The sequence below is a fragment of the Rhinoderma darwinii genome, chromosome 3 (assembly GCF_050947455.1).
Source record: "Rhinoderma darwinii isolate aRhiDar2 chromosome 3, aRhiDar2.hap1, whole genome shotgun sequence".
Classification (NCBI taxonomy): domain Eukaryota; kingdom Metazoa; phylum Chordata; class Amphibia; order Anura; family Rhinodermatidae; genus Rhinoderma; species Rhinoderma darwinii.
In genome coordinates this window covers 255,946,826-256,018,914 of record NC_134689.1, presented here as the reverse complement: position 1 = coordinate 256,018,914, position 72,089 = coordinate 255,946,826, and the positions used below count along the sequence as shown (strand labels likewise).

Here is a 72,089-nt window from a genome sequence, read left to right as displayed (position 1 = left end):
TTTGCTTCTACTGTAAATGCTGTGGAATTTTACGCTACGTGGGAACCCGGCCTTGGGGTTTGTTTTCTTGCGGGGTGAGTTGTATTCTTTATTGGTACCATTTTGGGGTACAAACAACATTTTGATCACTTTTTATTAAATTTTTTTGAGGAGCAAGGTAACCAAAAAACAGCAATCCTGACATAGTGATTTTTTTTTTCCTACGGTGATAACAGAGCGCGTTAAATTCCGTAATATTTTAATAGTTTGGATTTTTACGGATGCGGCAATACCAATGACATATTTTTTTTAATTATTTTACATGAAAAATGGTAAAAGGTTTATTTCTTAAAGTAAGGGCTTATTCAGACGAACGGGATATACGCACGTGCGACGCGCGTGATTTTCACGTGTGTCGCTCGGACCTATATTAGTCTATCGGGCTGTGCAGACAGTTGCGTGATTTTTACGCAGCGTGAGTCCGCTGCGAAAAACTCACGACATGTCCGTTCTTTGCGCGTATTTTGCGCATCACGTACCCATTAAAGTCAATGGGTGCGTGAAAATCACGCGCACCACACGGAAGCACTTCCGTGGGACGCGCGTGATTCGCGCAACAGCTGTAAAACTATGAATGAAAACAGAAAAGCACCACGTGCTTTTCTGTTTACAAACATCCAAACTGAGTGTCATAATGAAGGCGGCTGTGCGAAAATCACGCAGCCGCGCATCATACGGGGCTGACACACGGAGCTGTTAAGTGCCTTTGCGCGCGCAAAACAGCGCGTTTTTTGCGTGCGCAAAACGCACATGCTCGTGTGAATCCGGCCTTATACTGTTTTTTTGTAATTAAAGGGGTTATCCAGTCCCCAAAAAAAACAAAAAAACGATCATCAATAGCTGCTTACTCTTCATTTCTACTTGCTCACTGTGAATCGTCGACACAGAGATGTAAAGTCGATTCACAGGTATTGCAGCCGCCTTCTCCCATTCACTTCAATAGAATGCGCTATATTGTGAGGGCGCACATCCACCGTACACGTACGGTGGATGTTGCCAAGAGGTTAACAGAAATTGTAACCTACAATAAAACTTTGTTTACTACAACTATATACAATTTATAATTAAAACTGAAAGAAAAAATTGAAACCGCGTCGCAAAACTCGGCAAAAACGGCCCGAGAATGCCTCCCATTGATTTCAATGGGAGGCGTCGGCGTATTTTTCCCGCGAGCAGCAAAACTGCCTCGCGGGAAAAAGAAGCGACATGCTCTATCTTTGGGCGCTTCCGCCTCTGACCTCCCATTGACTTCAATGGGAGGCAGAGAAAGCGTATTTCGCGCTGTTTTATGCCCGCGGAGCTCAATGGCTGCGGGCGAAAAACGGCGCGAAAATCGTAGCGAAAATCGGCATGCAGGGAGAGGAATATCTGCCTCAAACTTCCAAACTGAATTTTGAGGCAGATATTCCTCCTGCAAAATACCCCGTGTGAACATAGCCTTAGTTTGCATTTTAAATTTAGAACTTTTTCATAATAAAAATAATATTTAGGTGACCTAACAAAAAAATGTTTTATAGCCGTCGCACCAGCATGTAAAGGGTATATATACATGTAGGGATGCACGGTGCATCGAAACTTCGATACTGTTTCGATACTCTGCATCCCCAAACGGTTCGATACCGTTATTTCATGTATTTCGATACTGAGCTGCGCAGCCGCACAGCTCAGTATAGTAACACATGAATGTATGGGAGCGCTGTGTAATTCAGCCACAGCCCCGCTCCTGAGTCATGATACGTTCGCGGGGTCAGGATGATGCAATGCGGCCAGCGCTGCACTAATGAGCGTCGGCACTGAAGACAGAGCATGGCGGGCGCACTGCAAAACACCCCCATGTTCTGTCCTCAGTGCCTGAACCGCCGCTCATTACTGCAGCGCCGGCCGCACCACCTCATGCTGACCGCGCGCGCACTTCCTGTCAGGAGCGGAGCAATGGCTGTATTACACAGCCGCAGCCCTGCTCTATAACGGCGGAGATCAGAGAAACCTCTCATCTCCGCCGTTATTCCCCTGAATGCTACGATCACAGCGGACTGCAGCATTCAGGGGAAAGTGAGAAGGGGGGATGCCCCTGGATCGCGTCACAGGGAATTCCTGTGACGCGATCGAGGGCCATACCATATATGGGCAGACAGCCCAGGGTCTATTGACGGACCCCAGGGCTGTCTTACCATATTTCATGTTGTTAGGACATACCCAAGTATGTCCTAACAACTGCCTATGTACCATGAGTACACAGGCTAATGTACTGGCACATATCTGATATATGTCAGTATATTAAAGTTTAAAAATAAAGTAAAAACAAAGTATTGTTAAATTTAAAAAAAAATACACATTCACCTTTTTTACAATAAACATTAAAATAAGTCTCAATACATAAAATATACACATTCAGTAATGGCGCGCACAACAATTTTTTTGCATCATTTATGATGTGTACGCTGTAAAAAAATGAAATAAACACGGCTTTCACTCACTTATTAATGTGAGGCGCGAGGTGCGATGAATTTACGCTCCATGTTCCTCACATTAATAGTAATTAACCCCATCATGTACCTCGCACATTAACCCATTATGACTGAGAAACATGATGGGATTAATTACTATTAATGTGAGGCGCGTTCAAAATTCATCACACGTCGCGCCTCACATCAGAAAACGGAAGAATTTATTTTTTATTACTGTTGGCAAAAGTATCGAAATTGGTATCGAAATCACAATACTAAACGAAGTATCGGTATCGAAGTCCAAATTCTGGTATCGTGACATCCCTATATACATGTAGCAGTTGATTGGGGAAGCGGACAAAAAACGCTAGGGAAAAATTCCACCTTTACTTCCTATTGAAATCAATTGAGGGTGATATGGGGCATTTTTTGGTGCGGATTTCAACAGGGCTTCTGCGTCAAAACCAGTGTAAAAAAACGCAGTGGGAACAGGGCCTTATCTCCACTGTGTTCGGTCATTAATATGAAAATACCCTGGTGATGAAGCGGTTAACCCACCCAGAGCTATAGTTTATAAGTAAACCCAGAACATTTATTTTCCCTGGGTGTGTAGGGTTAGAGTTCCGCAGTGACATGGGTTCGCCTGTAAATCATAGAGTTATCCCAAACTTAATGCGGCAGATTTACGGTCCATTGAGACGTTTCGGTTGAGGTGCTTTACAAACTGCATCCAAAAACACAGTGTCAAGGTCTGAATGGACCCTTAGGGTATGTTCACATGCAGAATGCCTCCAATGATCTTCCCATTAATTTTAATGGGCAAAACTGTGTTCTGTTCCGACGGGCCGTTTTTTTACGCGGTCGCTTTGAAAAACGGTTGCATAAAAAAACGGCAGTGAAAAAGTGCTGGTCACTTCTTGGGACGTTTTTGGAGCCGTTTTTCATAGACTCTATAGGAAACAGCTCCAAAAATGGCTGTAAAAAACACAGCGAAAAACGCAGCAAAAATAATGAGTGGCTTAAAAAACTTCTGAAAATCAGGAGCTCTTTTCCCTTGAAAACAGCTCTGTATTTTCAGACGTTTTTGAGTTTGCGTGTGAACATATACCTTGCTGTTGTAATGTTAAGGGGGTTTTACACTGGGCAATTATCGAGCACTCATATAACGCTCGTTGTCCATAATTGCCCTGTGTAAACAAGGAAGCGATCAGCAGAGAAATGAGCAAACGCTCCATCATCTGCTGGTCGTATCGTTTTAAAAAAGTAAAAGATTATCGTTGTCGGCAGCACATCTCCCTGTGTAAACGGAATAACGACTGCTCGTCCCTATCCATAGCTCCGTGAGACAGGAGCAAGCGAGCGCCTATCAACGATGTCTCGTTGATCGGCGCTGGCTTCACCGGCCGAGTGTCGGATGGTGTAAAAGGGACTTTAGACAGGATACAACTAGACAATTAGAAACTGCGCCAAATTTGGCAGAACAGTGCATGGAGAATGATACATTTGGCACAACTGGCAAGACACTTTTCTCTTTCTTTTGTTACCTCCTGGCGGCTCTGTATTTTAAACCAATATTTTGCACCAGAAAATGGCGCTAGATGTTTAGAAATGTGCCCTCTTTTACAACTCCTCTTAACCACACTGCTTTTTCTAGACACTTTTTAAATTTTAAAAGATGGTGCAAAAAGTGTCTAAAACATAATTAATTTGGTGTAAGGCTATTTACTCCACTTTCTTGGCACATTTTGCTTAGCAATTCTCCCTTCATGTTTCCCAATGGAAGAAAAAGTTGCAAGTGACTTTGCAACCGTAAAAAAAATGTCAACCAATGGCGGACTTTATGCCATAGTTGCAAGGAACCTCGTGACTTTGTTTCTATAGAAAGCACTGAAGTCGCTTTGTGGGCGATTGTATTTTGTCATGTAGCCCTAGCCAAAGAGAGATCTGTTCTATAGGTGTTATGGCTTACATAAGTCATGTTACAAATAACCTGTCCTAATAGTAAAGAGATGTCCACCAGAAGACAAAATACCCTTAATGTACACTGAAAACGTGAAAAAGATCATTTAATAACTTACTTCTGTGCGGAGATATGATCGCTTCAAGACACAGGCCCAAAGCCCATGAAGTAAAACTGCCAACTTCCTGATGTGATTTTTGTCAGTTGCAGGGTTGTCATGGAGACCATGTGTGGATCCAAATCACCAAATACAGGATGGCTCCATTCAGGGCCGGCCTTAGGGTAGATGGCGCCCCGTGCGAAATTATCTTTCGGCGCCCCACGCCATTATAAAAAATGCCCCATAAAAAAGCATAATTCCTCCCCAGAGTATAATGCCCTATATAGTGCCCCCACACAGTGTAATGCCCCTTTAGTGCCCCACACAGTGTAATGCCCCTTTAGTGCCCCACACACAGTATAATAATAATATTTAATAATGTAATATATTATAACGCCTTCAAGGACACAGTATTTTGTCCTCTAATTGTGCCCACACAGTGTTATGCCCCCTAAGTGCCACACACATTATATTGCACCCTGTAGTGCCCCTACACAGTATGATGTCCTCCACAGAGTATAATGCCCCCACAGCCCCCCTAGTAGAAAGTGCCCCCTGTAGATTGTGCCGTACAGCCTCCCTGTAGACAGTGCCATAATCCCCCACCTCCTACTTGTAGACAGTGCCATACAGCCGCCATCTGCCCCTTGTAGTGTCATACAGCCCCCATCTGCCCCTTGTAGTGCCATACAGCCCCCCATCTGCCCCTTGTAGTGTCATACAGCCCCACCTCCCTCTTGTACACAGTGCCCCCCACCGCCCCCTTGTAGACAGTGTCATACAGCACCCACCTCCCCATTGTAGAAAGTGACATACAGCCCCCACCTCCCCCTTGTAGACAGTGCCATACTGCCCCCCACCTCCACCTGACAGGATCCTTGCGTAGGCCGGCTTGATCCAGAGATGTCATCACGCCGACTGCGCAGGGATCCTGTCCCTGCGCCTCATAGGCTGCAGGCGCCGCAGTAGCCTGCTACAGAGTTTCCCAACCTTTTCGGACTTGATCCACCCCTGGAGAAGAAAAAATTCCTCAGGGTCCCCCTATCAAAAATTGTTTAGAGAAAGACTGAAAATAGGTAAAAATAAGCACTACATTCTTAGGGTATGTTCACACAGCGTTTTTTGTAAGGCAGAAAAAATCTAATTTTGAATTGACAGCGTTATTTGATGGGGTTTTTTTAGCGTTTTTTTTAAGCCGTTGAAGTGCCACACAGCCGCCTTGTAGGTCGTGCCACACAGCCCCCTTGTAGGTCGTGCCACACAGCCCCCTTGTAGGTCGTGCCACACAGCCCCCTTGCTGCACAGCCCCCCTGTAGGTTGTGCCACACAGCCCTCTTTTAGTTCGTGCCACACAGCCCCCTGTAGGTCGTGCAACACAGCCCCTTTGTAGGTAATAGGGATGTCACGATACCTGAATTTGGACTTCGATACCGATACTTTGTGTAGTATTGCAATTTCGATACCAAAACGATACTTTGCCAACAGTAATAAAAAAAAGTTCTTCCATTTTCTGATGTGAGGCGCGAGGTGTGATGCTGAATTTAACCTCCATGTGCCTCACATTAATAGTAATTAACCCCATCATGTTTCTCAGTCATAATGGGTTAATGTGTAAGGTACATGATGGGGTTAATTACTATTCATTTGAGGCACATGGAGGTTAAATTCACACCTCGTGCCCCACATTAATAAGTGAAAGAAGTTTTTTTTTTGTTTTTTTTTTACAGCGTACACATCATAAATTATGCAAAAAAATTGTTGTGCAGGTTATTACGGCCGCGCCAATACTGAATGTGTGTATATTTTATGTATTGAGATTTATTTTAATGCTTATTGTAAAAAAGGCGTATGTGTATTTTTTTAAATTTAACATTACTTTATGTTTTTACTTTATTTTTAAACTTTAATATACTGGCATATATCAGATATATGCCAGTACATTAGCCTGTGTATGTATAGTACACAGGCAGTTGTTAGGACATACCTAAGTATGCCCTAACAACAGGAAATATGGTAAGACGGCCCTGGGGTCCTTCAATGGACCCTGGGCTGTCTGCCCATATATGGTATGGCCCTCGATCGCATCACAGGAATTCCCTGTGACGCGATCCAGGGGCATCCCCCCTCCTCACTTTCCCCTGAATGCTGCAGTCAGCTTTGATCGCAGCATTCAGGAGAATAGCGGCGGAGATGAGCGGTTTCTCTGATCTCCGCCGTTATAGAGCGGGGCTGCGGCTGTGTAATACAGTCATTGCCCCGCTCCTGACAGAAGTGCGCGCGCGGTCAGCATGAGGTAATGCGGCTGGCGCTGCACTAATGAGCGGCGGCGAAGACACCGAAGACAGAACATGGGGGTGTTTTGCAGTGAGGCTGCCATGTTCTGTTTTCAGTGCCGCCGCTCATTAGTGCAGCGCTGGCCGCATCGCATCATCCTCGCGGCGCGCACTTGTCAGGACTCAGGAGCGGGGCAATGGCTGTATTACACAGCCGCAGCCCCGCTCTCATTCATCATGTATTACTATACTTAGCTGTGTGGCTCGAACCATTTGGGGATGCACAGTATCGAAGTTTCGATACATTGTGCATCCCTAGTAAGTAGTGCCACAAATCCCCCCCTTGCCGCACAGCCCCCTTGTAAGTAGTACCACACAGATCCCTTGTAGTGCCACACACAGGGCCGCCATCAGGGGGGTATTAGGGGTAGTAGTGTAGGGGGCCCGGCCAAACTTAATTGAAAGGGGGGCCCGGCAACTGCCGCGACTTGCCTTTGGTAGAAAAAAACAGGCCCCTGCAATGGGGCCTGTTTTTTTCACCAAAACAATGTCGTGAGCTGCGGGCCCCCCTCTCGTGAAACACCGCCGTGAGCTGCGGACCCCCCTCTTATCACCGCCGCGAAACACCGCCCGCTTGCGCGCGTACAAGCGAGCGCGCGCGAACGACCGCAAGCACGCGCGCCCACGACGAGGCGCGCCGCCGAGAGGGAGGCGGTGCGCCCGCAACAAAAGATCTAGGGGGAAGGACAGCCACACTGGACAGCGGCGCAGTCTACTTACCTGCTGGCCCGCCTCCGACTTGTCCTTCTCGTCCGCCTCCGACTCCGCCTCCTCCTTCTCCAGAGCGTGGCTGCGTAAGGAGAGGGGGAGGAGTCTAGTTGTTGCGCGGCGGCAGTTCTACGATCCCCGCCATTTTCTGGAGCCTGGAGGTGAAGGACGACATCTGGAACGAAGACATCGCCTGAAGAGGACTGGAGTGGGAGCAGCTCTTTTGACACGGTGAGTAAAGTGTCTCAAAGTGCTGTTTATGTATGGCCCTGTTCACACAGAGTATTTTGCAGGCCGAAAAAATCTGCCTCAAAATTCCTTAAAGAATTTTGAGGCAGATTTTGACCTGCCCACACTATCTTGCCGCGTTTTTTGCTGCGTTTTTTGCCCGCTGCGATTGAGGACAGAAGACAAAAAACGCAGCGAAAAATGCATTTTCTGCCTCCCATTGATTTCGATGGGAGGTCAGAGGCAGAACCGCGGCAAGAAAGGACGTGCTGCTTTTTCTTTTTTCCGCGACTGGCTCCCATTGATTTCAGATTAAATCAATGGGAGACGGTTTTGGAAGTTGTTTGGTGCTGATTCTGACGCAGTGTCCGAGTCAATATCAAGGCCAAAAAACTCTGTGAACTGGGCCTTATTGTTAGGGCTTATTCAGACGAACGCGTAATACATCCGTGCAACGCCCGTGATTTTCACGCGCCTCGCACGGACCTATGTTACTCTATGGGGCCGTGCAGACTGTCAGTGATTTTCACGCAGCGTGTGGCCGCTGCGTAAAACTCACGACATGTCCGATATTTGTGCATTGTTCGCGCATCACGCACCCATTGAAGTCAATGGGTGCGTGAAAATCACGCCCAGCACTTCCGCAGCCGTATAAGCTATGAATGAAAACAGAAAAGCACCGCGTGCTACAAACATACAAACAGTGTCATAATGATGGCGGCTGCGCGAAAATCACGCAGCCACGCATCATACGCTGCTGCCACACGGAGCTGTTATGGACCTTTTGCATGCGCAAAACGCCACGTTTTTGCGCACACAAAAAGCACACGCTTGTGTGAATCCGGCCTTAGGGTAGGAACACACTAGGCATGAACGCTGCGGATTTTATGCAACACATTTTATTGTGGAAAATCCGCAGCGTATCACAGTCGCAGCAGAGTGGGTGAGATTAGAACAAATCTCATCCACACGCTGCAAAAAAAATGGACCTGCAGTGTGGCTTTTTAAGCCGCAGCATGTCAATGTATTCTGTGGAATCGCCGCTCCTCTGTTGCGGAAATGCTGCGGTTCTGCCGCAAAAATCACACATGAGAAAAAAAAAAGGTACTTTTTTACATTTATAAAAAAGTTTAGACTTGCCCCGGCTGTAGTCCTGGTGACGCGATCCTCTATTCTTAGCGCAGCCCGGCCTCCTGTCATGACATTTCATACCATGTGACTGCTGCAGCGGTCACATGGTCTACAGCGTCATCCCAGGAGGCGGGGCTACGTTCAGAAGAGAGAGATGCGTCATCTAAACTACGGCCGGAGCAAGTCGAAACTTTTTTTCCCTGCAGGATTCCCGCAGCGGACACGCCTCACGAAACCTGCGCCACTATTTGGTGCGGTTTTGCTGGCGGAATTCCCTGCGGCTACCGGGGCGGATAAGCTGTGGAGTTTTACTCAGCATATCCGCCTAGTGTGTCCCTTATGATGTCGCTCCTGGAGCTGCTGCCGGTCTCTAAATAGACAGTTGGTCCAGTAGAATTTGGAATTATTTTTTTTTGTGAACCAGCTTAAAAAAACACAAAACTTTTGTGTTAGGGCCTGTTCACATCGTTCACATAGTTTATACGGCTGCGGAAGTGCTGGGCGTGATTTTCACGCACCCATTGACTTCAATGGGTGCGTGATGCGCGAACAATGCACAAATATCGGACATGTTGTGAGTTTTACGCAGCGGACACACGGACTCACGCTGCATGAAAATCACTGACAGTCCGCACGGCCCCATAGACTAACACAGGTCCATGCGAGGCGGTGAAAATCACGCGCGTTGCACGGATGTATTACACGTTCGTCTGAATAAGCCCTAACAATAAGGCCCAGTTCACAGAGTTTTTGGGCCTTGATATTGACTCGGACACTGCGTCAGAATCAGCACCAAACAACTTCCAAAACCGCCTCCCATTGATTTAATCTGAAATCAATGGGAGCCAGTCGCGGAAAAAAGAAAAAGCAGCACGTCCTTTCTTGCCGCGGTTCTGCTTCTGATCTCCCATCGAAATCAATGGGAGGCAGAAAATGCATTTTTCCCTGCGTTTTTTGTCTGCTGTCCTCAATCGCCGCGGGCAAAAAACGCGGCAAGATAGTGTGGGCAGGTCAAAATCTGCCTCAAAATTCGGTGCGCGGTTCCAGGCGGTCGCGGGTGCGCATGCGCGGGAGTTTGCGGGTGCGCGCGATCGGTCGCACGGGCGGCAGTGTTTGACGGCCCCCATGACGACCCCCATGCTACCCAGGGCCGCCATCAGGGGGGGTATTATGGGTACTGATGTGAGAGGCCCGGCCAAACCTAATTGAAAGTCAGGACCCGCTATGCTTGCTGTCAGTGAGTAGCTGACAGCTCTAATACACTGCACTACGCATCTTGTAGTACGCATCAGTGTATTTGAATTGCGATCAGGGCCTCAGGCCCTCAAGTCGCCTAGTTGACCATAAATTTTTTATAAAAATAAAAATTTAAAAGTCAAAAATCCCCCTTTTTCCCTTATCAGTCCTTTTATTATTAAAAAAAATAACAAATAAACTATACATAATTGGTATCGCCACGTCCGTAACAGCCTGAACTACAAAAGTATTTCATTATTTATCACGCGCGGTAAATGGTGTAAAAGAAAGTAATAATAAACCATACCAGAATCACAATTTTTTTGGTCACTTCACCAAAAAATGGAATATAAAGATATCAAAAAGGCGCTTGTACCCAAAAATGGTACTGGTCGAAACTACAGTTTGTTACGCAAAAAACAGGCCGTCATACGGCTTTCTTGATGGAAAAATAAAAAAGTTGTGGCTCTTAGAATATGGCAACACAAAGTAAATGATTTTTTATAAAAAGTATTTTATTGTGCAAATGCCATAACACTTAAAAAACCTATAAACATATGGTATCGCCATAATCGTATCGCCCCACACAATAAGTGAATATGTCATTTATAGCGCACGGTGAACGTAAAAAAACAAAAAAGGAATAAGAAAAAAACTAGTAGAATTTCTGTCTTTTAGTCACCACGCCTCATAAGAAATAGAATAAAAACTGATCTAAAAGTCGCAGCACCCCATGAAAACTACAATGAATTCCTCAAAAGGTCTAGTTTCCAAATTGGGGTCACTTTTAAGGGATTTTCCCTGTACTGGTACGTCAGAAGCTCTGCAAATCGACATGGCGCCCAGAAACCAATCCTGCAAAATCGACATGCTAAATAGCGCTCCTGCCATTTGTCCAACCAGCAGTGTTTGACCACATATGGAGTATTGTCGTGATCGGGAGAAATTGGTTTTCAAACGGTGGGGTGCTTTTTCTCCTTTGTTCCTTGTAAAAATTAAAAATGTGTATATTTTAATCGGAAAAATATGAATTTCAATTGCACTGCCTAATTCCACAAAATGCAGAAAAAAAACTGTATGGTTTAAATGCTCACTATGCCCCTCAATAAATTCCTTGAGGGGTGTAGTTTGCCAAATGGGGTCACTTTTGGGGGGTTTCCACTGTTTTGGCACCACAAAACCTCTTAAAGGGAACCTTTCACCTGCCCATACATGTGCAGCATGTATTAGGCAGGGCTGCACAAACACTGTCTCACTTGAAATAATTTTTCTAACTTCCTCCGTTATTTACATATCGGTGCCGTTATATTTGGCGCCCGATATGTAAATAAGCCCCTGAACCGTCAGTGGGGCGTTTCTAGCTAAATGGCAAGGGGGCATGATGTCTTCGCTCTGATACTGTCCAATCCGCTACGGACAGTGTCAGGGTGGCTTGCGTTGTGTTCCCTCCCGCAGGAACACACACAGATTGGTGGTTCTGCAGAGGGTATGTTCACACGAGGTCATTACGTCCGTAATTGACGGACGTATTTCGGCCGCAAGTACCGGGCCGAACACACTGCAGGGAGCCGGGCTCCTAGCATCATAGTTATGTACGACGCTAGGAGTCCCTGCCTCGCTGCCGGACAACTGTCCAGTACTGTAGTCATGTTTTCAGTACGAGACAGTTGTCCGGCAGCGAGGCAGGGACTCCTAGCGTCGTACATAACTAGGATGCTAGGAGCCCGGCTCCCTGCACTGTGTTCGGTCCCGTACTTGCGGCCGACATACGTCCGTCCGTTCATTACGGACGTAATAACCTCGTGTGAACATACCCTTTGTCTGTGTGTGTTGTCCCGGGAGAGAACAAATATATATAGAGGAAGAAATAATTATAATATATAACTTTTAATTTTTAAATTCTTTAAAAAATGCAATAACAATGATGATATAGTTATTGCTATCATACTCTATAGCATATACACAGTTAAAGAGGCTCTGTCACCACATTATAAGTGCCCTATCTCCTACATAAGGAGATCGGCGCTATAATGTAGGTGACAGTAATGCTTTTTATTTAGAAAAAACGATCTATTTTAAACCACTTTATGAGCGATTTTTAGCTTTATGCTAATGAGTTTCTTAATGCCCAAGTGGGGCGTGTTTTTACGTTAGACCAAGTGGGCGTTGTACAGAGGAGTGTATGACGCTGACCAATCAGCGTCATGCACTTCTCTCCATTCATTTACACTGCACTAGCGATATAGTTATATCGTTATGTGCAGCTACATACACAAACACTAACATTACTGTAGTGTCCTGATAATGAATATACATTACCTCCAGCCAGGACGTCATGTGTATTCAGAATCCTGACACTTCTGAATCTTTTCTGTGAGATTCCAGCAAGGCAAGCGTAATCTCGCAATGTAACCTGTCATTTCAAACGAGATTACACTTGCCTTGCTGGAATCTCACAGAAAAGATTCAGAAGTGTCAGGATTCTGAATAAACATCACGTCCAGGCTGGTAGTAATGTATATTCATTATCAGGACACTACAGTAATTTTAGTGTTTGTGTATGTAGCTGCACATAACGATATAACTATATCGCTAGTGCAGTATAAATGAATGAAGAGATGTGCATGAAGCTGATTGGTCAGCGTCATACACTCCTCTGTACAACGCCCACTTGGTCTAACGTAAAAACACGCCCACTTGGGCATTACGAAACTCATTAGCATAAAGCTAAAAATCGCTCATAAAGAGATCGTTTTTCAAAATAAAAAGCATTACTGTCACCTACATTACAGCGCCCATCTACTTATGTAGGAGATAGGGCACTTATAATGTGGTGACAGAGCCTCTTTAACCGCTTCCCGACCGCCCACTGTATATTCACGTCAGCATTTTCTGGGCTCTGTGCAGCGCCGACGTGAATTCACGGTGGGTGTTAAAAGCATGATCCGGGTGTCTCAGAGTAGCGCTGACACCCGGATCGTGCTGTTAACCCCTGCCTCTGGTCCCGGAGACATGACCGGGACCTAATTGGTTCAGGTCCCGGTCATGTGATCGCAGGGAAAGCTTGTTGTAGCAACGAACTGGAAAGTTTGTTACTACAACAAACTGGAAAGTTTGTTGCTACAACAAACTTTCCCGGGGACCGATTGCGGGTGCTGCAGTCGGTTATAAGGCAGAACCGGAGACCATATAACAGCCCCCGGGTCTGCCATGCACGGCAGCCTATGAGAACCAGCCGGAGGCCAGTCCTCATAAGCTTCCTGTCAGTGTGACTCTCAGCGTCAAACGGACAGTTTATAATACGTTACACTACCTAGGTAGTGTAATGTATTATAGCAGCGATCAGTGCTGCAGGTCTTCAAGTAAAACAAGTAAAAAGCAAAAAATAAAGTAATAAAAATGTTTTATAAAAGTGTAAAAACAAGTTATAAAAGTTACAAAAACAAAAAAAGCTTTTTTTTCCTATAATAAGTCTTTTATTATAGGGAGAAAATGAAAATGTTAAAAAAAAGTACACATATTTGGTATCACCGCGTTCGTAACGACCCAAACTATAAAACTATAATATTCTTTTTCCCGCACGGTGAACAGTGCAAAAAAAATAATTATAAAACAATGTCAGAATCACTATTTTTTTGGTCATCAACCCTCCAAAAATATAGAATAAAATGTGATCAAAAAGTCGCATGTACCCTAAAATAGTACCAATAAAAACTACAACCCGTCCCGCAAAAAACAAGCCCTTACACAGCTTTTTTGACTGAAAAATAAAAACGTTATGGCTCTCAGAATATGGTGACACAAAAAATAAATAATTTTATCGAAAAGTGATTTTATTGCGCAAATGCCACAAAACATAAAAAAAACTATATAAATCTGGTATCGCCGTAATCGTATCGACCCGCAGAATAAAGTAAAATGTCATTTATAGCGCACGGTGAAAGGTGTAAAAAAAAAAAAAGACAAATAAATTGTCAGAATTTGTTTTTTTGTCACTTTGCTTGCCAAAAAAATCTAATAAAAAGTGATAAAAAAATCACATGTACCCTAAAATGGTACAAATGAAAACTACAGATTGTCCTGCAACAAATAAGTCCTCACACAGCTCCGGTGAAGAAAAAATAAAAAAAGTTCTGGCTCTCAGAATATAGCGACAGAAATTGTGCAGTGTCCAAAAGCTGATAAGATCGGGCGCCATTAATCAGTGCGACATTGGCCACACATCTATGAATTATTTATTTACCAAATTATTATACCCTCTTATTATGTCCTGATGTACTCTGCCATATTTACACATACCCCCACATCATAAACTGAAATACCCGCAAAACCCCAAACAGAACAGTTACCAAGCAAACTCTGCACTCCAAAAGCCAAATGGCGCTCCCTCCCTTCTGAGCCCCACAGCGTGTCCAAACACCAGCTTACGTCCACATATATGATATTTTATATCCGGGAGAACCCGCTCAACATTGTATGAGGTATTTGTCTTCAGTGGCACAAACTGGGCACAACATATTGTGCGTTAAAATGGCATATCAGTGGAAAATATAAATTTACACTTTGCACCATCCGCTGCGCATTAACGCCTTCGCGCACCCCGACTTAATAGCATGTCGTGGTGCAGGGGGTTATATATGGAGTGGGCTCATGCGCTGCGCCCGCGCCATATTCTGCAGGTGTCCGCTGTGTATTACAGCTGACACCTGGGACTAATGGACAGGAACAGCGATCGCGCTGTTACAGGAGCCTGTAAAAATGATATTATACTGCAATACATTAGTACTGCAGTGTATTGTACCAGCGACCTAATGATCGCTCGTTCCAGTCCCCTAAAGGGACTTTTGGGAGGTTTCCACTGTTTTGGTACCTCAGGGGCTTTGCAAATGCGACATGACACCCGAAAACCATTCCAGCAAAATTTGAGCTCCAAAAGCCAAATATTGTTCCTTCCCTTCTGAGTCTTGCCCGTGGGTCCAAACAGCAGTTTTTTTTACCACATATGGCGTATTGCTGTAATCAGGACAAATTGCTTTACAAATTTTGGGGTGATTTTTCTCCTTTATTCATTGTAAAAATTAAACATTTCTATGTTTTTTCAGAAAAAGGTAGATTTTAACTTTCACGGCCTAATTCCACTAAATTCAGCAAAAAAACTGTGGGGTCAAAATGCTAACTATACCCCTAGAAAAATTCCTTGAGGGGTGTAGCCTACAAAATGGGGTCACCTTTGGGGGGTTTCCACCGTTTTGCTCCCTCCAGGGCGTTGCAAACGCGACATGGCACTGAAAACCAATCCAGCAAAATCTGCGCTTCAAAATCCAAATGGCGCTCCATCCCTTCTGAGCTCTACCGTGGGTCCAAACAGCAGTTTAGTATCACATATGGGGTATTGCTGTAATCGGGAGAAGTAGCTTTACAAGTTTTGGGGTGCTTTTTATTCTTTATTCCTTGCAAATATCTTTTTTTTTCTTTTTTTTTTCAGAAAAAAAGTAGATTTTGACTTTCACAGGCAATCTCCAATAAATATAGCAGAAGACCTGTGGGGTCAAGATGCTAACTATACCCCTAGATAAAGTCCTTGAGGGGTGCAGTTTCCAAAACCGTGTCACTTTTGGGGGATTTCCACTGTTTTGGCACTACAAGACCTCTTCAAACCCGACATGGTGCCTAAAATATATTCTAAAAAAGGAGGCCACAAAATCCATTAGGTGCTCCTTTGCTTCTGAGTCCGGTATTTCAGTCCATTACCGCACTAGAGCCACATGTGGGATATTTCTAAAAACTGCAGAATCTGGGCAATAAATATTGTGTCGCGTTTCTCTGGTAAAACCTTCTGTGTTACAGAAAAAAATGTATTACAAATGAATTGCAGCAAAAAAAATAAAATTTGTCAATTTCCCCTCTACATTGCTTTAATTCCTGTGAAACGCCTAAAGGGTTAAGAAACTTTCTGAATGCTGATTTGAATACTTTGAGGGGTGCAGTTTTTAATATGGGGTGATTTATGGGGTCTATCTAGTATATAAGGCCCTCAAAGCCGCTTTAGAACTGAACTGGTCCCTGTAAAAATCGCCTTTTGAAATTTTCTTGAAAATGTGAGAAATTGCTGGTAAAGTACTAAGCCTTGTAACGTCCTAGAAAAATTAAATAATGTTCAAAAAATATAAAGTAGACATATGGAATATGTGAAATAGTAACTATTTTGTGAGGTATTACTATCTGTTTTACAAGCAGATACATTTAAAATTAGAAAAATCATAATTTTTGCAAATTTTCTCTAAATTTTGGTGTTTTTCACAAATAAGCAATGAATTTATTGACCAAATTTTTCCACTAATATAAAGTACAATATGTCACGAGAAAACAATCTCAGAATCGCTTGGATAGGCAAAAGCATTCCGGAGTTATTACCACATAAAGTAACACATGTCAGATTTGAAAAAATGGGGCTGGTCCTGAAGTCCAAAATGAGCTTGGTCTTGAAAGGGTTAAGTATTCAATTTGCCAGGTATTGATTTCCGTTCCAATTTAGATACAGCAGGATTGCTCAGGATCAGTGGAGTTTCACAATGGAATTCTGCCTGTCCTTATAACCTAATATATTCCTAGCTGTTGACAACGTGAAGGGCAACCGTTCTAAAAAGAATGACCCCGTTGTCTCTGGAACCTGTTCCTATACTACAGTCAAATTCTGACTACAGCTCCTACTCGTTAGTGAGCTGGATTAATGATATGGTAAAGAGGTTTGATTCAGCCTTACCTGTATATGGCTTAAAAGCTTTCCCAGCAGGAATGCATATATAATATAAAGGGTCTCCGAGGACATAAAGAAGGTCGCATAGTCTGACATTTAGCTAGGAGAAAGATAAATTTAGACACTATATTTACCATATGGGAGATGGATGGTATATTGCTATATATTTTAAACCATATAGCTACAGTGAAGGAAATAAGTATTTGATCCCTTGCTGATTTTGTAAGTTTGCCCACTGTCAAAGTCATGAACAGTCTAGAATTTTTAGGCTAGGTTAATTTTACCAGTGAGAGATAGATTATATTTAAAAAAAAATAGAAAATCACATAGTCAAAATTATATATATTTATTTGCATTGTGCACAGAGAAATAAGCATTTGATCCCCTACCAACCATTAAGAGTCCAGCCTCCTCCAGACCAGTTACACGCTCCAAATCAACTTGGTGCCAGCATTAAAGACAGCTCTCTTAAATGGTCACCTGTATAAAAGACTCCTGTCCATAGACTCAATTAATCAGTCTGACTTTAACCTCTACAACATGGGCAAGACCAAAGAGCTTTCTAAGGATGTCAGGGACAAGATCATAGACCTGCACAAGGCTGGAATGGGCTACAAAACCATAAGTAAGACGCTGGATGAGAAGGAGACAACTGTTGGTGCAATAGTAAGAAAATGGAAGACATACAAAATGAATGTCAATCGACAACGATCTGGGGCTCTATGCAAAATCTCACCTCGTGGGGTATCCTTGATCCTGAGGAAGGTGAGAGCTCAGCCGAAAACTACACGGGGGGAACTTGTTAATGATCTCAAGGCAGCTGGGACCACAGTCACCAAGAAAACCATTAGTAACACATTACGCCGTAATGGATTAAAATCCTGCAGTGCCCGCAAGGTCCCTCTGCTCAAGAAGGCACATGTACAGGCCCGTCTGAAGTTTGCAAATGAACATCTGGATGATTCTGAGAGTGATTGGGAGAAGGTGCTGTGGTCAGATGAGACTAAAATTGAGCTCTTTGGCATTAACTCAACTCGCCATGTTTGGAGGAAGAGAAATGCTGCTTGTGACCCAAAGAACACCGTCCCCACTGTCAAGCATGGAGGTGGAAACATTATGTTTTGGGGGTGTTTCTCTGCTAAGGGCACAGGACTACTTCACTGCATCAATGGGAGAATGGATGGAGCCATGTACAGTCAAATCCTGAGTGACAACCTCCTTCCCTCCACAAGGACATTAAAAATGGCTCGAGACTGGGTCTTCCAGCACGACAATGACCCGAAACATACAGCCAAGGCAACAAAGGAGTGGCTCAAAAAGAAGCACATTAAGGTCATGGAGTGGCCTAGCCAGTCTCCAGACCTTAATTCCCTCGAAAACTTATGGAGGGAGCTGAAGATCCCAGTTGCCAAGCGACAGCCTCGAAATCTTAATGATTTACAGATGATCTGCAAAGAGGAGTGGGCCAAAATTCTATCTAACATGTGTGAAACCTCATCATCAACTACAAAAAACGTCTGACTGCTGTGCTTGCCAACAAGGGATTTGCCACGAAGTATTAAGTCTTGTTTGCAAAAGGGATCAAATACTTATTTCTCTGTGCACAATGCAAATAAATATATATAATTTTGACTATGTGATTTTCTATTTTTCTTTTTAGATAATCTATCTCTCACTGGTAAAATTAACCTAGCCTAAAAATTCTAGACTGTTCATGACTTTGACAGTGGGCATCTTGTATTTGTGTGTCTCAACAGTATTTAGAGCCCCTATGTTTTATATATTCTGATATTTACTCTACCCTTAGATGTATAGTAGATATCTGTATGTCCCTATGGCCAAAGTTGGTAAGCGATTTTCAGAGAAAACAGGCGTAATTTAAATTTTCATTAAGATCTACTGGTGTCACTCATCTAATTCTATGAATCCAGCGACACTCCACTTGTAATAGGTCCCTGTCCCAGTTGCCACCTCTCGGGTTAGGTTCAATATATTGTATACCCTGAAATTTGATGGCTTTATGGTTCCCTCCATGCGTTGCCCAAATATCTCTGGCAATTGGCGTATCTTTTTTGTTGAGGATGTCATTGTAGTGATCCCTTATACGTCTCCTGAATTCACTTTTTATTTTGCACATATAGTATACATTTGGCCATATATATGACCCCTTTTGAGAGACCGTTTATAAATTCTCTATTGGTGTATTCTATGCCTGTGGTTGTGCTAACAAATGTCTTGGATACTCATATGGAGTCACAAGCAAAGCATTTCCCACATTTATAAGTACCAATGAGTCTTCTATTTAGCCAACATTTTGTTGGAGGTGCTGGTCTGGGATGACTTTGTACTAATTTGTCTCTCAGACTTTTGTTCCTTCTGAAGGTAATTAAGGGTTTTAAACCTAACAATTCCTTCAGCTCAGCATCCTCCATTAGTATCCCCCAATGCAGTTGCAGGACCTCCCTAACTTGTTCATGGGCCCCATCGAATGTCCCTATGATGCGCATCATATTTTTGTCAACAGGTGCTTTTACTTTTGGTATCAATAAATTACTTATTTTTGTTTTAATAGCATTATTAAATGCATCTCTCAGGATATGGTCTGGATAACCCCTCTGTTGAAACCTATCTCTAAGGTCTGCTGCTTGTGTAAAGAAGACCTTAGTGTTAGAGCAGTTTCTCCTGAGGCAGAGGTATTGCCCCATGGGTATGCCTCTTTTCAGGGCATATGGGTGGGCACTCTCCCATCTCAGGAGACTGTTCGTTGCATTGGTCTTTCTGAAAACCTCGGTTTCAATCTTGCCACCCATTCCTCTAGACACTTTCACATCAAAACATGCTAGGCTGTCCTGATCACCGGCTGATGTGAATTGGAGACCAATTTGGTTTATGTTCCGTTCGGCACAAACTGTTCAAAACTAGTCTACGTCCCTGTCCATAGGATGAATACATCATCTATGAATCTAAGCCAGAGGCCTATAGACTCCTGCCATTTGATGTTAGTGTCTGAGAAGACTACATTTTCCTCCCACCAGCCCAGGAGTAAGGAGTAAATTAGCATAGGAGGGGGAACAAGGGCTCCACATAGCTATACCCCTGAGCTGGTGATAGTAATGGCCATCAAACAGGAAGAAGTATTTTGTAAGACTGAACTCCAGTAGCTCAGTGACAAATGAGTTATGCTAAATAAGATGGTTACCTCTTGTTTTCAAGAATTGCGATGTAGCTGTAAGTCATATAGGATGTTGAATTGAACTATAACTGGTTCCCGACCGCTGGCTGTGTTTTTACGGCCAGCGGTCAGGGTCCTTAAAACCCGAGCCATAGACTTTTTACGACTTGGGTTTTAACTTGCTGCCCGAGCGATCGGGCAGCTGAATGTCGGGTCTGCGGCTGTCAGTGACTGCCGGGGACCCTGAGGAGAAGATAGAAGCAGCTTTCGTTGCTTCTGTCTTCTCTGATCTTTTTTACACACGCTCAATGAACGCTGTGTATGGGAATAGAGGCAGCGGCCGCACCGCTGTCTCTATTCCTCCCGGTGTTCATGTGACTGGTCACATGATCGCCGGGTGCCGTTACTGACAGACTGCTGCTGGGTCTAACTAGACACAGCACAGCCCTATTAGTGACAATCGTGACTATGAGAGGGCTGATTTCCCCTGTAACTGGGGCTGCTGTACAGTGGAAAAGATGGTGTAAAAGAAAGAAAAATATATATATAAAGTTCCCCAAAGGTCTTTTTTGACCTTTGAGGGACAGACCATAGTAATTAAAAAATAGTAAAGTAAAGTGCAATTTTTTTTTTTATAGTAAATACACATAAAATACCCACGACAAAAAAAAACGTCCGTCCCCCCCGCCAATCATAGTTGTAACGCTAGAACTGACCCAATTACCCTAATATAGACATGTAATATATTAAAATTTACGGCAGATAATGACTATCACAAATAAAAGGTCTATTTTAGGGTAAAACTATGTTATTACCAAAAAAAAAATTAGCTGAAACGTAAAAAAGGTTATTTTTTTACTATTATTTTCAAACTTTATGAATAAATATTCTAAAATCGCAAAAAGGATGTGTATAAAAATAATAAGAAAAAGAAACCTGCATTGTCTAAAAAAAATTGACGGATAAAAAATTGCAAAAATCACGTAGTTAGTCCAACAAATAAAAAAAGTTATAGCCATTTAACTAACACGTGCTAAAAAGGGATAAAACGGTGTCTGGTCCTGAAGGCTCAAAATACCCTGGTCCTGAACTGGATAAAGCGCTTCAACGTCTATTGAGGCAAATATCATATTTGGTTCCATCGTAATGCCTTCCAATTTCAGAAGGAGATCACTTGTGTCTCTGATGTAAGATGGGAGACTAAAACAAATGGGCGTAGAATTTGGTCAATGTACACCCCTAGATTTTGGTTCAGGCTGTCTATGCCTGAGACTATAGGCCTCCCTTTCACCGGACTTGTCCCTTTGTGAATTTTAGGTGTAGTGTAAAAGGTTGCGACTTTTGGTGATTTTGGCCATAGGAAATTAAATTCTGCTTTATTGATCAGACCCCTGGATAGAGCCCTATCTAGGATCACTTTCAATTCTCTTAAATATTTCAGTGGGATTTTCTCTCAAGCGATGGTAGATGTCCTTATCATCTAATACTTTTTTGCACATATCTCAATAGTTCTCTGTGTCCATGAGAACCACATTTCCCCCTATTGTCAGACGGTTTTATTATAAATTCCCTATTGTTGGATAGGGATTGTAAAGTATGTCATCTTTTGACAGGTTAGTAGGTTGTATTTTGTGGCTCTCCAGTGTCCTCAGATCTTTTTCAACCAGTTTTTTTTTTTAATTTCGATATTAGCATTGTTGCAAACTGGTGGCATCTGTTTGCTGGTAGGTTTGAGGTTAGTGAAGGGCCCTCTCGCTCTATCCCTATTGTCTTCAATAAGATCTGATAATTCTCTAGCAGTGGCCAGACCCTCCAGTTCTAAATTGTATTCCTGACATGTATACCCTGAAATTTGATGGCTTTATGGTTCCCTCCATGCGTTGCCCAAATATCTCTGGCAATTGGCGTATCTTTTTTGTTGAGGATGTCATTGTAGTGATCCCTTATACGTCTCCTGAATTCACTTTTTATTTTGCATATATAGTATACATTTGGCCATATATATGACCCCTTTTGAGAGACAGTTTATAAATTCTCTATTGGTGTATTCTATGCCTGTGGTTGTGCTAACAAATGTCTTGGATACTCATATGGAGTCACAAGCAAAGCATTTCCCACATTTATAAGTACCAATGGGTCTTCTATTTAGCCAACATTTTGTTGGAGGTGCTGGTCTGGGATGACTTTGTACTAATTTGTCTCTCAGACTTTTGTTCCTTCTGAAGGTAATTAAGGGTTTTAAACCTAACAATTCCTTCAGCTCAGCATCCTCCATTAGTATCCCCCAATGCAGTTGCAGGACCTCCCTAACTTGTTCATGGGCCCCATCGAATGTCCCTATGATGCGCATCATATTTTTGTCAACAGGTGCTTTTACTTTTGGTATCAATAAATTACTTATTTTTGTTTTAATAGCATTATTAAAGTCATCTCTCAGGATATGGTCTGGATAACCCCTCTGTTGAAACCTATCTCTAAGGTCTGCTGCTTGTGTAAGGAAGACCTTAGTGTTAGAGCAGTTTCTCCTGAGGCAGAGGTATTGCCCCATGGGTATGCCTCTTTTCAGGGCATATGGGTGGGCACTCTCCCATCTCAGGAGACTGTTCGTTGCAGTGGTCTTTCTGAAAACCTCGGTTTCAATCTTGCCACCCATTCCTCTAGACACTTTCACATCAAAACATGCTAGGCTGTCCTGATCACCGGCTGATGTGAATTGGAGACCAATTTGGTTTATGTTCCGTTCGGACACAAACTGTTCAAAACTAGTCTACGTCCCTGTCCATAGGATGAATACATCATCTATGAATCTAAGCCAGAGGCCTATAGACTCCTGCCATTTGATGTTAGTGTCTGAGAAGACTACATTTTCCTCCCACCAGCCCAGGAGTAAGGAGTAAATTAGCATAGGAGGGGGCACAAGGGCTCCACATAGCTATACCCCTGAGCTGGTGATAGTAATGGCCATCAAACAGGAAGAAGTATTTTGTAAGACTGAACTCCAGTAGCTCAGTGACAAATGAGTTATGCTAAATAAGATGGTTACCTCTTGTTTTCAAGAATTGCGATGTAGCTGTAAGTCATATAGGATGTTGAATTGAACTATAACTGGTTCCCGACCGCTGGCTGTGTTTTTACGGCCAGCGGTCAGGGTCCTTAAAACCCGAGCCATAGACTTTTTACGACTTGGGTTTTAACTTGCTGCCCGAGCGATCGGGCAGCTGAATGTCGGGTCTGCGGCTGTCAGTGACTGCCGGGGACCCTGAGGAGAAGATAGAAGCAGCTTTCGTTGCTTCTGTCTTCTCTGATCTTTTTTACACACGCTCAATGAACGCTGTGTATGGGAATAGAGGCAGCGGCCGCACCGCTGTCTCTATTCCTCCCGGTGTTCATGTGACTGGTCACATGATCGCCGGGTGCCGTTACTGACAGACTGCTGCTGGGTCTAACTAGACACAGCACAGCCCTATTAGTGACAATCGTCACTATGAGAGGGCTGATTTCCCCTGTAACTGGGGCTGCTGTACAGTGGAAAAGATGGTGTAAAAGAAAGAAAAAAATATATATAAAGTTCCCCAAAGGTCTTTTTTGACCTTTGAGGGACAGACCATAGTAATTAAAAAATAGTAAAGTAAAGTGCAATTTTTTTTTTATAGTAAATACACATAAAATACCCACGACAAAAAAAAACGTCCGTCCCCCCCGCCAATCATAGTTGTAACGCTAGAACTGACCCAATTACCCTAATATAGACATGTAATATATTAAAATTTACGGCAGATAATGACTATCACAAATAAAAGGTCTATTTTAGGGTAAAACTATGTTATTACCAAAAAAAAATTAGCTGAAACGTAAAAAAGGTTATTTTTTTACTATTATTTTCAAACTTTATGAATAAATATTCTAAAATCGCAAAAAGGATGTGTATAAAAATGATAAGAAAAAGAAACCTGCATTGTCTAAAAAAAATTGACGGATAAAAAATTGCAAAAATCACGTAGTTAGTCCAACAAATAAAAAAAGTTATAGCCATTTAACTAACACGTGCTAAAAAGGGCTAAACGGTGCCTGGTCCTGAAGGCTCAAAATACCCTGGTCCTGAACTGGATAAAGCGCTTCAACGTCTATTGAGGCAAATATCATATTTGGTTCCATCGTAATGCCTTCCAATTTCAGAAGGAGATCACTTGTGTCTCTGATGTAAGATGGGAGACTAAAACAAATGGGAGTAGAATTTGGTCAATGTACACCCCTAGATTTTGGTTCAGGCTGTCTATGCCTGAGACTATAGGCCTCCCTTTCACCGGACTTGTCCCTTTGTGAATTTTAGGTGTAGTGTAAAAGGTTGCGACTTTTGGTGATTTTGGCCATAGGAAATTAAATTCTGCTTTATTGATCAGACCCCTGGATAGAGCCCTATCTAGGATCACTTTCAATTCTCTTAAATATTTCAGTGGGATTTTCTCTCAAGCGATGGTAGATGTCCTTATCATCTAATACTTTTTTGCACATATCTCAATAGTTCTCTGTGTCCATGCACATTTCCCCCTATTGTCAGACGGTTTTATTATAAATTCCCTATTGTTGGATAGGGATTGTAAAGTATGTCATCTTTTGACAGGTTAGTAGGTTGTATTTTGTGGCTCTCCAGTGTCCTCAGATCTTTTTCAACCAGTTTTTTTTTTAATTTCGATATTAGCATTGTTGCAAACTGGTGGCATCTGTTTGCTGGTAGGTTTGAGGTTAGTGAAGGGCCCTCTCGCTCTATCCCTATTGTCTTCAATAAGATCTGATAATTCTCTAGCAGTGGCCAGACCCTCCAGTTCTAAATTGTATTCCTGACATGTTCTTTTATCTCTTTCTTTGAAGAACTTGTGCCAGTGGAGTTTTCTTGAAAAGAGGGCTATGTCCTTTGTCCAGGCGAACGAATCAAATTTGCTCGTCGGCACAAACGACAGACCCCTCTCAAGGACAGACATTTCTGATTCATTGAGCACGTATTTTGAGAAGTTAATGATCATTTTTGGGAATACTGGTCTTATAAGTACATGATGTTACTTTCTGTTTTGTAGTAGATATTGGTTCACTGATGGGGGTCTGGATAAAAAATCATGTTGATTATCCTGATAGTTCCTACCTCTCCCACCTGTCCTATTGTATCCCCTTGAGTCGTTTCTGGGAATTCTGTTTGACCTACTGCCTCTAGCTCCATGTGATATATCTTTCTCTCTAGATCTGATCTCTCTGCTTCTGATGATGAGAGCTCAGTTTCTGTATCCCTATAGTTGTTTTTACTATTCGGGTAGGAATACGCTCAGTTCTCTTTGAACTCTTGTGAGTCTTTTACAAATTGAGAGTGTTTTCTTTCTCTTATTTGATACTGGAAGCGCTCTACCACTCCTTGCAGAATCCCCTCCTTTTTATCAAAATGTATATCAGTTCGGAGCTTGTTCTCTCAATTCATTAAGTTTGTGAACTTTTGATTCCCAGGATGTCCTTTCTTCCTGTAGAAGGATATTCATAAACCTTAAGGAGCTAGCAGTAGCCTCTTGTTCCCATCTGCTCATCAGTTTGGTAGTTCTAGTTCTTTCTGCAGGTGAGAGGGTAATACGCAATCCCCTGGGTACAATACTATTTCTGATGTAATATTCAAGGGGCTGGATCTCCCACCAGGAAGAGCTATAGTCCTTATAAGCCTTTGTGAGTTCCTTAAAAATACCTTTTACATTCATGGAGGGTGAATTTTAACTGTAATCTTTATCTGAAAATACCTCCTTGGCCTCTGAGACCCAATTATCTGTACTGGGTGCACATGATAGGAAGCTAGCCATTTTGGCCATTTTGTAATATAAATTGTATATTCCCAGAAATGTAACGACGGGCTGGTTCCCGTTATACCCTCCTACTGAAGCAAATATATATAGAGGAAGGAATACTTATAAGATATAACTTTTTTAATTTTTAAATTCTTGTAAAAATGGAATAACAATAATATAGTTATTGCTATCAGACCGTATAGCATATACACAGTTAAGTATTCAATTTGCCAGATATTGATTTCCGTTCCAATTTAGATACAGCAGGATTGCTCAAGATCAGTGGAGTTTCACAATGGAATTCTGCCTGTCCCAATAGCCTAATATATTCCTAGCTGTTGACAACGTGCCGGGCAAACATTCTACAAAGAACGACCCCGTTGTCTCTGGAACCTGTCCCTGTACTACAGTCAAATTCTGACTACAGCTCCTACGCGTTTCACCAGGTTTGCTGGCTCACCAGGGAGATAGTGAGCATGACGGCGAGATAAATCATATGGCAACGGCAGCGGGTGCTCGTGGACGCGCTTTTTTTGTGTCTATTGACTCTGCCTCTTCCGGCGGCTCCATCATCAGACATCCAATAGCAAGGGAGTGCTTCTCGATCAACACCCTCCCATTGCTATCGCGTCCTAACTACCTCCATAGTGGGCTGGATTAATGATATGGTATAGAGGTTTGATTCAGCCTTACCTCTATATGGCTTAAAAGCTTTCCCAGCAGGAATGCATATATAATATAAAGGGTCTCCGAGGACATCGCAAGCCGCCCTGACACTGTCCGTAGCAAATATAACAGCACCGATATGTAAATGACGGAGGACGATAGGAAATTTTTTTAAAGTGCCCCAGGGTTTGTGAAGCCCTGCCTATTACATGCTGCACTCCGCTGCACATGTATGGGCAAGTGAAAGGTTCTCTTTAAAACCTGACATTGTACCTAAAATATATCCTGATAAAAAGGAGGCCTCAAAATCGTCTAGGTGCTCCTCTGCTTCTGAGACCTGTGCTTCACTCCATTGGCACACTAGGGCCACTTGAGGGATATTTCTAAAAACTGCAGAATCTGGGCAATAAATATTGGGTTGCGTTTCTCAGGTAAAACCTTCTATTTTACAGAAAGAAAAATAGAATAAAAATAATTTTCGGACAAAAAAAAAGAAATTTGCAAATTTCATCTCTACTTTGCTTTTAGTCCCGTGAAGCGCCTAAAGGGTTAAGAAACGTTCTAAATACTGTCTTGAATACATTGACGGAGCCTAGTTTTTAAAATGTGGTGTTTTATGGGGTTTCTAATATATAAGGCGCTCAAAGCCACTTCATAACTGAACTGGTACCTAAAAAAAAAAGAGCCACTATCCCCAGATTACTCATATGCGAGCCACAATGCCCTAAGTGCCAATTACAAATTTATCGAACAACCAGAAAGCCCTCAATTCTATCTATGCCAGCATCAATGCCACCACAAACGCCACATTGCACTCCATATCAGCAACAATGGCCTGAATGCCTTTTTTGCATACCTCAATGCTCCCATGACAACTACAAAGTCCCTATGTCAACCACAATTCCTCCTATGGCAAAAATGCCCACGTGCCAGCCACAGTGTTCCCCTGGAGCCATTATGCCCACATGTCTGCCACACTGTCTCTGAGCCCAGCCACAATATCTCCATTACAGCCACAATGTTCTCAATTCCCCTTTTGCCAACGAAAATGAAGAAATGGCACAATGCCCTCCATGCCTTTCACAATGCCATTAATAGCCCTATTCCAACTAGATTGCCCCCATTCTACGCACAATGCCCCTAATGCAAGACGCAATGCCCACAGAACACCCACTATATATCTTATCCAAATAGCCAAATACCAGCCACAATGGCTCCCATTCAAGCAACAATGCACTCAATAGAGCCACTATGCCCCTATGACATCCACAATGTCCCTTATCCCAGCTACAATAGCTCTATTACAGCCACAAGTCCCACAATCCCAGCCACATTATCCTTAATGCCCCCTTAGCCGTCCCACAATGCCAGCCACATTATCCTTAATTCCCCCTTAGACATTCGGAATACAACCATGACAACCACAATTCACTTATTGCCTCTTAAGAGAACCATAATGCCCCAAGACAAACAAAATTATTTCATGACAACTACCACTTTCCCAAACACAATGCCCATTTTAATACCACATCTCCAACTAAGTCACAATGCCATCTAATGACAGCAACAATGCCTTCAATGCTAATTACAATTCCGCGAGGACAGTTACAATGTCCACATGACGCCGGCTATATGTCTTATCCAAACAGCCAAATACCAGCCGACAATGGCTCCCATTCATGCAACAATGCACTCATGAGAGCCACTATGCCACATGACATCCACAATGTCCCTTATCCCAGCCACAATATCTCTATTACAGCCACAAATCCCTCAATGACAGCCATATTACTCTCCATGCCCTCTTAGCCATTCAGAATACAACCATGGCAACCAGAATTCACTTATTGCCTCTTAATAATGCCCCAAGACAAACAAAATGCTCTCATGACAACTACCACATTCCCAAACACAATGCCCATTTTAATACCACATCTACAACTAAGTCACAATGCCCTCATTGTTCACTTTACCAGTCACAATCCCAACACAAATATCACAATGCCTCCAAAAAAGTCACAATGTCCTCATGACAGCCACACTATCCCTAATTCCCAGTCACGATGTTACCATAAAAGCCACAATGTCCTCTGACAACAACAATCACGGAATGCATCGTATTACAGCAACAATGTCTTCAATGCTAATTATAATTCCGCGAGGACAGACCCTATGCCCTCAATTCTCCCTATGCCAGCCACAATACCCTCCCTACTAGCCAAAAATTTCCCATTGGGGAAGTGGAGATGGTGATGAATGTGTATGTTGGAATGTAAATGCAGTGCACCCATGTGTAGAACACAAAGGCATTTACAATGCCCTTAAATATCTATAGCCAATATATGTACTACTAGACATATATCCTTATATACCGGGAAGGTATTAACACACTTCTGAAAGTCCAGAGCTAGAAACTAGCTTGATAATTATCAGTAATTAATAATAATATTAATTACCAGTCATTTGATTCCTCTATTGCCGCTGTCTGGAGGATTCCATATCTTGCTTCTCTTCACTTTCAAATAGACACCTAGAAAAAAAATCAAGAAAGAGGTGTGATAATAAATTCCTGGTATATGCTATAGATGTATTGAAAACAGTAAAGAGATTTTAGTGTGCCTAGTTTCTAATGAAACCCCCAAATATTTTAAGGGCCAATTAAAACCTTTCTGTGATACATTCTGAGGAGCCAAACTAGAGATCCAACCTCAAGTCTTCCTATCCAAGAGTATGAACAAACCACCCCATCTTGACTAGAAGCCATAAGTAGGATATAATCAACTCTGATCACAACCCTAAAATTAGTCACCAATCACATCAAAGATCAGATGTCTAGAAGAAATAGCACTCTCCTCCACATCTGTATAAAACAGAAAAACATTCTACAATCTATTCAGTGGACCATTTACAACTCATATATGACATGGGCCTAAATGTGACCTAGAGAGGACACAATATAGCTATTATCCGTCATCATGAACAATATCACACATTCAACAAAGACCTCACATGCGCCAGGTTAAGACACAAAGTGATATCACTAGTAGCGAAAATAGCTAGATGCTGACTTGCAACTTGTGACCAAATCACTAGAGAGGCAAAGAAAATTAGACACATCAACTATACTGTGCCACTCATAGTAAAAAAAGAAACATCGTCCACGCAAACCCTAAATCAAAAAGCCACACAGTCACAATTTTCCAATGACAGCCAAAATGCACCTATGACAGCTACATTGTCCCACCACATCTAAATGGCTCCAATGACAGCCACAAAGTCCTCAGTGCCAGCTACATTTCCCCCACATGACAACCACAAAGTCATCAATGCCCCCTATGCAAATCACCATGCCTTCAATACCTGCTAAGCCAACCAAAATTCCCACATGACAACCGTAGTGCCTGCCGTGCCAGCTACAAGACCTTAAAAAAAGCCACAATGCTTTTCAGGTCAGCCACAATGCACTCACAACACCCACAATGTACCTTATTCCATCTACAATGTGCCATGCCAGCCACAAGGTTTTTTATAATAGCCACATTATGCCCCATGTCATTTACATGGTCTCCTAAGTCACTAAAACCCCATGACACTCACATTGATCCCATGACACACGCAATCTACGTTATCTCCACAAAAATGCCTTAATGGCAGCAACCACGCTGTCAGTGGCCACTATGCCAGCCACAAAGTCCCCATGCCAGCTACAGTGTACTTTATCCCAGCAGCAATGCCGGTGATACCCCTTATCCAAGCTACAATGACCACCCAAATGTCCTTTATTCAACACACAATGGCCTCAGTATCTATATGCAAACTACAATTAACCACATGACAGCCACAAAGCTCCCATGTAAGGCACAATGCGCCAATGACAATGACATTGCCCTCAATGACACCAAGGCATTTACAATGCCCAATGCTGGAAATAATGCTCCTGTAAAAGTGACTATGCCCTCATGAAACCCACAATGTCATTTATAAGGGACACAATGCCACTATGACAGTCAAATGCCCTCCATAACCGCCACAAAGCCGCCAGAAAATCAACAATCATGCGACCACAATGTACTTTATCCATGCAACAATGCAGTCAATGCCCCTTATGCCAGCCCGAAGGCCAAAATGGAAACCACCAAATGTAAATGCTCCTTTGCAAGCCACTATGCCTTTATTAAAGCCAAAATAAACTCACTTTCCCCTTTGCTAATCAAGACATGACAGACACAAATCCCCGTCCCAGCCATAATGACACCTGCAAGCCACAATATCCTCATGACACTCGCTATGTCCCATATCCCAGTCATAATATCCTCAATGTTAGCCACAACTTCCTCCCTGCCAGCCAGAATGCCAACCAACCACAAAGCCCCCATTACATCCAATACCACGTGACAGCCATAATGCTTCTAACCAATATCCCATATGGCAGCTAAAATGTCTCCATGACAGATACAAAGTCCAGTGTCCCTTATTCCTTTCACAATGCCCCTTATCCAAACCACATTGCTCTCAATGCCGCCTAAGTTAACTGCAATACAACCATGACAGCCACAATGGCTTCAATAGCCCTATGACAACTACAATGCCCCATGACAGTCATTATGCCAGGTGCCACAATGCCACTATGCGAGCCACAATGTACTTTAGCGCAGCCACAGTACTGCCAATGCCTCTTATGCCAGCCCCAATGCCCCCATGATCATAAATTGTCCTCCATGCCAGCCACAGTGCTCTAAATGCCAGCTAAATTGCCCCCATGAAATCAACAATGTCCCTTTTCCCAGTCAAAATGCAGCCATGACATCTGCAAGGTCCACAATGTCCCTTATCCCAGCCACTATGCTCCATGATAATCTAATGCTCTCAATGCCAGCCATATTGTCCTCAATGCTCCCTAAGCCAACATCAATAGAACCAGGACCACTAAAATGCCCCATGACAACCACTATGTCCTCATTGTCCACTTTACCAGACACAATGCTTCCCTAAAATCCACAATGACCCCATGACAGCCACAATCCCCAAATTACTCATATGCGAGCGACAACGCCCTCAGTGCCAATTACAAATTTATCGAAGAACCAGAAAGCCTTCAATTCTATCTATGCCAGCATCAATGCCACCACAAATGCCACATTGCACTCCATATCAGCCACAATGGCCTGAATGCCTTTTTTGCATACCTCAATACTCCCATGACAACTACAAAGTCCCTATGTCAACCATAATTCCTCCTATGGCAGCAATGCCCACATGCCAGCCACAGTGCTCCTCTGGAGCCATTATGCCCACATTTCTGCCACACTGTCCCTGAGCACAGCCACAATATCTCAATTACAGCCACAATGTTCTCAATTCCCCTTTTGCCAACGAAAATGCAGAAATGACACAATGCCCTCCATGCCTGTCACAATGCCATTAATAGCCCTATTCCAACTAGATTGCCCCCATTCTACGCACAATGCCCTTAATGCAAGACGCAATGCCCACAGAACACCCACTATATATCTTATCCAAATAGCCAAATACCAGCCACAATGGTTCCCATTCAAGCAACAATGCACTCATTAGAGCCACTATGCACCCATGACATCCACAATGTCCCTTATCCCAGCTACAATAGCCCTATTACAGCCACAAGTCCCACAATGCCAGCCACATTATCCTTAATGCCCCCTTAGCCATTCGGAATACAACCATGACAACCACAATTCCCTTATTGCCTCTTAAGAGAACCATAATGCCCCAAGACAAACAAAATGCTTTCATGACAACTACCACTTTCCCAAACACAATGCCCATTTTATTACCACATCTCCAACTAAGCAACAATGCCATCTAATGACAGCAACAATGCCTTCAATGCTAATTACAATTCCGCGAGGACAGTTACAATGTCCACATGACAGCCGCTATATGTCTTATCCAAATAGCCAAATACCAGCCAAAATGGCTCCCATTCATGCAACAATGCACTCATGAGAGCCATTATGCCACATGACATCCACAATGTCCCTTATCCCAGCCACAATATCTCTATTACAGCCACAAGTCCCTCAATGACAGCCACATTACTCTCCATGCCCGCTTAGCCATTCGGAATACAACCATGGCAACCACAATTCACTTATTGCCTCTTAATAATGCCCCAAGACAAACAAAATGCTCTCATGACAACTACCACATTCCCAAACACAATGCCCATTTTAATACCACATCTCCACATAAGTCACAAAGCCCTCATTGTTCACTTTACCAGTCACAATCCCAACACAATTATCACAATGCCTCCAAAAAAGTCACAATGTCCTCATGACAGCCACACTATCTCTAATTCCCAGTCACGATGTTTTCAAAAAAGCCACAATGTCCTCTGACAACAACAACAATCACGGAATGCATCGTATTACAGCAACAATTTCTTCGAAGCTAATTACAATTCCGCGAGGACAGACCCTATGCCCTCAACTCTCCCTATGCCAGCCACAATACCCTCCATACCAGCCAAACATTTCCCATTGGGGAAGTGGAGATGGTGATGAATGTGTATGTTGGAATGTAAATGCAGTGCACCCATGTGTAGAACACAAAGGCATTTACAATGCCCTTAAATATCTATAGCCAATACATGTACTACTAGACATATATCCTTATATACCAGGAAGGTATTACCACACCTCTGAAAGTCCAGAGCTAGAAACTATGAAAAACACTGAGAACAAAGGAGTCATAAACTATTGAGATAAATTTGCCAATGGCATAGAAAAATAAACTTTATTAGGACAGTACAAATTACATACAATTTAAAATTAGACTACAAAATCCAAAACCTGTACACCTCCCAAGTGGCATAACTGAACACAGAGGAAACACCTCTTATAAATGCAGCTCCGGGAAAAAGAGAGTCGTTATACCGAATGAACTAGGGCTCAAGTAACACATAATGAATTCAATATGATTGAATATCAGTAAAGGCAAAACAACGCCAAAGTATGAAATGTAGATGAAAATGTGTCATACATAAATCCAGACTCATAGTAGCATTATAAGTAAATGGTTAAATGCTGGACTCAAAAAATGACAACAGATTGTTTACATAAGCCCACATCAAGCACGACATATCTTCCCAGCAAGTAAAGCCATAAGAGGAAAGGCAGGTAGAAGAGGTATAAGGTAAAACCTATAGTGCTACTAACCCATATAGTTCCTGTGGTTCAGTGACTTCCCGAGTACGGAAGGACCCCGACGCGCGTTTCGCGTGGATGGCTTTTTCAGAGGGGTATACTAACTTCGATCAAGTCCTTCTACCATAAATATATTGTTTAATCCAGTCAGCTGGTACAAATTGGCCAATGAAAACAGATCACTACGGCCGTGCTTGTCAGACCGAAACATCGCGAGACTCGCACACCTGCCGGCCGAGTCCCTACTACGCATGCGCGGCTCCGGAAACCGCGCACGCGCAGAGAGGCACAAACGGCAGACAGGGTCAGAGCCAGCGATGACGCGTATGACAGGCAGGGCCGGTGTGCAACATCATAGGATGAAGTTATGGTAAGTTATAAAAAACGAATATTACTGCTACAAAGTTATATACTGCAGTAATTTATCTAGTGCGGATGTTAAAGCACACATCGATCAATAAAGGTTCACACTAGAATTGATCATAGTAAGAGCAATATAAAAGAATCGATATAATAAATCGGGATAACAGAGAAAATACAGGATGGCAAGTGAACACCCAAAAAGCTGTGTTAAGTTAATAAATAAAGTACATAGAAAAAAGAAGAAAGTTCATCAATAAAAACAAACCAGTAGGAGATGAAAATTCATCAATAGAAACAAACCAGTAAGAGATGAAAATTATATACATAAATGAATTGAAAGTGCACAAAATACAATCCATGTTATAATAGCTAGAGCTAGAAACTAGCCTGATAATTATCAGTAATTAATAATAATATTAATTACCAGTCATTTGATTCCTCTATTGCCGCTGTCTGGAGAATTCCATATTTTGCTTCTCTTCACTTTCAAGTAGACACCTAGAAAAAAAATCAAGAAAGAGGTGTGATAATACATTCCTGGTATATGCTATAGATGTATTGGAAACAGTAAAGAGATTTTAGTCTGCCTAGTTTCTAATGAAATCCACAAAAATGCCTTAATGGCAGCAACCACGCTGTCAGTGGCCACTATGCCGGCCACAAATTCCCCATGCCAGCTACAGTGTACTTTATCCCAGCAGCAATGCCGGTGATACCCCTTATCCAAGCTACAATGACCACCCAAATGTCCTTTATTCAACACACAATGGCCTCAGTATCTATATGCAAACTACAATTAACCACATGACAGCCACAAAGCTCCCATGTAAGGCACAATGCGCCAATGACAATGACATTGCCCTCAATGACACCAAGGCATTTACAATGCCCAATGCTGGCAATAATGCTACTGTAAGAGTGACTATGCCCTCATGAAACTCACAATGTCATTTATAAGGGAAACAATGCCACTATGACAGTCAAATGCCCTCCATGACATCTAAAGAGCCGCCAGAAAATCAACAATCATGCGACCACAATGTACTTTATCCATGCAACAATGCCATCAATGCCCCTTATGCCAGCCCGAAGGCCAAAATGGAACCCACCAAATGTCAATGCTCCTTTGCAAGCCACTATGCCTTTATTAAAGCCACAATGAACTCACTTTCCCCTTTGCTAACCAAGACATGACAGACACAAATCCCCGTGCCAGCCATAATGACACCTGCAAGCCACAATATCCTCATGACACTCGCTATGTCCCATATCCCAGTAATAATATCCTCAATGTTAGCCACAACTTCCTCCCTACCAGCCACAATGCCAACCAACCACAAAGCCCCCATTACATCCAATACCACGTGACAGCCATAATGCTTCTAACCAATATCCCATATGGCAGCTAAAATGTCCCCATGACTGATACAAAGTCCAGTGTCCCTTATTCCTTTTCACAATGCACCTTATCCAAACCACATTGCTCTCAATGCTGCCTAAGTTAACTGCAATACAACCATGATAGCCACAATGGCTTCAATAGCCCTATGACAACTACAATGCCCCATGACAGTCATTATGCCAGGAGCCACAATGCCACTATGCGAGCCACAATGTACTTTAGCGCAGACACAGTGCTGCCAATGCCTCTTATGCCAGCTCCAATGCCCCATGATCGTAAATGGTCCTCCATGCCAGCCACAGTGCTCTAAATGCCAGCTAAATTGTACCCATGAAATTAACAATGTCCCTTTTCACAGGAAAAATGCAGCCATGACATCTGCAAGGTCCACAATGTTCTCAATTCCCCTTTTGCCAACGAAAATGCAGAAATGACACAATGCCCTCCATGCCTGTCACTATGCCATTAATAGCCCTATTCCAACTAGATTGCCCCCATTCTATGCACAATGCCCCTAATGCAAGACACAATGCCCACAGAACACCCACTATATATCTTATCCAAATAGCCAAATACCAGCCACAATGGCTAACATTCAAGCAACAATGCACTCATAACAGCCACTATGCCCCCATGACATCCACAATGTCCCTTATCTCAGCTACAATAGCTCTATACAGGCACAAGTCCCACAATGCCAGCCACATTATCCTTAATGCCCCCTTAGCCATTCGGAATACAACCATGACAACCACAATTCACTTATTGCCTCTTAATAATACCCCAAGACAAACAAAATGTTCTCATGACAACTACCACATTCCCAAACACAATGCCCATTTTAATACCACAACTCCAACTAAGTCACAATGCCCTCATTGTTCACTTTACCAGTCACAATCCCAACACAAATATCACAATGCCTCCAAAAAAGTCACAATGTCCTCATGACAGCCAAACTATCTCTAATTCCCAGTCACGATGTTACCATAAAAGCCACAATGTCCTCTGACAACAAACAATCACGGAATGCATCATATTACAGCACTGTCTTCGATCCTAATTACAATTTCCGCGAGGACAGACCCTATGCCCCCAATTCTCCCTATGCCAGCCACAATACCCTCCATACCAGCCAAAAATTTCCCATTTGGGAATTGGAGATGGTGATGAATGTGTATGTTGGAATGTAAATGCAGTGCACCCATGTGTAGAACACAAAGGCATTTACAATGCCCTTAAATATCTATAGCCAACATAAGTACTACTAGATATATATCCTTATATACCAGGAAGGTATTACCACACTTCTGAAAGTCCAGAGCTAGAAACTAGCCTGATAATTATCAGTAATTAATAATAATATTAATTACCAGTCATTTGATTCCTCTATTGCCACTGTCTGGAGGATTCCGTATCTTGCTTCTCTTCACTTCCAAATAGACACCTAGAAAAAAAATCAAGAAAGAGGTGTGATAATACGTTCCTGATATATGCTATAGATGTATTGGAAAGAGTAAAGAGATTTAAGTGTGCCATTAAACCCTTTCTGAGATACATTCTGAGGAGCCAAACTAGAGATCCCACCACAAGTCTTCCTATCCAAGACTATGCACCGATCACCCCTTCCCGACTAGAAGCCACAAGTAGAAAATAATTGTCTCTAATCACAACTCCTAACTTAGTCATCAAACACACCAAAGATCAGATGCTAAGAAGAAATAACACTCTCCTCCACATCTGTATAAAACAGAAAAACATTCTACAATCTCTTCAGTGGACCATTTACAACTCATGTATGACATGGACCTAAATGTGGCCTAGAGAGGACACAATATAGCGAATATCATCCATCAGGAAAAATATCACACATTGAATAAAGACCTCACACGCGCCAAGTTACGACACACAGTGATATCACTAGTAGCTAAAATAGCTGTATATGGAGCTGCAACTTCTGGCTAAATCACTAGAGAGACAAAGAAAAGGAGACACATCAACTATACTACGCCATATAAAGCAATATAAAATGAAATCCTGCCCCCCAAAAAAACCAACAAAAATAAACCTTATTTCAGGAAGGCTTTCATGAACACACTATCAGGAAATTTATCAACATTTAACAGCCCTACATAAGAACTGAAATATACTTTTACTCAGTGGTTTGAATAGAAGTTTCTCACTTAACTTGTGCCTTCTGGAACAAAAACCCTTTGAGTAAAATACATTTTTCTTATTTGCTCTCCTAAATTCATGACAGCCACAATGTTCCAATGATAGCCAAAATGCACCTATTTCAGCTACATTGTCCCACAACATCTAAATAGCTCCAATGCCAGCCATAAAGACCACATTTTCCCCACATGGCAACCACAAAGTCATCAATGCCCCCTAAGAAAATCACAATACTTTTAATACCTGCTAAGCCAACTAAAATTTCCACATGACAACCGTAGTGCCCTCCATGCCAGCCACAATACACCAAAAAAAGCCACAATGCTGTTCAGGCCAACCACAATGCCCTCATAGCACCCACAATGTACCTTATCCCATCTACAACGCCCCCATGCCAGCCACAAGGTTCTTATATTAGCCACATTATGCCCTATGTTTCTAACATTGCCTCCTTTTAATTCCCTAAACCCCCATGACAGCTACATTGATTCCATGATACACGCAATCTCGGTTATCTCAGCAATAATGCCTCAATGACAGCCACCATTCTGTCAATGCCAGCCACAAAGCCCCCATGCCAGCCACAGTGCACTTTATCCCAGCAGCAATGCCACAATGACCACCAAAATGTCCTCTATGCAGCACAGAAGGCCTCAATATCCATATCCAAACGAAAAAGCCACAAAGCTCCCATGTAAGATACAATACACCCATGAAGACAATGCCCTCAATGCCCCCAAAGCAGCCACAATGCCCAATGCTAGCAACAAAGCTTCTGTATAAGTGACTATGCCCTCATGAAGCCCACAATGTCCTTTATAACAGGCACAATACCACTATGACAGCCACACTGTCTCTAATCAAAATCACGGTGCCCCCATGAAAGAAACAATGTCCCCTGACAACCATAATCCTGGAATGCATCATATACCAGCAACAAAGACACCAATGCCAATTAGAGTTTCCTGAGGAAAACCACAATGCTCTCTATGTCAGCCACAATGCCCCTATGAAGGCCACAATGTTCTCCATAGCAGTAAAATTACGCTGAATCTCTCCTATGTTTACCCCAATGCCCCATGACAACTACAAAGCCTTACATGGCAACATCAATAGGCCAACGGCAAAACAACTATTGACGGCCTAATTGACCCATGATAGCTATAATGCCTCATTAGCCACTTTAGCAGCCACAATGCCAATATAAATACCTCAATGCTCTCCATGCCAGCCCTAATGCCTATGTACTTTATCCTTGCAACAACGCTGTCAATGAACCTCGCCACAAAGCCTCCATGACTACCACAAGCCTTTAATGCTCCTACGCCGGCCACAAATCCCCATTATAACCAAAGTGCCCTCACTTTCTCCTTTGCCAGTTACAATGACCTCCATGCCAGCCAGAATGACCTTAATTTTCTATTTGCCAACCCCAATATCTCCAAGACAGCCACAAAGCCCTTATATCAGCCATAATGTCACCTTCCAGCCAAAATGCCCCAATGACAACTACAAACATTTAATAACCGTATGCCAAACATACTGCCTCCATGACTGCCAAAATGTCCTCACATACTTTTGGCCTTAGGACACCTGCTATGTCCCTTATCCCAGCCTAAATGCCCCTATGGTAACCACAGTGTTCACCATGCCAGCCACATTGCCAACCAACCACAAAGCCCCATGACAGCCACGAAAACCCCATGAAAGTCACAATGACATCAATAAATCAACAATAACCCATATCCAAACCAAAATATCCTTTTGACAGCTACAATGTCTACAGTATCTCTATTTCCACCCACAATGCCCTTAAAACCCGTTATGCCAGCAACATTGCCCTCAATGCCCTAAACCGACCACAATACAAGCATGACAACCACAATGGCCTCAATACCCCTATGACAACTACAATGCCCCATGACAATGTTCCTATAACATTCGCAAAATCCCTTATCTCCGCCAAAATGCCCTCATGACACCGACAAGGTCTCTTATCTCACCCACTATGTCTTTATTACAGCCACAATGAACTCCATGCCAAACAGAATTCTCCATTTCATTTTTTGCCAACCACAATGGGATTATGCCAGTTACAATGCCCTTCATGTCAGCCACAATGCACTCAATGCCCCCTTTCCGAAAAGAAAGCCTCCAAGCAGAGGTCAATGGTATTAGCAGGAACAGCAGAGCCAGGAAACACAAGAATCACAGGCAAAGGACAGACAGCAAATGAAGGTATAAATAGACCAAGGGCGGGAGCTAGAACCGTCTGGCCAGGCTGTGATAGGTTCTCCCACTCCTCAGCCTACCAGCCTGAGTGGTAGCAGATCGAGTCACTCTATCAGACCTAGGGACAGATGCAGACTGATTAACCATGGGCGTCGACACAGAAGCGGTGTCTGGCAGATCCTTTACAGTACCCCTCCTTTTATGAGGGGCCACTGGACCCTTCCTATGTGGACCTGGCTTATTGGGGAACCAAAGATGGAACCTCCTGAGTAATAACCCAGCATGAACATCCCGGGCGGGTACCCAAGTCCTCTCCTCAGGCCCGTATCCTCTCCAATGGACCAGGTACTGGAGGGAGCCTTGGACCATCCTGCTGTCCACAATCTTGGCCATCTCTTATTCTACCCCTTTAGGGGTGAGAACAGGGACCGGAGGTTTCCTCGAGGTAGCAAAGGACGGGGAGCAGCGTTTCAGAAGGGAGGCATGAAACACGTCGTGTATTTGAAAGGTTGGGGGTAACTCCAGCCGGAAGGAGACAGGGTTAAGGACCTCAATGACCTTGTATGGCCCTATATACCGGGGAGCAAACTTTTTGGACGGAACTTTAAGGCGCAAGTTTTTTGAAGACAGCCACACCAGATCCCCGACCACAAACAAGGGGTTAGCAGAATGTCTTTTATCTGCCTGAGTCTTTTGTATGCTCTGGGACGCCTCAAGGTTCTCCTGAACCTGGGCCCACACTGTGCACAGTTCCCGATGAACAACATCTACCTCGGGATTGTTGGAACCACCAAGTGAAACGGAGGAGAACCATGGATTAAACCCAAAATTACAGAAAAAGGGGAGACCCCTGACGAGTTACTGACCCGGTTATTAAGGGAAAATTCGGCGAGGGGAATGAAGGAGACCCAATCATATTTACAGTGAGAGATAAAAAACCTTAAATATTGTTCTAGAGACTGATTAGTCCTCTCAGTTTGGCCATTAGTTTCATGATGGAAGGCCGAAGAGAAGGACAAATCAATCTCCAACTTATTACAGAAAGCTCTCCAAAACAATTAAACAAATTGTGCCCCTCTGTCAGAAACAATATTGACAGGAACCCCATGGAGACGCAGGGTGTGTTTGACAAACAAGGTAGGTAACGTCTTGGCATTGGGTAGTTTCTTGAGGGGCACAAAGTGGCACATCTTACTGAAGCGGTCTACTACAACTCACACCACCGACTTGCCTTGGGATGGAGGCAGATCGGTGATAAAATCCATGGAGATATGGGTCCAAGGTCTCTGGGGAATGGACAAAGAACATAGTAAATGAGTAATTTGTTTGAAAAAACGGGACCCCATACGGCGCTGCTACTCAGGAACGAATGCAGTAGTAGTTTAGAATTGATACTTTATTGTAGGCTACGCGTTTCAATGCCGCACCGGCATCTTCCTCAGGCCACAAACCCCTACATCTTTATATAGAAAAAAAAAAGGTTTGTGGCCTGAGGAAGATGCCGGTGCGGCATTGAAACGCGTAGCCTACAATAAAGTATCAATTCTAAACTACTACTGCATTCGTTCCTGAGTAGCAGCGCCGTATGGGGTCCCGTTTTTTCAAACAAATTACTCATTCACATTGCGGTGGTCCTTCAAAGATTGACCGGCTGGGATCTCGGCAGCAGCACTCATCCATCACTTATCTACCTTTTACCCGCTCCTGACATTTTCACCTGTGGTAAGCCTCCATCTGTCAAACTAAGTTTGTTATTTCTTGGGCTTACTCACACTATGTGGCGCCGTGCTTTTCTCTCTGAAATCTCTAAAGAACATAGTAAGCCTGCTGGTCGGGACCTGGGAGTCTTGGACCTAGCACAAATTTCACAAGCGGCGATGTAGGCCTTAACGTCTTTAGGCAACCCAGGCCACCAATAGGTTCTAGAAATGAGGTGCTTGGTACCCAGGATGCCAGGATGGCCAGATAGTGCAGTGTCATGATTTACCCTGAGTACCCTTAACCGGAATTACAGGGGAACAAACAGCTTGTTCTCAGGAAGGTTCCCGGGAGCTGAACCTTGATCAGCCGCAATTTCGGAGACTAAGTCAGAACCAACAGAGGATATGATTATACCTGGGGGCAAAACAAAAGCAGGATCCTCCTCCGAAGGAGGACTGACCATGAAGCTACGCGACAGTGCATCAGCTTTAATATTTTTAGACTCAGCCCTATAGGTGACCACAAAGTTGAATCTAGTAAAAAACAACACCCATCGAGCTTGTCTAGGAAAACCAGATTCTTGTGGTCGGTAAGGACCGTTACCTGGTGCCTAGCCCCCTCCAAGAAGTGGCGCCACTCTTCAAATGCCCATTTAATGGCTAAGAGTTGGCGGTTGCCAATGTCATAGTTACTCTCAGTGGGCAAGAACTTCCTAGAAAATTAGGCACAGGGACGGAGATGGGTGAGAGACCTGGTACCAGCACCCACTCCCACCTCGGAGGCGTCAACCTCCACAATGAATGCCTCCATTTGGTTAGGCTGAATCAGCACTGGGCAGAGATAAAGCACTTCTTAAAGATCTCAAAAGCCTGGACCGCCTTCGGAGGCCAGTGGAGGATATCAGCACCCTTGAGAGTAAGATCCGTAAGAGGCTTAGCGATGACCGAAAAGTTAGCAATAAATCTCCTGTGGTAATTAGCAAACCCCAGGAAGCACTGTATCGCCTTCAGGGAGGCAGGTTGGACCCATTCAGCCACAGCCTGAACCTTGGCAGGGTCCATGCGGAATTCATGAGGAGTGAGGATTTGACCCAAAAATGGTATCTCCTGCACCCCAAAACACATTTTTCGGTCTTAGCAAACAGTTTGTTTTCCCGAAGGGCCTGGAGCACCTTCCTGACATGCTCAATGTGGGAGGACCAGTCCTTGGAAAACACAAGTATGTCATCAAGGTACACTACAAGAAATACCCCCAGGTAGTCTCTTAAAACCTCATTTATGAAATTCTGGAAGACCGCGGGAGCATTACACAACCCAAAGGGCATGACGAGGTATTCGAAATGACCTTCGGGCGTGTTAAACGCAGTATTCCACTCATCCCCCTCTTTGATGCGGATAAGGTTATAAGCCCCTCGTAGATCAAACTTAGAGAACCATTGGGCCCCCTGAACCTGATTGAAGAGATCAGGAATCAAAGGAAGGGGATACTGGTTCCTTACAGTGACCTTATTCAAGTTTCGGTAGTCAATGCATGGCCTAAGACCACCATCCTTCTTCCCTACGAAGAAGAAGCCAGCACCTACCGGAGAAGTAGAGGGGCGAATGTAACCCTTGGCCAGGCATTCCTGGATATATCCTCTCATGGCTTCACGTTCGGGACAAGAGAGATTAACTATCCTACCCTTAGGGAGCTTAGCTCCTGGTACCAATTAGATAGCACAATCGTATTCTCTAGGAGGAGGTAACTCTTCAGAGGCCTTTTTAGAAAAAACATCAGCAAAGTCCTAAATAAACTCAGGTAGAGTGTTCACCTCCTCAGGGAGAGAAATAAAATTAATAGAAAAACAGGATGTCATGCCACTATGTCCTTTATAGCAGTAAAATCACCCTGAATGCCTCAAATGCCCCCATGACAACGACAAAACTTTACATGGCAAGAGCAATAGGCCAACCGCAAAACAACCATGACAAACACAATGCCCTTTGATGGCATAGATGCCCCATGACAGCTACAAAGCCTTATTAGAAACCACAATGCCAACATAAATACCTCAATGCTCTCCATGCCAGCTCTCATTTCCACAATGTCCCTTATCCCAGCAACTATGTCTTTATTACAGCCGCAATGAGCTTCATGCCAGCCGTAGTGCTTTCAATTCCTTTTTTGTCAACCCAAAGGAATTATGCCAGTTATCATGCCCTTCATGTCAGCAAGAATACCCTCAATGCCCCCTTTCCAAAAAGAATGACTCCATACCACCCACAAAGCCCCAATGCAAGCTACAATGTACTTTATAAGTGCAGCAATGCTGTCAATGTACCTTATCCTCGCCACAATGCCTCTATGACCACAAGCCTTAACCCCTTAAGGACGCAGCCTAGTTTGGGCCTTAAGGCTCAGAGCCTATTTTTTAAATCTGACATATTTCAATTTATGTGGTAATAACGTCGGAATGCTTAAACCTATCCAAGCGATTCTGAGATTGTTTTCTCGTGAGACATTGGGCTTTATGTTAGTGGTAAAATTTGGTCGATATATTCAGTGTTTATTTGTGAAAAATTGCAAAATTTGAAAAAATAGCATTTTTCCAAATTTAAATGCATGTGCTTGTAAAACAAATGGTTATACCAGCCAAAATAGTTACTAGTTCACATTTTCCATATGTCTACTTTAGATCTGCATAGTTTTTAGAGCATTATTTTATTTTTCTTGGACGTTACAAGGCTTAGAACATGAACACCAATTTCTCATATTTTTAAGAAAATTTAAAAAGTCTTTTTTTTAAGGTACCTGTTCAGTTCTGAAGAGGCTTTGTGGGGCCTATGTATTAGAAACCCCCATAAAACACCCCATTTTAAAAACTAGACCCCTCAAGGTATTCAAAATAGCATTTAGAAAGTTTTTTAACCCTTCAGGCATTTCACAGGAATTAAAGCAAAGTGGAGGTGAAATTTGCAAATTTCATTTTTCTTGCTGAATTTCAATTTTATTCTATTTTTTTTCTGTAACAAAGAAGGTTTTACCAGAGAAACACTACTAAATATGTATTGTCCAGATTCTGCCGTTTTTAGAAATGTCCCACATGTGGCTCTAGTGTTCTCGTGGACTAAAACACAAGCCCCAGAAGCAAAGAAGCACCTAGTGCATTTTGGTGCTTCTTTTTTATTAGCATATATTTTAGGCAGCATGCCAGGTTTGGAGAGGTGTTGAGGTGCCAAAACAGTAGGAATCCCCCAAAACTGACCCCATTTTGGAAACTGCACCCCTCAAGGAATTCATTTATGGTTATTGTTACCATTTTGACCCCGTAGTTTTTTCACAGCGCGTATTTGAATTGGGCTGTGAAATTAAAAGAATGACAATTTTTCCAATAAGATGTCATTTTTGATCAGAATTTCTTATTTTCACAGGGAACTAAATGCCCCATTTTGTTGCCCAATTTGTCCTGAGTGCGGCAATACCCCATTTCTGGTGATAAACGGCCGTTTGGGCCCATGGGAGGACTCAGAAGGAAAGGAGCGCTATGTGTTCTTAGGAGTCCAGATTTTGCTGGATTGGTTTTCGGGTGCCATGTCGCATTTGCAGAGCCTCAGAGGTATCAAAGCAATGGAAACCCACCAAAAGTGACCCCATTTTGGAAACAAAACCCCTCAAGGAATTTATTTATGGGTGTTGTGACCATTTAGACCCCACAGTTTTTTCACAGAACTTATTTGAATTGGGCTGTGAATTAAAAAAAAACCACTTTTTTCCAATAAGATGTAGTTTTGGCTCAAAATGTCTTATTTTCACAACGAATAAAATACCCCATTTTGTTGCCAAATTTGTCCTGAGTGCGGCAATACCCTATTTGTGGTGATAAACTGCCGTTTGGGCCCATGGGAGGTATTAGAAGGAAAGGAGCGCTATGTGTTCTTTGGAGCCCAGATTTTGCTGGATTGGTTTTCGGGTGCCATGTCGCATTTGCAGAGCCCCAAAGGTATCAAAGCAATGGAAACACACCAGATGTGACCCCATTTTGGAAACTACACCCCTCAAGGAATTCATTTATGGGTGTTGTGACCATTTAGACTCCACAGTTTTTTCACAGAATTTATTTGAATTCGGCTGTGAATTAAAAAAAATGTAATTTTTTCCAATAAGAGGTAGTTTTGGCTAAAAATTTCTTATTTTGACAAGGAATAAAATACCCCAATCTGTTGCCCAATTTGTCCTGAGTTCGGCAATACCCCATTTGTGGTGATAAACTGCCGTTTGGGCCCATGGGAGGCCTCAGAAGGAAAGGAGCGCTATGTGTAATTTGGAGCCCAGATTTTGCTGGATTGGTTTTCGGGTGCCATGTTGCATTTGCAGAACCCCAGAGGTATCAAAGCAATGAAAACCCACCAGAAGTCACCCCATTTTGGAAACTACACCCCTCAAAGAATTTATTTATGGGTGTTGTGACCATTTAGACCCCACAGTTTTTTCACAGAATTTATTTGAATTGGGCTGTGAATTAAAAAAAAATATATTTTTTCCAATAAGAGGTAGTTTTGGCTCAAAATTTCTTATTTTCACAAGGAATAAAATACCCCATTTTGTTGCCCAATTTGTCCTGAGTGTGGCAATACCCTATGTGTGGTGATCAACTGCCGTTTGGGCCCATGGGAGGGCTCAGAAGGAAAGGACCACCATGTGGCCTACTGGGAATTTTCTGGTGCTAAGTCATGTGTGCAGAAGCCCCTGAGGTATCAGTACAGTTGAAACCCCTGAGAAGTGACCCTGTTTTAAAAACGACACCCCTTAAGGAATTCATCTAGAGGTGTAGTGAGCATTTTGACGCCACAGGTATTGTGTAAAAGATAATGCGCAGCAGATGGTGCAGAGTGAGATTTGCAATTTTCTATATATATGCCATGTCAGTGTCAGATATATTGTGCCCAGCATGTGCCACCGGAGACATACACCCCATAAACTGTAATGTGGGTTCTCCCGGGTACAGCAGTACCCTACATGTGGCTGTTATTAGCTGCCTGGGCACACGGCAGGGCTCAGAAGGAAAGGACCACCATTAGGCCTACTGAAGCTTTTCTGGTGCTAAGTCTTGTACGCAGAAGCCCCTAAGGTACCGGTACAGTTGAAACCCCCGAGAAGTGACCCTGTTTTAAAATCTACACCCCTTAAGGCATTCATCTAGAGGTGTAGTGAGCATTTTGACCCCACAGGTATTGTGTAAAAGATAATGTGCAGCAGTTGGTGCAGAGTGAAATTTGCAATTTTCTATACATATATGCCAATTCAGTGTCCGATATATTGTGCCCAGCATGCGCCACCGGAGATATACACCTCATAAACTGTAATGTTGGTTCTCCCGGGTACGGCAATACCCTACATGTGGCTGTTATCAGCTGCCTGGGCACACAGCAGGGCTCAGAGGGGAAAGATGAGGAGGGGTAAGCTGTGCGAAGTGGATCAGAGCGAGTAAAACTGGGGTAAAATTAAAAATAAAGGGATGGATGATAAATTTTAAAACACTCTTTCATACAGAGCTCTGGTTTTTCGGGACACGCGTCACATTGATATATTGTGTCCTCCCTTATCCCCCTCTTATAGCAGACTCTGCACCTCTTTTGACTTTTTCCCTTCTTGCCAGTTTGGGGAACTTCTCCTAAAAAGTGTTGCCCTGGTACGATGCGTGTGGCCTCGCTTCCAGAAGTACTGTAGGGCTTCAGGACTTGATCTGACAAGTCCACCCCTCCCATGTACCTATTGTAGTCCAGGATGCAGTCTGGTTTGGGGGGTCTCTGTACTGGTACCTCGTACAGGTACATGGGTACTGGTGTGGCATCTCCCTGGTCTTGTACTTGACACACAATATGTTGCTGCTAGAATGTGCCCTGCTCCCACCCCTTCTTGTTTGCCCAAGCAGAGTCTTAGGGAGGCCTCTCTGGTTTCTTGTAGCAGTGCCGCATGCAGCAGGACTTCTGGAAGCGAGGCAGTTGAAGTGTGGGAAGCTGGTATAAAAATTATCCAGGTAGAGGTGGTAACCCTGGTCCAGCAGTGGGTGCACCAAATCCCACACAATTTTTGTATTAACTCCCAGTAAGGGGGGGCATTCTGGGGGCTGAATATTGGTGTCCGTCCCTTCATATATCCTAAATTTGTAGGTATACCCTGATGCACTCTCGCACAGCTTATACATCTTCACGCCATACACCTTCTTACACGGCAGGTACTGGCGGAATTGAAGCCTCCCTTTAAAATGTACCAGGGACTCATCAACAGAAATACACTTCTCGGGGGTGTATGCTTGGGAAAACCGGGCACTGAAACGGTCTAATAGGGGTCTCCGTTTATACAAACGGTCAAAACTGGGGTCATCTCGGGGTGGGCACGGCTCATTATGAGTATAATGTAAGAAGCGAAGTATTGCCTCATTTTTATTTTATTTTTTAGTTTCCAGCTCAGTTCTGAAGTTGCTTTGAGGAGCCCATATATTAGACACCCCTATCAAACACCCCATTTCAGAAACTAGACCCCTCAAAGTATTCACAACAGCATATAGAAAGTTTATTAACCCTTTAGGTGTTTCACAGGAATTTAGAGCAAAGTAGAGGTGACATTTAATTAATTTAATTTAATTTATTAGGCACCATGTCCGGTTTGAAGAGGTCTTGTGGTGCTAAAACAGTGGAAACCCCCCAAAAGTGACCCCTTTTTGGAAACTAGAGACCTTGAGGAATTCATTGTAGTTTTCTTGGGGTGCATGCGACTTTTTGATCAGTTTTTATTCTATTTTTAAGTGGCGCGGTGACTAAAAAAACAGCAATTTTACTATTGTTTTTTATTCTATTTTTTTTACAGCGTTCACCGTGCGCTATAAATGACATATTCACTTTATTCTGCGGGGCGATACGATTACGGTGATACCAGATGTTTATAGTTTTATTTTATGTCTTATGGCGTTTGCACAATAAAATACATTTTGTAAAATATAATTTATTTTTGGTGTTACCTTATTCTAAGAGCCATAAATGTTTTATTTTTTCCATCAGGAAAGTCGTGCGAGGACTTATTTTTTGCGTAACGAACTGTTGTTTCGATCAGTACCATTTTTAGGTACATGCGACTTTTTGATCTCTTTTTATTCCATTTTTTGGGAGATGAAGTGACCAAAGAATTGTGATTGTGGTACGGTTTATTATTATTTTCTCTTACGGCATTCACCGCATGTGATAAATAACGACATCGTTTTGTAGTTCAGGCCGTTACGGACACGGCGATACCAATTATGTATAGTTTATTTGTTTATTTATATATTTTTATTAATAATAAAGGACTGATAAGGGAAAAAGGGGGACTTTTACTTTTATTACTTTTAAATCTTTTATTTTCTTATTTTGACACAACTTTTTTTTTACTTTTTTACACTATTTTTACTTTGTTCCACTAGGGGACATGAGGGCAGGAGGCTCTGATCGCTATTCTAATACACTGCACTACATACGTAGTGCAGTGTATTAGAGCTGTCAGCTGTTCGCTGACAGCAAGCATAGTGGGTCCTGACTTTGTCAGGACCCACTAGGCTTCCGTCGATGGCGTAGCCAGAGTCCATTGTTAGGATTCTGGTTGCCATAGTAGCCATCGCGGCCCGCTATCGTGTAGTAGGCCGGCAATGGCAGCTTAACCCCTAAGAAGCCGCGATCGCTATTGAACGCGGCTTCTAAGGGGTTAATCGGCGGGGACCACCGCTATCGGTCCCTGCACACTAAGCTGTGATAGCCTGCTGTCGGAAACAGCAGGTATCACAGCTCAGACACGCGCCGGGGAAAGATGACGCCGTGTTAACTCAGGTCAGTACTATTACTGAGCTGAGCGCGAACGATGCGCTCAGCAGGACGTAATAGTACTGACCTGAGCGCGAAGGGGTTAACGCTTCTATGACAGACACAAATCCCCATTATAACCAAAATGCCTCCCTTCCTCCCTTTCCAGTTACAATGACCTCCATGCCAGCCAGAATATCCTTAATTTTTCTTTACCAACAACAATATCCCCAAGACTGCCACAAAGACCTCATGCCAGCCATAATGCCACATTCCAGCCACAATGCCCCCATGCCAGACACAATGTACCTAATCTCAGCAACATTGCCCCTTTTGCCAGCCACAATGCCCAATAACAACCACAAACCTTTAATGACCGTACGCCAACTATACTGCATCCATGACTACCAAATTGCTATCACATCCCCTTTTACAAGACACAATGGCATTTATACCAGCCACAGTGCCCTCACTTCCGCCTTGGCCAACCACAATGACACCATGTCAACCACAAAGCCCCCATGTCAGCAATAATGCCAGCCACATTAACACCCGCTAGGTATATCATTCCAGCCAAAATGCCACCATGACCGCCACAATGTACTTTATCCCAGCAACAATGCTGCCAATGCCCCTTATGCCAACCACAAGGATGCAATGACAACCACATACCTTAAATGCCCCCAAGACAGCCAAAATGCTGTAATTTGTCGAAAACAAAGCCCTCCATGCCAGCCGCAGTGTACTCACTTCCACACTGCCTACCACAATGTCCACATGACAGTCACAAAGCCCCCATGCTAGCCATAATGCACAAGTTAAGACACAATGTGATATAACTAGTAGCGAAAATAGCTGACTTGCAACTTGTGGCCAAATCACTAGAGAGGCAAGAAAAATAGACAAATAAACTATACTGTGCCACTCATAGCAAAAAAAAAAACATTGTCCACACAAATCCTAAATTAAAAAGTCATGACAGCCACAATTTTCCAATGACAGCCAAAATGCAGCAATGACCGCTACATTGTCCCACCACATCTAAATGGCTCCAATGATGCCACAAAGCCCTAAAATTTCCCCCACATGACAACCACAAAGTCATCAATGCCTCCACATGACAACCATAGCGCCCTCCATGCCAGCCACAATACCTAAAAAAAAACACCACAATGCTTTTCAGGCAAGGCACAATGCCCTCACAATACCCACAATGTACCTTATTCCATCTACAATGCGCCATGCCAGCCACAAGGTTCTTATAATAGCCATATTATGCCATATGTTATTTACATGGTCTCCAAAGTCACTAAACCCCCATGACAGCCACATTGATCCCATGACACACGCAATCTACGTTATCTCCACCAAAATGCCATAATGGCAGTTCCCATGCTGTCAGTGGCCACTATGCCAGCCACAAAGCCCCCATGCAAGCCACGGTGTACTTTATCCCAACAGCAAAGCCGGTGATACCCCTTATCCAAGCTACAATGACCACCAAATTGTCCTTTATGCAACACACAATGGCCTAAGTATCTATATGCAAACTACAATTACCCACATAACAGCCACAAAGCTCCCATGTAAGGCACAATGCGCCCATGACAATGACATTGCCCTCAATGCCACCAAGGCATTTACAATGCCCAATGCTAGCAATAATGCTCCAGTAAGAGTGACTATGCCCTCATGAAACCCACAATGTCATTTATAAGGGGCACATTGCCACTATGACAAATAAAATGCCCTCCATGACAGCCACAAAGCCGCCAGAAAATCAACAATCATGCGACCACAATGTACTTTATCCATGCAACAATGCCGACAATGCCCCTTATGCCAGCCCGAACGCCAAAATGGAAACCACAAAATATCAATGCTCTTCTGCGAGCCACTATGCCTTTATTAAAGCCACAATGAACTCACTTTCCCCTTTGCTAACTAAGACATGACAGACACAAATCCCAAACACCAGCCATGACAACTGCAAGCCACAATATTCTCATGACACTTGCTATGTCCCTATTCCAGTCATAATATCCTCAATGTTATCCAAAACTTCCTCCATGCCAGCCACAATGCCAACCAACCACAAAGCCCCCATTACATGCAATACCACGTGACAGCCATAATGTTTCTATGAAATCACCAATATCTCATATGGCAGCTAAATGTTCCCATGACAGCTACAAAGTCCAGTGTCCTTTATTCCTTTCACAATGCCCCGTATCCAAACCACATTGCTCTCAAAGCCGCCTAAGCCAACTGCAATACAACCATGACAGCCACAATGACTTCAATGGCCCTATGACTACTACAATGCCCCATGACAGTCAAAAAAGTAATAATTTTTTCAGCCAAATGCCGTCATAACAACAAAAATGCTGTCAATTGCCATTATGCCAGCAGCCAAAATGCCACTATGCAAGCCACAGTGTTCTTTAGCGCAGCTACAGTGCTGCCAATGCCAGCCCCAATGCCCCTATGATCGCTAAATTGTCCTCCATGCCAGCCACAGTGCTCTAAATGCCAGCTAAATTGCCCCCATTTAATAAAAAAATTTCCCCTTTCCCAGCCAAAATGCAGCCATGACATCTGCAATGTCCATAATGTCCCTTATCCCAGCCACTATGCTCCACGATAACCTAATGCTCTCAATGCCAGCCACCTTGCCCTCAATGCTCCCTAAGCCAATTTCAACAGAACTATGACAACTAAAATGCCCCATGACAACCACAATGCCCTCATTGTCCACTTTACCAGACACAATGCTTACCTAAAATCCACAATGCCTTCATGACACTGTCACAATGCCCCCATGACAGCCACTATCCCCAAATTACTCATATGCGAGCCACAATGCCCTCAGTGGCAATTACAAATTTATCGAACAACCAGAAAGCCCATTGATCTATGCCAGCATCAATGCCACCACAAACGCCACATTGCACTCCATATCAGCCACAATGACCTGAATGCCTTTTTTGCATACCTCAATGCCCCCATGACAACTACAAAGTCCCTATGTCAACCACAATTCCTCCTATGGCAGCAGTAATGCCCACGTGCCAGCCACAATGCTCCTATAAGAGCCATTAAGCCCACATGACTGCCACACTGTCCCTGAGCCCAGCCACAATATCTCCATTACAGCCACAATGCTCTCAATTCCCCTTTTGCCAACGAAAATGCGGAAATTACACAATGCCCTCCATGCCAGTTACAATGCCATTAATGGCCCTATTCCAACTAGATTGCCCCCATTCTACGCACAATGCTTCTAATGCAAGATGCAATGCCCACAGAACACCCACTATATGTTTTATCCAAATATCCAAATACCAGCCACAATGGCTCCCATTCAAGCAACAATGCACTCATTAGAGCCACTATGCCCCCATGACATCCACAATGTCCCTTATCCCAGCTACAATAGCTCTATTACAGCCATAAGTCCCAAAATGCCAGCCACATTATCCTTAATGCCCCCTTAGCCGTCCCACAATGCCAGCCACATTATCCTTAATGCCCCCTTAGCCATTCGGAATACAACCATGACAACCACAATTCACTTATTGCCTCTTAAGAGAACCATAATGCCCCAAGACAAACAAAATGATTTCATGACAACTACCACTTTCCCAAACACAATGCCCATTTTAATACCACATCTCCAACTAAGTCACAATGCCATCTAATGACAGCAACAATGCCTTCAATGCTAATTACAATTCCGCGAGGACAGTTACAATGTCCACATGACACCGACTATATGTCTTATCCAAACAGCCAATCAAAGTCTTTGTTGACTTAGTATCCCAGGACCTATAGTCATTATCTAACCAATGGCTACCTCACAATCTCAGCCTGGACGAAGAACGGGCACTCCATGAAATGCGCAAATGGGATGATGTTGTTTTCAAGAATTCGGATAAGGGGGGGCAATGTCGTTATCTGGTCCAAAGATAAATACTTACTGGAAGCTAAAAAGCAACTATTGGATAAAGCCTGTTACCGTCCACTATGGGGTGACCCAACTGAACAATTTCTCAAGGAATATAACGACATGATCCAAGTTGGTTTTGAGGAGGGGGCCATAATTGCTAAAGAGAGGGACTTTATGAGGGTACAGCACCCTAGGATTGCAACGTTCTATCTCCTCCCAAAGGTGCACAAAAACTCCACTAACCCTCCAGGGAGGCCGATTGTCTCTGTTGTGGGTAACCTAACTGAAAAATGTAATCACTGGTTAGACGAAGAACTACGCGAATTGGTATATCAGTTACCCTCCCACACCAGAGATACCATGCAGGTGCTCAAAGACCTGAATGGCAGTTCCCTGGAGGAGAACGAATGGCTCGCTACTTGCGATGTGGAGTCCCTTTACACGGTCATAGACCATGAGGTAGGCTGCACAGCGGTGGAATTTTTCTTGCAGAGAAAGGAGGGCTACAATCCATCTCGGAAAAACTTTGTCCTACGTGCACTTACATTTATTCTGAAGCACAACTATTTCCTCTTTGATGGCAGGTTTTACCTGCAGCTACGAGGAACGGCAATGGGAGCAGCGGTGGCACCCACCTTTGCCAACTTATATTTGGGCTGGTGGGAAGAATGTCACGTTTTTTGTCCCGAAATGGACAAATTCACTTCCAGGATCAATATCTGGCGCAGATTTATAGATGACATACTGCTCATCTGGAATGGTCCATCTAGGGAACTTGAAGAGTACATTGAGGTCCTGTACACCAACAACTTTAACCTCAAATTGACTCTCACATATGACCAACAGTCAATCCCTTTCCTGGATGTGAGGCTATTTACCAACGAGCGTGGCATAATTGAGACAGACCTTTACCGCAAGAAAACAGCCACTAATAGCCTTTTGGATGCAACAAGTGCACATTCTGTTAACACTATTAGAGGCATTCCAAAGGGAGAATTCCTGCGGCTTAGACGGAACTGTTCCACCTTCCAGCTATTCAAGACTCGGGCAACAGAATTGAAGAACAGGCTGTCAGCTAGGAACTATAGTAAAAGGAACATCAAGAAAGCCTACAACTGGGCGCTGAGGACTGATCGTGAAACCCTGTTGACCCCAAAAATAAGGGTAAACACAGAACGATCCCAACCCCGATTTGTCACTGACTTTAATGAAAGTTGGGATGAAATGACACACATTCTGAACCGTCATTGGAACATTTTACTTAGTGACCCAGTACTCAAGAATCTTCTTGCCAGCAAAGTCTCTCTGGGATACAGGAAATGCAAAACCATTTCAAATATTTTGGTACAGAGCCACTTTTCGAGAAAAAACAAGAACAATCTAGTACTTAATCCTGGTTTCTATCCGTGCAGAATGTGTAGAGCCTGTCGGGTATTAGTGGACAAGAGAGAATTTGTGGATGCCTGTGGTACCCTCCATCGGATCTCAGACCACATAAGATGCTCCACCCCTGGTGTGATCTATTGCCTTGAATGCCCATGTGGTCTCAAATACATTGGGAAAACCAAGAGAGAACTGCGCATACGGATCCATGAGCACATTAACTCTATAATCAACTTTGAAAAAAATGAGAATGATTGCAGGATTAAGAATAAACCATTTAATCCAACTCCAATAGCCAGACACTTTGGGGACGTACACAATTCCAATTGGACAGCCCTGAGAGGCTGGGCCCTGTGCCAAATACATCTGGGCATCAGAAGGGGCAACTTAGATCAGACACTTCTGAAAAAGGAAAGTGAATGGATCTTTAATATGAACACAGTGAGTCCATTTGGACTTAATGAAAACTTTCGTTTTGGTTGCTTCCTTTGACACGATGGATAGTGGTTTACATTATATATATATATATATATATATATATATATATATATATATATATATATATATTTATTTTTTTTGCATTACACTTTTTCCATCTTATATATATATATATTTTTCCAATGTATATTCTTTCCATTATTTTTCTCAATCTTCCTGTCGTCCGGTTACCACCATTTTCACATCCGCAGGACCTATATGCCGTTTATTTTATTTTACTTTGTTTGAGTTCGTATTTTGATAGTTGTATGGTGTCCTACCAATAACTATTGCATGTTCTCACAAAATTTCTATTGAGAACTCCACTAATACTATACCAGCCAAGACCTAGGTCTCTGATTGGTTCTTGAGGCTGTCAGTCAATTAGGACCCTATTTATAGGGCGTTACAATGGCGGCCTCCCACCCCTGGAAGAAGCCAGAATGCTGGCGAAACGCACGTCGGGTGCATAATCCACAATCCTTCGGTGCAAACACTTGTCTCTATTCTGCTCAGGTCAGATCACGATATACATTGCGGCTGACAGCTGCCAGCTGCTCAAGTGCTGCTGCACTACTTTGCCTGCAACGTGTCCCGCTGTGTAATACTGAACAGCTGGGGCATTTCTCCTGCCTATCGCCACGTCCTATCCTGACGGTTGGTGTTTCACAGTGCGGTCCTCCCGGGGTGATAATTTATTCACCCACGGGTACAGACCGCAGGACCGCTGCGGGGAGGCTGTGGGGTCTCGGCAAACGAGCCCTCACCGCTCCGCTCATCAACTCAGCCCACACACTGGGTTATTTCTGCAGACCGCCTCTCAGATGACAGCTGAGCGCGGTCACTGGACCTATTCATAACCGCTTCCACAGCAGAGTCGACCTGGAGGACGGCCGCAATCCGCCGCCTCTGGGCTGACAACTGAGGGCGGCAGCAGCACTGAATACAGCCGCTCCCCACGCTGCTGTTCTAAGAGCAGTACACCGGCGTGAGGGTGCGTTTGTTACAATAACTGCTTACCAACAACGCGGCAATAACGCAAGGTGTGCACTTGGCAGAGATTATATCTGCTCACTCAATCATTGCAGGGCCAATTTGAAATTTACTTTGCTGCCTGTCGTCACAACAGCGCAGCAAAGACAATATGAGCCCACAATCTAGCACAACCTAGTTTCCCTAACTGACACATTGCTACAATTTAACACATTGACTCCACTCCACTCCATCTGGAGCTTCATTCAATATTTACAGCTCAGTGATTTATGGACTACAATAGAGCAATAGTGACAGTGAAATCACTCAACACATTACCAACTATATCATTCCAGGCCAAGGGTATGTGAGTTTGGGGGTCACTCACACATACCAGTTTGCACCGATAGACTTTTAACAATTACAATTTTAATGCAGATCAATAAAAGTTATATATTAATTCATTTCTAGACCACATCTTTTCCCTTTTCCCCACTCCTGACTAAACTCAACCACAATTCACTTATTGCCTCTTAAAGGGAATGTGTTGCCAGCAAAACATGATTTTTTTTTTTTAGTTAAACAATTAGTGTATAGGTGATTAAACATTGTTCTAATTTTTTTTTTTTTCCACGAGTCAGGAAATATTATAAATTGGATTCAATTGGATTCTAATTTATAATATTTCCCATTGCTGGTCACTAGATGGAGCCATTCCCAAAATTGCAGCATTGCATGTGGTAAAGCAACCACATTGCTTTATGCTGCAAAATTGGGTAAAAAGCCCTCGCTCTAGTGAGCTCTCAGCATCCCCCCCCTCCTTTATCCTGGCTAGTGCCGGGAGAAACGAGGGGTTTGAACGGTCTAACCTCCTACACTGTGTGTCGCCATTTTTTGAGCTAACACACAGTGTAGAAGGTTTACATACACTAGTAAACACACAGTAAAACACAAACATACATAAAAATCCCTTACCTGCTCCAGTCGCCGCCGCTCCCTCCGGTCCATCCGCTCCGTCTGCTGCCGCTGCTCCATGTGCACAAGTCCGGAAGCCGCGACCGGAAGTAGTAATCTTACTGTCCGGCCGCGACTTCCGGTCCACAGGAAAATGGCGTCGGACGGCGCGCATTTCAAATTGAACTGTGTGGGAGCGGCGCATGCGCCGTTCCCACACAGAGGCGTACATGTTAGTGGATGGAACGGGCCCCGTTCGCAGTCCCTATGGGACTGGAGCTGCCATATTCCATGTCTGTATGTGTCGTTAATCGACACATACAGAAATGGAAAAAAAAATGGCAGCCCCCATAGGGAAGAAAAAGTGTAAAAATAAAAAAAAGTAACACACAAACACACAAATTAATCCAAACGTTTTTAATAAAGCACTAACATCTTTAACATATTAAAAATTTTTTGGTGGTAACACTGTTCCTTTAAGAGAACCATAATGCCCCAAGACAAACAAAATGCTCTCATGACAACTATCACTTTCCCAAACACAATGCCCATTTTAATACCACATCTCCAACTAAGTCACAATGCCATCTAATGACAGCAACAATGCCTTCAATGCTAATTACAATTCCACGAGGACAGCCACAATGCTCACAATTCTCCCTATGCCAGGCAAAATACCCTCCATGCCAGCCAAAAATGTCCCATTGGGGAAGTGGAGATGGTGATGAATGTGTATGTTGAAATGTAAATGTAGTGCACCCATGTGTAGAACACAAAGGCATTTACAATGCCCTTAAATATCTATAGCCAATATATGTACTACTAGACATATATCCTTATATACCAGGAAGGGATTACCACACCTCTAAAAGTCCAGAGCTAGAAACTAGCCTGATATTTATCAGTAATTAATAATATGAATTACCCATTCCTCTAATGCCGCTGACTGGAGAATTCCATATCTCGCTTCACTTTCAAATAAGACACCTAGAAAAAAGAAAGAAAGAGGTGTGATAATACGTTCCTGGTATATGCTATAGATGAATTGGATCAGTAAAGAGATGTTACTGTGCCTAGTTTTTGATACAACAAAAATTATTTTATAAGGGGCAATCAAACCCTTTCTGGGATACCCACCTCAAGTCTTACAATGCAAGAGGATGCACAGACCACCCAATCCTGACCAGAAGCCTCAAGAAGCCACAAGTAGCATGTATTTGGCTCTGAGAAAAAACCCTAAATGAGGCCCCATGCACATGACCAAAGTTTCTATCTGTAATTACAAATCCATAATTAAGGATAATCTGGTGACCCACAAATTTCTATTGGCCACGGACACCTTTCCGTATATTTACGGATGTGTGTCCGGGCCGTAGAACTAAAAAGCAAAATATAGAACATATCCTATTCCTGTCTGCAATTGCGGCACAGACTCACCCATAGAAGTCTAACGGAGCATGCAAAATTTTGGACGGCTATTGTATATAGTGGATCGCTAGTTGAAGTCCCCTAGAGGGGACTAATAAAAAAAAAAGTACAAATTAGTAAAATAAAAGTATTTTTTTTAATGTAATAAAATAAATATATTATAAGTTAAAAAAAAAACACTTTTCGCATTTACCCACTAAAGCATTGGAAAAAAATAAACAAATAAACATAATTGGTATTGCCGCATCCGTAAAGGTCTGAACTATTACAATATATTCTTATTTAACCCGTACGATGTACACCGTAAAAAACAAAAAATGTAAATGCCAGAATTGCTATTTTTTGGTCACCTCATCTCCCACAAAAAATGTAATGAAGTTTCAAAACCTTGCATGTACTCCAAAAATTGTAGCATTAAAAACTACAGCTTAGACCCGCAAAAAATAAGCCCTTATACCACTTAATCGACGGAAAAATGAAAAAGTTATGGCTCTCAGAATTTGGCGACACAAAATACATTTTATTTTTTTACGCTTAATTTTTTCCTTGTAAAAGTAGTAAAGCATATAAAAAACTATATATATTTAGTATCGCCGTAATCGTATTGACCCACAGAAAAAAGTTAACATGTTTTAATTGCACGGTGAATTCCATAAAAATGAAGCGCAAAAAACAATGGAGGAATCCATGTGTTTTTCATTTTCTACCCCACAAATAATCTTTTTCCTGTTTCCTAGTACATTATATGGCACAATAAATGGTGCAACGAAAAACTACAATTCGTCCCACAAAAATCAAGCCCTCACAGGACTATATCAACGGAAAGTGGGGAGGAAAAAATTAAAATTAAAATCTGATAATTGTTCACGACAGTAAGGGGTTAACACTTTTTTAATTCACTGGGGGCGGATATGTCGCTGACGTGTCGCTTAACGACACATACACAGATGAAATATGGCAGCTATAGGGCATAACGAACGGGAGCCGATTGTTACATTCTGTGCTTCTTCCGTCTCGCACTGTAATGCGCATGCTCAGTTCAGAGCGACCCAGCAGAGAAGCTGGCTTGTAGGGGGAAAGACGGCGCCACTTTGGAGAAGACCAGCTGCCAGTAAGGTGTGTACGTGTGAGCGCGTGGGGATTGTTCGTGTGTGTTTGTGTGTGTGTGTGTGGGGGGGGTTTGTGTGTGTGTGTGGGGATCTGGCGCGGTTTCATGTTTTGGGGGATTTGATTGTGCTCGCCGCTGTTCCTTCAAACAAGCTGATTGGCGGCTATGAAGGATCAGCGGCACCCGAGCGTCGCTGATCCTTCACAGTCGCTTATCAGCTGTTTTGAAGGATCAGCGGCGAGTACCTCTGCTCCGTCGGGTGCCCCCCCCCCACACACAAACCCCCCCAAACATTTAGGTAAGGTGTGTGTGCGTGCATGTGTGTGCGTGTGCATGTGCGTGCGGGGAGGTTTGTGTGTGTGTGTGTGTGTGCGTGGGGGGGGGGAATTTGTGTGTGTTGGGGTCTGTGTTTGGTGCGGTTGCATGTTTGGGGGGGTTTGTGTATGGGGGGGCGCTCGACGGAGCAGCAGTGCTTGCCACAGTTCCTTCAAAACAGCTAATTGGCGTCTATTCAGGATCAGCTGCACACGAGCGCCGCTGATTCTTCGCAGCCGCATATCAACTGTTTTGAAGGATCAGCCGCGAGCACCGCTGCTCCGTCGAGCGCCTCCCCCACATTCACACAAACACACACACACCCCAAACATGCAGGTGTGCGTGCGTGGTTTTGCGTGTGGCGCGGTTGCAAGTTTGTGGGGGGAATTAGTGTGCGTGTGGGGGGGCACTCTATGGAGCAATGGTGCTCGCAGCTGTTCCTTCAAAACAGCTTATTGGCGGCTGTTTTGAAGGATCAGCGGCGAGCACTGCTGCTCCGTCATTCCTTGCTCCTACTGTGAGCCTCCGTGTAACTACATGGCGATTCACAGTAGAAGCAAGGAAAGAAGAAACAGCAGCATATTATTAACTGTTATTTTTTTTGTTTTGCAGGTTCCACTTGACCGTTTGGACTTCGTCGTAGATTCGTTGGACTACTTCGATGATCTTTTTTTTTTCTTTTAAATAAGATGTTGAAAGAGGGTTGTGTGGGAATTTTTATTTCAATAAAAAATTATTTTCTTATGTCTCTGTGTTTTTTTTAATACTTTATTACCACCTTAGTAATGGCAGTTGTCTGTTTGATGACGTCCATTACTAAGGCGGGGCTTAGTGTTAACCAGTAGAAAAAGCTAGCACTAACCCACCATTATTACTATGGTACCCACCGCCACCAGGGATATCGGGAAGAGCCGGGTACGATCCAGTATCCGACCATCTGTAGTTATGGTCGGGCACTGGGCGGCCTTTTGGTCTGTCCTGTAGCTTCTGCCAAAAACACTCCCAAAATGGGAGCTGGACACTGCTTAGCAAATTGAAGACACCTTTTCCTGGCTTGTAGCCAAAAATAGAGAGTGGGTGAGTCTCCCTCCCACATTTACAGCAGCTGTAAGTCAGGTTGCATTGCCTGATCCCCCTTGCTGTAATTTTGGGAAGTGCTCCCCCTGGTGGCCAACATAGGAAAACATGTCAAATTAAAATTGTATTTTTAATACTTTCCACCTTGTGGAAGAAAAAAAAAATACAGCAAAAAAGCCTAAAAAAATATAATACAAATAAGTAACTTACAAAAAATTTTAATTCGCGACACATTCCCTTTAATTTAGGGAAGAGTTTCATGAACACTGCTGATAACCAGAAAGATTGTGTGACATACTGACAAACAAAATATACTGGGCTTGGAAATGTAATTGTCATTAGACAAAGGAATTTTTAAATCAAGAATAACTCAACCAAACCGCATCTGACCAGCGCAGTCCAACTCAAAATCATTTTATTCTCAAAACTGAATGAACTATTTCTATCACACCTACTTTACTTCATGATAATACATTCTATAGGAATTTTATCAGCATTTAATGTGTAAAAAAACTTTACACATTTCAGTAGCATATCAGAACTATTGATCAGTGGTGGTCTGAGTACTCAGACCCCCACCGATCGCTAAAACGTACAAAGCGAAAGAAGTACTCGGGCGAGCGCTTTGTCGCTTCGTTTCTGATTAGCTTTTCTCGGAAAGCTTAGCGAGCTGTGTACGGACTTTCTATTGAGCCTGTACAACTGTTTTTATTCTTTGCTCTCCTAAATTAACAAATCATGACAGCCACAATGCTCCAATGACAGCCAAAATGCTGGGGTGTGTCCACGGCATCATCCACAGGGGCTGTGCGTGGTGGCATCATCATCATCCACAGGGGCTGTGCGCGGCATCATCATACACAGGGGGTGTGCGCGGCATCATCCACAGGGGGTGTGCGCGGCGCCATCTACAGGGGGTGTGTGCGGCACCATCTACAAGCTGTGTGTGCGGCGCCATCTACAGGGGGTATATGCAGCGTCATCTACAGGCTACAGGGTGTGTGTGCGGCGTCATCTACAGGGGATGTGTGTGGCGTCATCTACAGTGGGTGTGTGGCGTCATCTACATGGGGTCTGTGTGGTGTCATCTACAGGGTGTCTGTGTGGCGCCATCTACAGGGGGTCGGTGTGGTGACATCTACAGGGGGCTGTGTGGTGACATCTACAGGGGGACTGTGTGGCACTATCTACAGAGGGTATTGTGGTATTATCTACAGGGGGCACTGGGGCACTATCTACAGGCGGCACTGTGACATTATCTACAAAGAGCAGTGTTTTGGTACAATTTACGGGGAGCAGTGTGTGGCAATATCTTCTGGGGGCAGTGTGGGGCACCATCTACAAGGGGTACTGAGCGTGGCACTATCTACGCTGGTTCTTATGCTACCAGTAGTGAGTGGTCAGCACAGTTTGCCTAGCCCTAGTGATAAAGTGAGACATCACCTGCCTGTAAACAACCGGATAACCAGAGACATAGCGGCCACCATAGTAATTGTTGTCCAAACTAGTCCAAACACACCACACCCTAAGTGTCCCTGAAAAAAAAAATCAAATGTTGCCAACTGTGTACCTGCCATATTTGCGGTCAGTTATATATAAACATCGTCTCTTACACACACCTCGTGTCTCTCGCTGTCTATTATCCGCTCAACTTACATCTGCATTTCTATGGAGATGGCTGGTGCAGTGGAACTCTGAGGAAGGCATCATTCAAACTGTCCAATCAGATGCTGCCAACTGGTTTATACCACTGAGTAAACTACAAGGGTGGGCTCGGTTCTAACCAATGTGGCGGTTTCCCTATTTATGGAGGTGTCACACATTGGCCTCTCACATTATTGCTGAATTGCTGCGAGGCGTCCCCTCCTGTACGGTAGATGTATGTAACTTATAGGGTAAGTGCACACAAGCGGGATACAATGCGTATAAGCACACAGCATATACGTCATGGAAGCTGCAGAGAATACCGCCAGAAAAACCGCACCAAATTGTTGCACAGTTTTTTGGGGCGGAATCTCAGCTGCGGAAATACTGGTAGAAAAAAAAGTTAATACTTATCCCGTTATCCTTTGTCATAGCGACGTGTCCCTCCAGCATCAGACTGGAATGCCTTGGGCCCACTAGAAAAAAATCTCCTGAGGGCCCACTCTCCATCTACACAGAAAATGAGCACGTCCACTTTGATTTGTATCATAATCTTGGTTATCTTTGCACATACAGTCATATATAGTCATATACAAATGGGGTTGTCCTCGGCTAGACCTTTTGGGCCCATCATTGTGTCAAAGTTTGATCACACCAGAGAATCCTCTGGTGGGACAGTCCGACCCAGCATCCCTCTGCTCTGGGTACAGCCATCTCCTGAAATGACGCTGCAGGCTTTGATTGGCTGCAGCAGTCACATGAGACGAAACGTCATCTCAGGAGGCCGAGCTGCACTTAGAATAAAGAATCGCGTCGCTATGACAACACCCGGGGGTAAGTATGAAGTTCTTTATGATATTTAAACCGAAAAAAAGCTTCTTATTTTCTCTGGATTTACGATTTTTGCAGTGGAATTGCAGCATTTCCACCACAAAAATCACCAAATTTGCCTATATGTTGTGGCTATTACCTCCCCATTGAATTCGATGGGGAAAACCCGCAACAGAAGAGCAGCGATTCCGCAACATGAATTAACAGGCTGCAAAATGATAAAACAGCACCGCAGGTCAATATAAGAACAATTTCTTAGTTTTTTTTTTAAATCTCATACGCTCTGCTGCTACTGTAATACGCTGCAGATTTTCCACAATGAAATCCGTTGCGGAAAATCTGCAGTGTTTTACGCTGTGTGTCCCTACCCATAGTAATCAAATTTCACCTGTGAGTCCACTCCCCTTCATAACACTATATGACATGTCTACACTCCTCTTTACACTAGTATTTTAACCCTTAAGAGGGAATGTCTCCTCAGAAAATGACCTATTGTTTAAATAAAGTTTTTAATTAAACATATTGTTTAAGAATTTTTGATGATGATAATTTTTTTTTCACTCTGGCCACTAAACCCCATAATAGATTTTCAACCTGTTCTGTAGAGATCACTTCTCAGCAGTCAAATCATTATGCTCACAGGCAAGGCCAAACTAGAACTAAAAAGCTGCCCCTGTATACAAATCCCACCAGCCCACATACAATACGGCCCCCGTCACCCACATAATGCAGAGAAATAGCAGCGACTATTGCGTTACTTTGGTCACACCCCTCGCCACTGACTTCAATATGTAAATGACATCATCAACACAAGAAGGAAAATAAAAGTAAACATAGAAATACCTAGTCACATGGTCAGGGACAGGCGTATGCTGCCACTAAACAAGCACCAAAATAACCAATGATACCGCCATACAGTGACCATGTATTGGTCAGATACCGTTCTATACTGACACTCTGCATAGTATTATTACACTGCAGACTATAGAGGAGAATACAGTACTGATCAGACGCAGTAACTGGCAGAATACATAACAATTGAGAGCTCTCCTGACATGTCTGTTTTAGTAAATGCTTGTATTACCCATTAAATAACAATTCTGGAGCACAATTTCTTAGGACCCTACAATGTGCTATTTCTCTGTTATCATACCTCCCAACTTTCAAGTATCACAAAGAGGGACAACTGATGCGGTGCTCGTAGTGCATCGCAGCAATTTTTTTTCTGTTTAAGCCCAGCCTCTAATCCCACCCAATCCCCGCCCATACACACCTGGTTCAGCCCACACAGTATCATGCTCCCATAGTGCCTCCCACACAGTATAATATCCCCATAGTTGCCACCATACAGTATAATGCCCCATAGATGCCCCATACAGTATAAAGCCAACACAGATGCCCCCATACATTATAATGCCCACACAGGTTCTCCCATGCAGTATATTGCCCACACAGATGCCCTCATACAATATAATGCCTACATAGATTGCCCCATTAAGTATAATGCCCCAAAAAATCTCCCATACTGCATAATGCCCCATACGGTGGGATGCCCACAGATGCCCTCATACATTATAATGCCCACACAGGTTCTCCCATGCAGTATATTGCCCACACAGATGCCCTCATACAATATAATGCCCACACAGATTTCCCCATTAAGTATAATGCCCCAAAAAATCTCCCATACTGCATAATGCCCCATACGGTGGGATGCCCACAGATGCCCTCATACATTATAATGCCCACACAGGTTCTCCCATGCAGTATATTGCCCACACAGATGCCCTCATACAATATAATGCCCACACAGATTGCCCCATTAAGTATAATGCCCACAAAAATCTCCCATACAGCATAATGCCCCATAGGTGCCCCATAGAGCATAATGCCCCCCATAGCTGCCCCATACAGCATAATGCCCCCCATAGCTGCCCCATACAGCATAATGCCCCCCATTGCTGCCCCCATACAGCATAATGGCCCCATACAGCATAATGCCCCCAAAGCTGCCCCCATACAGCATAATGCCCCCAAAGCTTCCCCCATGCAGTATAATGCCCCCTAGCTTCCATACAGCATAATGGCCCCATACAGCATAATGCCTCCATACCTGGCACCATACAGTATAATTCCCCCATAGCTGCCCCATACAGTATAATGCCCCCATTGCTGCCACAATACAGTATAATGCCCCCACAGCTTCCCCCATACAGTATAATGCCCCCACAGCTTCCCCATACATTATAATTCCCCCTTAACTGCCCATAGTGCCAGTGCCCACATATAAAGTGCCCTGATAGTGCCACAGTGCCCATGTAGACCGTGCCACAGTGTCCCCTTTAGAATAGTGCCCATATATAGCACCAGTGTCCATGTAGATAGTGCCCCTCACTGTAGATGGCGCCATTGGGACTTCAATGCATGGAAACTGACGTCAAGGGCTACTCCTGGAGCGGAATCCACTGCCAGAGCGTTGCCGACGCTCTGTCAGGGGATTCTGCTCCAGGAGTAGCCCCTGATGTCACTGTCCGTAAATGGACAGGGACGTCAAGGGCTTCCCCTGGCACAGTGCTTAAAGTAGCGCTGTGCCCAGGGAGTCCTCGGCGAGTGGAGGAGCTCTCTCTGCTCCTTCGCTCTGAGCTAATGCTGAAGCAGGGATCTGATGGTTCCCTACTTAAGCACTGGGTTCAACTGTATCTGCGTCCTGAGGATGCAGACACAGTTAACAGCAAGATATACCCCTGGCCGCCCGGGACAGCAGGACACCGCCCGGAATCCGGAACTGTCCCTCTGAATCCGGGGCATTTGGGAGGTATGTGTTATTCCTACTGGATATAAATTGACAACTGGGTGTTGCCTTTCCTCTTGTCAAACGGCTGTGTCTCTACACACTCTTAGGCCTTATTCAGACGAACGTAGGGAAAATCGGACATGAAAAATCAAATTTTTTCACGTCTGAGTAGCCCCGTGGAGATCCCGTTTTCACGTATCCCCATAGACTTAGGTCTATGGACAGATCCGTGAAAACGGAAGAAAATAGGACATGTTCTATGTGTCAACGGACCCTTCACACAGTCTGTTGAAACAACGACCATGTGAACGGTCTCATTGAAATACATGCGTCCGTGTGACGGCCGTTGTTTTAATGGCCGTCACACGGACACGTATTCTACGTACGTTCATCTGAATACGGCCTAAAATTGTTGAATCATCACCGACAGTATCATTTTTTTTTTACTTTTTGAGATGCAGCTTCCATGTATCCTGTATAAATAGACGCTGTATCCTGCCGTCAAAGCCCATTCCGACAGCTCAGCTGCACTCACAGGTCCGGTGAAAGCTGGTCAAGTCACGCAGGATCCAGCTCATAATGATTACACCTAAATTCATGAACCTTCTGACCTGACAGAATCGGCTTTGACGGCAGGATACAGCTAACATGTATAAAAAATACATAGAAGCTGTACCTCAAAAAGTAAATTTTTTTAAAAATAAAATTTAAAAGTTGTTTAAAATCAAATAAAACATTGATTAATTAAAGGAAAATTAGCTTTAAACATGTACATAGCCTTTACGTGTTTTAAAGGCTCTATTTTGAGTGTGCTTTCTATTATATCTTTGTAAAAAAGAGTGAACGTTAAATTACTTGGTGTGGGAGAATTTCATATATTCCTTGATTTGCTTTCTTTTTCTTATGTTTGTGTTTTTTTGGGAGTGTATTATGCTTGTACTGTGTTGTTTACTGTGTCAATTTTTTTGTGGCATATGTCATCAACAGAAGTGCAAAAATTTGTAACAGGACCCCCCACACCTACCATGTTCCATGTATATTAATTGTATGCTATGTTTCAAATGGGTCTTTGGGCTACAGTGCCCAGGTGCAACTGCTAACTCTGCACCCCTAGCTACTACGCCCTAAGTCATCTGGGTTACCTCTATCAAGAATAAGGATAGGGGATACATGTGTGATCGCTGGCAGCTATAAGGAGAACAGGGGACCGAAAGTCCCCCGAAGTTCTCCATGAGAAACCTCGGACTTCCGGGGTCTGCGCAGTTCAATAAAAATGAAAGGAGCGCTGGTCACGCATGCGCACAAGCGCGACCAGTGCACAATTAATTTCTATGGAGCTGCCGACAAACTCCCGGAAGTCCGAGGTTTGTCATGGAGAATTTCGGGGGACTTTCCCTCGTTCTCCTTATCGCTGGGTGTCCCAGCGAACCCACATGTATCCCCTATCCTGTGGATTGGGGATGCATGTCTTTAGTAGGAACAACCCCTTCAGTGGCGTCGTGCTGTAGCAGCCATAGCGGGGGAATGCGTGCCCGTTACGGCTGCTACAGCGGGAATTATGCCATTGCCTGTGCATATGCATATTAGGACACATGGATGTCATAGTGGCAGCTGGCCGGCTCTGCTGAATCCGGCGCTTCCATTCATTACATGGATAGTTATTCGTTTGAACGGCCGGTATGTAGTGATGCATTTCCCTTGTAACAGTCACTTTACATTTTATCTTTTGTCTCTTCAGTAGGATCCAAACATATAGGGAACATTCACATGTTGGGATGACAGCACATCAAAATTTAAGCAAAACCACGATATGACCACGTGTGAATACACCCATACTGTTTAAATGTATGCAAACGTATACCTATGATTTGTTGTCCATTGACGTCCGTTATGAAACATAGTGGCATACACTTTGCAGTATCCTAAGAAAAAAGTTATCCAGACGCAATACTGTCAATCATCAGTCAAAAGGAAATATTTTGCATAAGTCTGCACAATAGAAGCCTATGAATGCTGTACAGTATAAGTGTATGTGTGGGTACCTTTTTTTTCTATTTTTGTATATGTTTTTTCCTTCTACCTTCACAGCACTGACAGCATGGCCCCCAGAAGAGCCTACTCTTCCAGGAGGCCTCCCCCTTTTTATAAGAGTATCCTGGACATTCCCAGCAGAGTTTGCGTTCAACTAATGGGTACAGGGCAATACATTGTTACAGTTCATATCATATTTCATTCTTAGGCCTTGTTGACACAGAGTTTTTTGCAGGCAGACTTCAGGAATTTTGAGGCAGACTGTGACCTGCCTGCGCTTTTTTCCCTGCGTTTTATGCAGCATATTTCGTGGCGTTTTTTGCCATGGGCAATTGAAGGTAAAAACAACGTGAAAAATGCTCAGAAGCGAGCGGCGTAGGGTTTTTCTGCCTCTTAATGGGAGGTCAGTGGCGGAAACCACGACTTGCCACTTTTTTTCCCCGCAAGAGGCTATAAGCTGCTTGGGGAAAAAAAACACGTCTCTGCCTCCGATTGAAATCAAAGGGGTCGATTTTGGCTGTTTTTTTTAGCACTGATTCCGATACGGATTCCGCATCAAAGTCAGCGCCAAAAAAACTTTGTGTGAACAGGGCCTAAAAAAGAAACATTGTACTTACATGAAGAAAACGTATACCGAGGATCATAGGCACAGCGGAGTTCCTGCTAGTAACTTCATCATGCATGTACACAGTAGGGAAGTATAAGCTCCATGATGATGTCACAATGTTAGTTACAATAATCAGAATTCTACCTATAATCATAAAGCAACCTAAATTATTGGTTGTTATGGGCAACCAGGCCACTTTTTTTTGTAGCAAAACTAATTATTTGTAGTAGCAGTGCGAGTTTTTTTTTTCTTTTTTTAATAAATTTTTAGACGGTTTTCCTTGAGAGTAGGGTTCTGATGACAAACAGGTTAATACATTTTACTTTTATACTTTTCATGCTTTTACTGTATGTTTGACATAAGGGTATGTTCACACGGCCAAATTTCAGACGTATACGAGGCGTATTTTGCCTCGTTTTACGTCTGGAAATACGTCTCAAATACGTCGTCAAACATCTGCCCATTACTTTCTATGGGTATAGCGCTGTATTGTCCACACGACGCGTCATTTTACGCGTCGTACGGCAATTACGACGCGTAAAATTACGCCTCGTAAAAAGAAGTGCAGGTCACTTCTTTGGACGTTTTTGGAGCTGTTTTCTCATAGACTCCAATGAAAACAGCTCCAAAAACGGACGTAAAAAACGCCGCGAAAACGGCGTGAAAACGCCGCGAAAAATGCGAGTTGGTCAAAAAACGTCTGAAAAGCAGGGTCTGTTTTCCCTTGAAAACAGCTCTGGATTTTCAGACATTTTTGTTGACTACGTGCGAACATACCCTAAATGTTGAGTTCTATTTTTATTTAGCCAACAATGTGACCTGTTCCTTTTTTGTTTCCTTTTTTATGTCAGTGCCATCAGATACTTTACTGAGTACATGCCAGCTTCAAAATGTGTTATATTTAAAGGGTAACTACACTACACTTTCATCAAACGTTTAAAATTACATAGAGACATATCAAAAATTTGGATCATTGGGGGCCCAGGTGCTGAGACCTCCACATTTGCTGAAACGAAGGTGTAGAAACGTTCAGCTGAGCACATTGCATCTTTGGCTGTGATCAGTGCTCCCTGTCAGACTAAAGACGAATAACATACACATTCTGACAGAGCGCTGATCACAGCCAAAGGTCCAATGTGCTCAGCTGAGCACCTTCTGCACCCTCGTTTCAGCATGTCTCTATGATATATCAAAAGTTTGATGAAAGTATAGTTACTCTTTAAAGCGAAGGTCCACTTTAAGCAACTTTGCAAATAGGCAATTAAAAATGTCCTGCCACTTTGTGTCTACAGCTCCTATGTGACTACATACTAATGCCTCATGCACATGACCGTATTGGTTTTGCGGTTCTTGTAAACCACGTGTTGATTGCGGTCAGTTGGAACGTAAAAAAGCCTTGTTGTGAATCCGTGTGTCATCTGGACTCACGGATACACAGCAATTCACCACTGGTCTTGAGTTTTTGCAGTTCGGATTTGCGGCCTTCGTACTAATCCGTGTAAGTCACAGTCATGTGCATGTGGCCATAGAAAATATTGAGTCTGCAATTTATATGCAAAAATGCGAAAACATTCGGGCCGTAAACAGGCGAAAAACGGCCGAAAGACCGGAAGCACGTTTTTTTTACGCCTAATTTACAAAAAATGGCACGTAAAAAGATGCCCGCGAAAAAGAAGTGCGTCACTTCTTGAGCCGTTTTCAGAGCCGTTTTTCATTGACTCTATAGAAAGACAGCTCCAAAAGCGGCCGTAAAAAACGCAGCGAAAAACGCGAGTGGCTTAAAAAACCGTCTGAAAATCAGGAGCTGTTGTCCCTTGAAAACAGCTCCGTATTTTCAGACGTTTTTGATTTTGTGTGTGCACATACCCTAAGGCTGGGTTCACACGACCATGTTACGTCCGTAATGGACGTAACGTATTTCGGCCGGAAGTCCCGGACTGAACACACTGTAGGGAGCCGGGCTCCTAGCATCATAGTTATGTACGATGCTAGGAGTCCCTGCCTCGCTGCAGGACAACTGTCCCGTACTGTAATCATGTTTTCAGTACGGGACAGCTGTCGGGCAGCGAGGTAGGGACTCCTAGCATTGTACATAACTATGATGCTAGGAGCCCGGCTCCCTGCATTGTGTTCGGTCCGGGACTTGCGGCCCCAATACGTTCCGTCCATTACGGACGTAACATGGTCGTGTGAACCCAGCCTTATACTACAAATAGATCCCGTGTAGTCTGATTATGCAGTTATACTCCACTCCATCTATCCTCTAATTGGTCCTAATATACATTCAGTAGGTTAGCGAGAAAAATGGGACAAATGAAAGGGAGTATGACTGCGGAATAAGACTACACGTAAAGGGGTTTGTTTATTGTCAGTTACCATGGAGACCCTAAGACCTGCATAGGAGCTGTAGACACGGATCGGTAGGGAATTTACAAGATTTACAAGGTGGCTTCATTTTTAATTTTAAATGCATTGGAGTAATAAAAATGAAAATTGGCTACAAAAAGTGTACATAGTCGAAAAGTTCATAAAACTAAGGCCTTATTCACACGAACGTTTCAACGGCCGTCATATTGGACCTATATAATTCAATCTGGTCGTTCACACGGCCGTTGTTTCAACGGACCATGTGAAGGGTCTGTGAGAAAATAGGACATGTCCTATTGTGTCACGCATCCCTCCAGAGACTCTAGTCTATGGGGGATGCGTGATATCGCATCCCGCAGTGCAGAGCACGGATGCACCTCAGACGTGAAAAACTACAGTTTTTCACGTCCGAGATGCGCAATGCCCGAATGAATCTAGCCTTACTGCTTTTATATAATAAAAGATGACTAAGTCTGGTTTTAAAAAACGTGTTACGCTAGTCTGAAACTGGCCTTGGTCTACCTATGAACCCTGATATGACCACAACACGTGGGGTTTTTGGTTCAAGAGGCTCTGTCACCACATTATAAGTGCCCTATCTCCTACATAAGGAGATCGGCGCTATAATGTAGGTGACAGCAGTGATTTTTATTTTAAAAAACGATCTGTTTTCACAATTTTATTAGATTTA

General features: G+C 43.4%; 1 long non-coding RNA gene across 1 annotated transcript; it reads right to left on the bottom strand.

Moving 5' to 3' along the window:
- Positions 1-34,571: 34,571 nt before the first annotated feature.
- On the bottom strand, positions 34,572-58,186 carry LOC142748043 (uncharacterized). Its single transcript, XR_012882124.1, has 3 exons — positions 58,122-58,186; positions 36,919-36,992; positions 34,572-34,641 (listed from the first exon to the last, which is right to left on the bottom strand). It is a non-coding gene; the product is annotated as an uncharacterized LOC142748043 (long non-coding RNA).
- Between the last annotated feature and the right edge of the window lie 13,903 nt (positions 58,187-72,089).